The sequence below is a fragment of the Sceloporus occidentalis genome, unplaced genomic scaffold, assembly GCF_023333645.1.
Source record: "Sceloporus occidentalis isolate IW3139 unplaced genomic scaffold, rSceOcc1.0.p SCAF_100, whole genome shotgun sequence".
Taxonomy (NCBI): Eukaryota; Metazoa; Chordata; class Lepidosauria; order Squamata; family Phrynosomatidae; genus Sceloporus; species Sceloporus occidentalis.
Genome location: NW_028317080.1, coordinates 540,840 through 612,928, shown reverse-complemented (window position 1 = coordinate 612,928; position 72,089 = coordinate 540,840). Strand labels below are relative to the sequence as shown.

The window sequence follows — 72,089 nt, the reverse complement described above, 5'->3', positions numbered from 1 at the left end:
TTTTACCCCCCCGTGACTGTGGTTGTTACGGCACTGGGGTTTCCTGGTAGGCCAGTCTGGCCCTGGAGGATATAAATATATACCGTATTGGCTCGAATATAGGCCGCACTTTTTTCCCCCACTTTGAGTCTTTAAAGTGGGGGTGCGGCATATATTCGGGGCCCGACGCCCGGGACATGCAGTTCCGGGCGCCGGGCAGGCAGCAGGGTTAGGATACAGATCCCCCGCAGCGGTGCAGGGGACCCGTATCCTACTCTCTGATGCGCTCAGACAGCCTCCCCTGCCAGCACTTCCCACGGGGGGGGGGGGGGGCGACAGAGTGGCAGCATGTCTATTAAAAAATGTTTTTCTTTAAAAAAGCACCAAACTTTTTATGTGGGCACATGAAAAAAGAAGACAGAAACAATGTAAAAAGGCAAAAAAAAAGCCCCCAGTATTTGGATCCAAAATACCCTCAGCAAAGAGGTTAAAGAATTATGTAAGTACTTAAATATATATTCATCCAAAACAAAAATATAAAAAAGTTAAAGCTCCTCTCCTCCTCAGTGGAAGCAATTTTCCACGGATGAGGAATGGGGCATGACAGACACCCGCCAGCAGCGTTCACCAGAGCCAATGCTTGAACTGGTTGGAGGTGAGTATATGCAGGGAGATTTGATCAGCTCGAACGTCTCCTGCATCACATTTAGCTGAGTGTTGGGGAAAGGGATAATGGCATTTGCAAAACAGGGAGTATCCCTTTAACAAATATGTTTGAATTATTTCCTTTGTAGTTCACTTTGATTGTTGCACTATGATTAAGATATATTTTATTTATTTGAATGTTTTGTCTTACGCAGCATGCACACGCCCTGGAGTTATTAGAAGACAAATTGACGGAAGGTGCCAAGGTCCTTGATGTAGGCTCTGGTAGCGGATACCTCACTGCCTGCTTTGCCAGAATGGTTAGCGCTATATCATACATCGAAGGGCACTGCATGTAGCATAACCAATAGTTTTTGTACTGCAAGATGCAAAACGCTGTATTACTTCCTCCTGTTTCCATTTTAGTATACAAAGATACCCTAAATACAATAGTTACTAAAACTAACATTGCAATACATGATTTAATAGATATCAGTAGATTAGGATAGGAGGTAAGGAAGTGAATTGGCTCATTATTTTTGGTCGCAGATTGATTGTGAATATTCCTTTTTTCATTCTGCTGGGGGGGACTGGCATTTTAAATGTTAGAAGCGGCAAAATAGAAAAGGTAGATACAGTAGAAAACATTACAATTAAAAGACAAGAGAAACATAAGTGGAAAGGAGACAGGTTTGAATTAGTGTGTGTGTGTGTGTATCTATCATAGTAACTGTAAGTACTAATTTTTATTCTCTCAGGTGGGATCCACTGGAAAGGTTGTTGGGATTGAGCACATCGACCACCTTGTTCAGGATGCCATCCAGAATGTTCAGCAAGATGATCCTACCTTACTTACTTCTGAACGAGTCAAGTTTGTTGGTGAGAGTAGCATCAATTTGCTTAAGTCGATCATATGTATAAGAAGGTTCTCAGTGACTGCATGAATATTTCTGCCCCTGTTGTTAAGTTGCTCTTGTTATATTTTAGTTAACACAGCTGTTGTAAGGGTGACATGACTATATTACTTTTTCATAAAATAATCCCTTGCTATTCCATTGCATGCATGCAAATTTGAGATAAACGTGCCAACTCATTAAGTTACTCGATGGTTCCTGGTGCAGAGTTTCTTTATGAATGGAAGTTTTGCGCTTACACTAAACGCAAGACTCCATTCAGGGGCAATGAGTGTTGCTGATTGTTCAGGGGTTGATCAGCAGCGTCCGAAAAGTAAACAATATTTTTGTTTCCTTTAAAAAAAAAAAAATGCATTTAAGAGGCAGTCTAGTATAGTTGAAAGGTCATATTTAAAAGCATCTTTGTATAGTTTAGATATTTAAAACCTATATCTAAAAAACGTATCTATCTTTTAAAATTTAAAAATGTCTTATGGTATCTTTTTAACTTTGTACACATTTTCTTTTTTTTATGAATAAAGTTAAACAAATATTACAAAGTGTAACCAGACAGTGAAAGACAGGGATAAGAAAAGAAAGCAGGGCTGTTAGATATACAAAAAGCAAAACAAATGCATATACAGAATAAGTACCATAATATAAACAAAAGTAGAATCTAGATGCAACCCAATTTCCTTGCCATTCCTGGTGGCACAGAGACAACTAACTCTATCAGGTAGGGCAGGAAGAAATAAAAAGGTTAACCTCCCTGTTCATACTCATAGTGCTTATTCCTGCCTTACTCAGGGGTTTTTTGGAGAGGGGGGCTTCTAGGGGTCTTGGGGAGCCCTTTTTCTGTCAGCCATTTCATGCTCTTAGCCCTTAAGAACATGTTCCCAAAGTTCAAGGTAGGGTCTCACTGCTGACTTATACAGAGGTAAAATGCATGTCAGTATCTTACTGGCACTTGTAGCAGCTGCCTGACATCAAATCATTTTGTTTACCAATTTTCCTAACTCAACCACATCTAAGGTCCAATTTACAGATTTGTTTTCCCAAAACATTATCATATATAATTAGTTATGCTAAAACTATGTAAAAGGACAGTTTTCTTTTCACTTGAGTTTATAGCAATACATATTCAGATGACTTATCTGAAAATTATAGTTTTAAAGTTTTCCTTTGAGAAAAGAAGCCTTTAAACGTGACATTTGCAGAAAATTGCGTTTACAAGAAAACATGCTGTGATAATACAATTTATAACGGCCACGTTTCATTGCCTACCGTTTGGCTTGAGGAAAAGCCGTATAAGTCCGAAACGTAATCATAATCATCATCACAGGGTGTGAAGAAAAAGACGCGCAAAAAAAGTCTGCCCTTTGATTTGGAAACTACAGTGACAGAAAATGTCCTTTTTACTTTTTATTTAGATAAACACACATCTGCAAGTTTGTCAGGTTGAGATATGTTCGGCTCGCTCGGAATAATGAAGAAAATGACAAGCTTTTAAGTGACTGCTAATAGTTAACGAAGTACACAAGCAGTGAATGACCTTGTACACTTACCCTGTTCTAAAAAAAAGTTTTGTTTTTTAAATACTTGTAATCGGTTTACATTGAGTTATTATGGTCCTGTGTTTTACAGTGGGCGATGGCAGACTTGGGTATCCTGAAGAAGGCCCCTATGATGCCATTCATGTAGGGGCAGCATCGCCAGCACTACCGCAGGAGGTAGGCTCCAACCGATGTACACAGACATAAATCGACTTTTACTAGCAAAAATAACGCATTTCGCACCCACAAGCAACCATCTCCTGTATAACAGAACTGGCACCCTAGAAATAAAACATTTGATGTAAGATCTATCTGAACATAATTTACTCACAATACCTCAGAAGCAGTAAATGATGTCATTTTCACCAGATATTTTTACACACATCAAACCGATCTGTTCAATTATGTATGTGTTTATCTTCATTCAAGTATTATGAAAGCATCAGTTACATTTACTAGAGCATCCTAAATATATGGCTGGATGCTTGTACATGTATATTTTACTGTATCATTTGTTAAATGTATAAATTTAGGATTTGCAAACAATTTTGCGCCATTGAAAGTAGCACATGAAGATTAAAGGCCTGGAGACACTGCAGCACCACTTACTGGCCAAAGTTTAAACAACAAACTGTTTGTAAATCCGCCTACTTTTGGTGAACATGGAAATTTCTCGTCGCACAAGAACCATTTATCCTATCTGCTAGTATTTTTTTTTTCTCCTGTAAAACCTCATTTGGTTGTGTCTGCTGTTTGTTTAATACAGCCTTTTATTTATACCTCTAGATCATGAGCTCGTTTTGTCATACCCTTTGCGTGTATATACTGGAAGAAACGCTGCCTAAACTGTTGGTGATTATATATATATATAAAAGATAATACTACTGCTACTCAGGCTTAAATTCCCTTACTGTATTATCTTTTGCTACAGCTACAAGGCTATACCACTTAAATCTTGGAAAATGATTTCAACATACAGCGGGGAATAATAAATCAAAAAAAGGAAAACCTTTAGGGCAAGATGGCATGGTTGAAAGTAGAGCATCACAGGGTAGATGTAATATACAAGAAAGCTTTATTTCACATAGAGTGGTGGATAAGTGGTATAGCTTTCCAGCAGAAGTAGCAGAGCATAATACAGGGTGGCAATTTAGGCATGCACGGTGTAGATAAAAGGCTATACTGAACAATTGCAATATCCTGGACCAAATGAGGTTTGCGCTTCTACAGCAGGAAAATATGGGAAGATGGATGAATGGTTTATGTGACAGCTTTACAGACAAGAAGTGAGAAAATTTGAAGAATAATGTACATTATTTGCACAGTTTAAAATATAACGCTATTTTCTGCTGTTCGTTTGCACATTGCTATGCCGCTTAAGCATGTCGAACAGCATGACCTATATATATATTGTTCTCTAAGTGATGTTGTTTGCCCCGACAGTTGTTAAATGGGCTGAAGCCTGGGGGAAGACTGATATTACCTGTGGGACCAGAAGGTGGCAGCCAAGTGTTAGAGCAGTATGACAAGGCTAATGATGGGGCAATCACAAGGACTCGCCTAATGGGTGTTATGTACGTTCCTTTGACTGACAAAAAGAAGCAATGTCCGAGGTGAGGGCATCTACAGCGGTTTGTCAAAGTTCCTATTCAAATTATTTTATGAAATCAGGAGGCAATTATAATTCGTAATGCAAAACAAATTATTCAGTGTATATTGGGAATTATCTGCTAACCTTTTATATCCAATGTCAGGGATATTGTATAGGGATGGGACGCATTTATGATAACAATAAACAAACAAAAGCCATGAAGCTGTTAACCCCTTAAAGAGGCACTCCAGCCATCATATGCACATTAATGCACATGATGGTGGGGTGTCCCTTAAATATATTTGTGTTTTTGCAAATGCATAGGGCGATTCTACACAGTCCCCACATAGGCATTACCCCTTCCAGGGCCCATATTGCATGCATCAGATGCGTACTCGCAGACTATGCATTCTTCTTTAATGGGAGACTCTTCTGCTGTGAAAATCACAATCTGGCATTAATAACTATTAATAAGAGGATACAACATATTAATATATGTAAGATATTTTTTATGAATAAAATTTTAAAAAAATGGGATAAAAAAAAACACCACATTAACCCCTTAAGGACCAGGCTGTGTTTTACCTTTTGTACCATTGGGACCGAGGCTGTTTTAACACTTTTGCTGTTTTTTTCAGGACAAGAAGGGCTTTCTTCAGATACCATTGTTTTAATCATATTATAACTAAATATATTCTATTATTTGTCCTGAGTTTAGAAATACCCAATGTTTTTATGTTTTTTTGCTTTTTTCTGCATGTTATGGAGCATTAAGTACAAGTAGCGTTTCGCTATTTCAAAACCATTTTTTCCAAATCTGGTAATTCTTCCCCCCATGTGCCATTTCGGGTATCTTTGAAGCCGGCCAATGCAATCTACCCCATCAAATCATATATTTTTGAAAACTAGACATCCCAAGGTATTTCAAATGCTAGAATTTTAACTCTTTCCATGCACTAATTCTACCACCAGTCTTTGTCAAACTTTGTGGTAGTAATTTATTTTGTGTTTTTTATCGCTAAAATTGCTCTTCAGGTATGGATTTACAGCTCCTGGTATACATCACTTTCAAACAACACCCCAACATGTGTTCAGCAACATCTCCCGAGTACAGTCATGCCCCCCATGCATGGGTTTGTCGGGTTGTTTGGGAGGTAAAACGCCACATTTAGGAAGTGCACATTTTTTAACTTGGAACTTTTACATCTGGTCATTCTGCCCCATGTCCTAATAGGACCATCTAATTCAATTTACCCCATCGTACCACATATATATATATATATATATATATATATATATATATATATATATATATATATATATATATATATATATATATATAATATGACACCCCAAGGTACTTAAAATAGTAGTATTTAACCCTTTCCATGCATCAGATTCTACCACCAGCTTTTGCCACACTTTGTGGTAGTATTTTTTTTGGTATTTTTTTCACACAAATTGTACTTTGGGTATAAATTTATATCTCCAGGTATACGTCACTATCAAACAACACCCTAACGTGTGTTCAGGAACATCTCCCGAGTACAGTCATACCCCACATGTATGGGTTTGTCTGGTGTTTGGGGTTAAAATGCCACATTTTGGAAGTGCGCTTTTTCCCCCCATTTCGGTCGGTCTGTGCCATAGGCACTCCAATTTACCCCATCAAGCCATTCATTTTTTTAAATTAGACACCCCTTGTGTATTTGAAATGCTTTTATTTAAATTTTTCCATGTCAGGATTTTTGGGAAGATACAGCGCTAATTTTAGCACTTGCTCATAATAATAAACTTTATTTTTTTATTTTATTTATTTTATTCTTTTTAGACATTTTTTTTACATTTTGCTGGAACTGGATAGTTCCTCTGATGCATAATAATTTTTTAATGTTACCATGGTTTTTTTTTAAGCTTTTTCTTTTTTTCCTTAATATTTTACTAATCACATAGTGATTAGAAAGCTGGGCTCCATTGACTTGTATGGTTGAATGCAGTACCTGTATTCAACCTGCAAGTGGAGCCAGAGTTCTCTAGAGGGTCTGGAGACCTTCTAGCGAACTTTTTCAACTTTAATTTTTTTTGTACCGGGCGGCCGCCATCTTGCGGATGGCAAAGATCACTGGCAGTGGCGGCTGTGACCGCCCGTCCTGGGGTAAGTGTTTGGTGTCGTTGATCGCCTCCTAAACGCTTTTAAAACGGTCGTCCGCCGCCATACAGTGTATGGCGGATGTTGACGCCCCGGGGAGGGGCCAGACATGGCCCATGATGTCGATCTCGGTGTTGCTGAATGCCTCGACATCGAGGCATTACAGCAACACCGTTTAAGCTTAGAAAGTGATCTTTGATCACTTTCTAAGCTTGTTTAAGTCTCATGACGTGTCATGCACGTCATAGATCGTTAAGTGACCGTTTGCATGACGTGCCTGACCCGGCAATGGACGTTAAGGGGTTAACAGTTTTACTGGTATATGAATTATACACAACTAGTATAAAAGGGTGGAAATACCAACAATATATTAGTTAACGTGCGCTGCTTTGGAAGCTCTATATTCCTATCATTTACATTTATTGTAAATTTTCAAATTTTTTTTTTTTCTAGGTTTCTATTCATTTACCACTAACTAACCCTTACCGCAGCAACTACTACTTCTACTATAAGATAATACATATACCGTATTGGGCTGATTATAGGCCACAGCCTTATAGTTTGGTGCTATTTTGAAGAAAACTGTATTTTTAAAGAAAAACTACACATTAGTGGAATGGTAAAACAGTATTTTATCTAATGAACAGAAATACATGCATTGTAACATTTTTGGTATCTATTATTCAGTTAATCAGCATATGTTATACAGACAGAAAACCAATAGCCATAAGGTCCCCCTCTTAATTCATAATGCACCTTACTTATAGATATGCCACTCTGCTTCCCCAGATATGCTTTATGCCCCCGAGATATGCCACTCACCCCCCCTGATGTGCCACATACCCCCAGATATGCCTTATACTGCCTGATATTCCACTCTGCCCCCCAGATATGCCAATCTAGCCCCCCGAATTACCAATGCATCCCCAGACTTGCTGCCCATGCTCCAGACTCCCTGGTGTCTAGTGGGGGCAGCTGGTGGACGTATGCGCAATGACCTACGGTGCACCAGAAGGTCATGTCATGCCTTCAGGACCTGGATTCTAGCCCTGCTGCTTGCCCGCAGCAGGGCTTAATTGGGGAAAAAAACACCTGCCCGGCACCTGGAACTGCATGTCCCGGGCATTGGGTGATACGAATTGCGCATTCCTGCGCTAAACCCTGATTATAGGCCACTCCACATCTGTTCCAGACTGCTCTGGTCATACAGTGGTCAGCAACAGCAGTGACCCTGCAATAACCACAATCCTACTGTTGTTGGGACCATTTTGTACTGATGCTCCCTACATTGCTCCTGTAGGGTACATCTTTTCATTACGTACCTGCTACATCATTGGTCTAGAAGGGGTTAAAAAATGGTGTTTACTAGCACTGGAATAGTACTATATTTGTCATATGACATTTTTCATAAATTAGACACAAGGGGCAGGTGAGACTTGTAATGAGAGTAAATGACATAGTTTCACTTGCATGAGCAACTAAAGGGGCCCTGTTTGATGTGCCTATTGGCCCCCAAACAAACCTATGCATGGTTGGTATCGCTATACTCAGGAAATTTTGCTGAACACATATTGGGGTGCTGTTTGACAGTGAAATATACCAGAAGCTGTAAATTCATTCCTGAAGTAAAATCTGTGTGGAGGGAAAAAAAACCCACAAAAAACATCATTTCCACGTAGTCTGACAAAGGCTGGTGGTAGAATCAGTGCATGTAAAGAGTTAAGATACTAGCAGTTGAAATACCTTTTGGTGACTAGTTGTCACACGTATATGGTTTGATGGGGTAAGTTGAACTGGCCAGCTTCAAAGATGTCCCAAATGGCACACAGTTTTGAAAAATATATGGTTTTGAAATAGCAAAATGCTACTTGTACTTATTGCCCCATAACTTGCAGGACAAATAGTAAGATCTATTTAGCCTGTTTTTTCATTAGGTTTTGTGGGAGGGTAAAAGATTTTTCAAATAAAAGTAAGAAAAGGTTATTTCTTTGAAAAAAAAAAAGACCATATTTTATATATATTTTTTTTTTAAAGTAAATTAGATGATATGCTCAAAATAATTCTATCCAAAGAAAGCCCTTCTTGTTCTGAAAAAGAGTACACTAAATGAGAGAGAAGAAAATTACAGCTAAACATCAGCACTGCAGAAATTTTAAAATAGCCATTGTCACTAAAGGAACCAAAATTAAAATTGTCACACAGGGGTTAAGAAGGTTTGATTTGACAAAGTATTTATATAAGAAAACATAAGAACAAAACTTAGTGGATTTAATAATTTAGATCTGTAAACCTACACGAGACACTGACATTCTCATTTTGTCTCTTTATTTTAGTGGAGAGTTCTGACGACCACTTGAGGTCCATCAAATTTACAACTCCTTAAAATGAAGACTGTAGTTTCATCGTGTGGCCGGATCAGAGTCAGAAAACCTATTTCAAGGGACAGCCGTAGTAATCTGACAGATACATTTTAAGGGCTCGTTGTTGGTTCTGGGACTTGAAGTAACAAAATATAGAGATATAAATGAAAATGACATCTTTGTAAGTTGCATGAGTGGTGTAAGGAATGAAGATTAAAATATAGGTTTCAATAATTTTACTTCACCAGAATTTTATTTAATTACATTCATTGCTTGCTTATGATATAGGTAAGATTGCTGGATCACAACATTTGAGTTGTATTGGGAATAAATATGTTAAATATATGCAAATTGTATAAATGAAGATATAAAATTTGGTTATGTTATGAGGTGTGTGTGTGTATATATATATATATATATATATATATATATATATATATATATATATATATATATATATATATAATGCTACAAATGCTTTACATTCTGATATTTAATGCGTTCGCATAAAAAGAGTCATTTTCTCCAAAAATGGGCTTTTACATTAAGTAAACTTCCACCAGATATGACTGTGATAATATTCTATTAATAGCTGTTTGATGCTTTTAAATTAAAGCTACTCTAGAAGAGGCATGGTGAAAGGTATGACCTATTATGGGTTGTTCATAATACTAGGTGAAACCATTGTATTTGTTATGAATAGATCACAAAGAAAACAGCTCATATTCACAGTGTTGTCTCGTTTATAAAAGCTGCACTGTCAAACCTTTTTGCGGAAACATACCGACGATATTTTGCGTTGAGGAATTTACTGTTCAATTCAGTTATACTCTGTTTTGGTTAGTTGTTGTAAATGAGCAAACATAATAAAATAAAATTAAAAAAAAAAAACTGTGTACACTTTGTTTTTATAGAAAAAAAAAATGTATTCTTCATGAATAGCTCTTACAAATGTAAATCCCAGCTGAAATATGATAGTTATTGTTGTAAATACTTCTAAAGGATATATTTGTTAATGCCTGGATTAGAGATGGACCAACCTATTTTTGCAACTTGTGGGCAAGCTTTATGTGAAGCTGTCCCTGTAGACTTGTGCTTATACCAGAAGGTAAATTAGTGGCTATGAGTCTAAAGGGGTTTGTTTTCTGTTATGCATTTATGATTTTATATTGAGTTTCAAATGCTAAATTGAATGATGCGGAACAATAAAAGATATAGGTTTTAGGCATAGAAAGTGTATTAAGGCAGCCTAACTTTATTCTTAGGCCTTTTAACGAGAGAGTAGGTGATTAGGCTTACGGGGGAAATCTTTCACTATATAGGACTATGTTCACCTAGCAAAGCTTGCTGTACCTGGCACTGTGCATCCTGAAAAAGGTGGAGTGCCCCACTTTATAGCGATCGCATCTGCTAAGCGGAAACGCCTTCAATCGCAGATTCAAGATCTTACGGACACACTGACTAAACTACAAGCGGACCATAAACGTTCTGGTGACCAGCGTCTCCTTCGCAATATTATCGCAACTCAGGGACAATTGAATATGTTACTGTCCATGGACTCCATCAGGACGATTCTCCAGACCCGGCAGAAATTGTTTGAGAAAGCAAACAACCTGGACACTTTGATGGCAAGAAAGCTCCGGGACCTCACTCGTTCCAGGACTGTACGGGTCATCAAAACCAGGGCAGGTTCCCTATTGTCAGATCCAGTGACTATATCTGAACGGTTTGCCAAATATTACTCCTACCTTTATGATGGCAACAAAACCTCTTCTTCCCCATCCCTCCCATCGGATACTCAACAATTTATTTCAGTCTGTAAGCTCCCCTCGCTCTCCGCCGAGATGCTTGACAGCATTAATGTGCTCATCACAGTGGATGAAGTTTCAGCAGCTTTGAAGCTGTTTAAAAACTCACAAGCACCGGGCCCCGATGGCTTGAAGGCTAAATACTATAAATCCTTTGCCGCTTGTCTTCTTCCTCATTTAACGACCTTGTTTAATTCCTTCCTCACGGGCACAGCACGACCATCTCCGGACATGCAGAGGGCCAAGATCGTGATGATTCCTAAAAAGGGGAAAGACCCTTCTCTCTGCACAAGCTATAGGCCGATCTCCCTTATTAACATTGATCTGAAACTTTTCGCTAAAATCCTTGCCCTTCGGTTGAATGTGCTTCTACCTAGTCTGGTTCACCCTGACCAAGTGGGCTTTATCCTGGGTAGGGAGGCCACAGATAATATCCGCCGGACGCTGAACCTGCTCCACTCGTGTCGGAGGACTGGGACTCCACTGATGCTCCTGTCCTTGGACGCTGAGAAGGCCTTCGACCAAGTGGACTGGGGGTACCTATGGTCTACTATGCAAGCCTTCGGTTTTACTGGAGCCTTTTTGAAGGGTGTGCAGGTCCTCTACTCCCATTCATCAGCTGTAGTTGATATAGGCACCTTTCGCTCTAGACCCTTCCCGATTCAGGGTGGGACTCGTCAGGGGTGCCCCTGGTCGCCCCTTCTATTTGCTTTGGCCATAGAACCTCTGGCACAAGCTGTCCGTCTACATCCCGATGTTAAGGGCCTCTCAGTAGGACACAACGTTTATAAAGTCAGTTTATTTATTTGCTGAGGACGTCATGTTATCTTTGACGTCTCCCCTTACATCTCTGCCTAACCTATACCAACTGCTGGGGAGGTTTGGGAAGCTGCCCAGATATAAGGTTAATTCAGATAAATGTGAAGCTTTGAATGTTTCTCTCCCCACCCCAATGGTGAAGCTTTTATCTCTCAATTTCGACTTTAAATGGCAGCCGCTTTCTATTCGCTCTCTTGGCATAAACATTTCCCCTTCCCATCTGCAGATGTATGCGGCCAATTACCCACAACTCCTCTCGCGCCTGAAGCGTGACCGAACGACATGGTCGTCCTATGCCCTGTCTTTTATGGGGAGAGTTTATGCGGTAAAGATGACACTACTGCCCAGGCTTCTTTATTTGTTCCGCTCTATCTCACTGCCAATCCGGAGGAAAGATGTCACTTGTACTTCTACCTCACATGGGATCCTTGGCTGGAAAAATTCGCACCACCTCACGCCGCTATCTCCTTTTTTTAATTTTTTTTTAATTTTTTCTCTCTCCCTCCTCCCCTTTCCCTCTCTACCTCTCTTTCCCTCTTTCTATCTGTGCCTCTCTGGCCTTTTCTTCAACTGCGGATTTCCATTGCTTATGTTGTGCTCTGTGGCAGTATTGGATGTGAAATGCATTATATTGGCTTCCTCATGCCTGCCTTGTATTATACAATCGCTGTTTGTTTCTCATATCTCACGGCTCCACGATTGTCACAGTGTGAGCTATGTATCTTTTCAATACTTGTCATGCGGTTGTTTCCTGTCATCCAAATTGATGTATCTACGTCTTACCAGCCATGTTATGTCTCTGGTTACAGCTGCTCTTGTTTTGCTTTCCTGATATAAAATAAAATAAAAATACCTCAAAAAAAAAACAAAACTCCTGGGGTTAGCAGTAATGGCGTAACAAATTCATCAATTGAGCTACGTCTTTCAATGGGCTGGCTGGGGAGGTTAGTGACTTTTTGTCAGGGGCCCCAGTTTCGGGTCAGGATCAGCCTTTGAAGTCAGGTGGAGGAAAATGGGTATTACTTTGTCAAGTTGCAGACAGCTGACTGCTTTAGCTGTTGGCTTTCTCTTTGGTGCCATCTGTAGGCACAACTGGGAAAATAACAGAATTTAAGAACAGGCTCACAGCAACAGGTTATGTAGAGCAGGCCAGTACCGGGCAGACCGCAAGGGGGTCTTTAGGGAGGTACTAAGAAATAATCCCAAAATTGAAGTCAAAGTCCATGCCAAAATTCTGATGATCCAACTCAATCCCGGTACAAAAGGGTAAACTAGGTTCAACGTCAAAGTACAAGCAAGGGTCTAACAGGGCCACGGACACAACGCTAGGTGCATGCCCAGGTATCTAAAAACTCTTGACTGCCATAACAAGCCACAGGTGAGACAGAAGTAGCCAGGTATCATATGTCCATGGGGAGGTACAGATACCAGCAACCCAAAAGCCACCTGGTGGCATAATTGTTTGGTGGACTTACAGGTTTAAACCCTAATGGCTCCTGTACAGGTCTTCATAGTATATGGTGTTGACATGGTAGGTTGGAGAGACAGCTGAAGATCCATGACCGATCCTGATAACAATCTACCGTAGAAATCTTACTACAAAATCTACATACTTATATGTGTGTGTATATAATATATAGCTTTCAGAATAAAAGATGATGCATCTCCTCTACTTTTATGTAATGTGGCAAATCATAAAATGGATAGTTGATGATAATCATCCAGACAATATTATGCGTGATTGCTTGTACATGATTGAAGAAGATATTCATACTTGTAAAAGTATGCCAAATCTGATTATTTTAAAATTGTTGGAATATGTCTTGTTAATGAAAGTAAATTGAAACATAATACCGTATTTGCTCGATTATAAGACGACCCCCCAAAATCTGAATATTAATTTAGGAAAAAAAAGAAAGCCTGAATATAAGACGACCCTATAGGAAAAAGTTTTAACATTAAATGTTAATTCATGTAAACTATTAAATTTTTTAATAAAAGCTATGATTGAGAAAAATATTTTTTTGTTTTTATTTGCTTGTATTTTCCAACCTGCCCCCCAGTTACGCACATCTGCCCCCAGGCTTGCCATTCCAATATGGCACTGTGGCCCATGATATGCCTTTTAACCCTCTATATGCCACTGTGCCCCATGATATGCCTTTTAACCCCCTATGTGCCACTCTGCCTCCAGAAATGCCTTATACCCCTATATGCCATTGGCACCGGTGCGGGGAACTCTGATCTCTGACAGTCGGGGAAGGTCTGCGCGATGGACGCAGACAACCCCCGCTGCTAGCCACACCTCCTTCCGGCTGCAGCGTAAGTTGTCTACGCGGATCGCGTGGACGTTAACCCGCTGCCCCGGTATACAGCAGGAAATTGGAAGCACCGGTAAGTGTGTGTGGGGTGGGGAGTGTTAAATGTGGGGGGGGGAGACAGAAGAATCCAGGTCCCCTGCAGCAGTGCGGGGGATCTGGATCTTAGTCTCATAGTCAGACCTCTATTTGAGGTCTGATTATAAGACGACCCCGATTAGAAGACAAGAGGGGTATTTTTCAGAGCATTTGCTCTGAAAAAAACCCTCGTTTTATAATCGAGCAAATACGGTAATCGTTTGATAAGGAAATGTGTAAAAAAGCGATTCAATATAAAAATCTTTATAAATGGAAAATGTAAAAAAAAAAAACAGAAAAATGTCAATCTCTATTTAAGTAAATAAATGTAATATGTGCATGTTTGCTTTTCTGATAGTAAAATAATTGACCATCTCTGCCCCTTTAGGTAAGGTACCATCAGATTGATGATCAATCAGGGGCCGGAATTGGCATCACCGTATGTAGCAAAAGCTCATCTATGATTACATATTTTACTGTAAAATCAGATATCTACAAAACAGTTACATTAATTGCTAAACAATAGCATAAGCTATATAAGAAATAGATGCAAATGTTCAAATGAAACCTAGTCAGAAAAAAATTGCAGACTAAGCTTGAACCTAAATACAATTTTAAACAAATTGCCTGCACGGAATTACTAGCAATTACTGTCACTCGCACCACATTATTGGGGTCACCATAAAGTGCTCAATCTGACTATGCTGTATTATAATATTTAATATTATTTTTAGTTTTTTCTTCTCTATATACAAGAAGGGTTGATATGCATTGTTGCCTAATCTAATTGGAGGAGAATAGGTTTTACAGAAAATATGTAAAGTTAGTGTCAGGGCCCGGGTAATCAGGTTTGGCAGGAGCCTCATTGCACGGGGATACCCGGTGTTCTGTCGGCACATGGCGATGCATGGTAACCAAAGCAAAAGACAGACAGGCACAAAGGAATACACCACAGGCAGAATTCCAGGTAATGCTATGGATTGTATATTAGGGCAGGACAAGCAAATACAGGTTAAACAGTCTCTTAGCAAGAAAACGGACGAATGGCAGGGCTGAAGGTAGGAAGCCCGCTTGGCAGGGCTGAAGGCAGGAACAATTCAGGATCAGGTACAAGTCAGGATCAGATACAGGGCCAGAGCAAAATGGTCCTATAACTTCAATACAAAGGCCCCTAACAAACAGGGGAGTGTCCATATATAGGCCTGGTCATTAGGTCAGGTGTGAATGACATAGGCTTCAGGTGAGGGAGGCAGGGTAATAAAGCTTGTTGGATAGGTCAGGTGTAATGGCATAGATATAGATATAACCAAACACAGCTGAACATAAATACTGAACTCAAACAACAGGAACACTCAAAGGAAATATACCAAGTGACCAGCAGCAGGAGCAGCTTGGTTTTAAATGTTCCCGGGCTGGATCACGTCACCGGGAGCGCGCACAGCTGATCGCCTTCCGGCAGCAGAGAAAGGGGGTAGCGATCGCGCGTGCTGGCCGGCTTCAGCGAGGACGCGGCGGAGGACCGACCCACGGGTATTCCGGTGAGTATATGCCTTATACCCCCTAAAATGCCATAGTGCCCTCTGCTATGCCTTACACCCCAGATATGTCACTCTGCCCTCCAAAAATGCCTTATACCACCTATATGCCATTGTGCCCCCTGATATGCCTTATACCCCAGATGTGCCACTCTGCCCCCCAAATATGCCTTATACCTCTTATATGCCACTGTGGCCCCTTATATGCTTTATAACCCCCAGATATGCCACTCTGCCCCCCCAAATATGCCACTCTGCAACCCAAATATGCCTTATACCCCCTTATCTGCCACTCTGCCCCCCCCCCCCGGCTTACTCCATACTTGGTGTCTAGTAAGGGCAGCGGGTGAACGTCTGCGCTATGCGTGTAGATAAACCTCTGCTACTGGCCGGCAATTTCGCTGGAGCTTTTATAAATGAGAACTGGAAGGTCACCTGACGCCGGTGCTCCACCATAGAAGCCCCAGTGGAAGCGCCGGCAGTAGCGGAGGTTGTCCGTGTGCATCGCACAGACGCCCACCGGCTGCCAGAGACGAGGGAAACAGGTCCCCTGCAGCGCTGCGGGGGATCCACCTCTCTGGCAGCCTCCGCCGCTGGTACTTCCGCCGGGGCTTCTAAGGTGGAGCACCAGAAAGTCATGTCACGCTGGTGCTCCATCATAGAAGCCCCGGCGGAAGTGGAGGACAGTAGCGGAGAATGTCTGCGCACACCGCCGGCTGTCACAGAAGAGGATCCGGGTCCCCTGCAGCACTGCGGGGGATCATGATCTTTGTGTTATTATGTGACCTCTATTTGATATATTCGATAAAATCAATTGAACTAATCAATAATGCAATTAGTTGGCAAAGATTTTCACTATCGATTTTATCGATTAGTTGTTGAAGCCCTACTACTCAAGACATTGTGTCATCAACTTTTTGTCCAGTGCCCAAAATTGCGAAAGAGAGAGAGTTGCATTCCTTAGACTGCTCAGTTTTGCTTGTCTACCAACCTAATCATTTCATTTGCTAGTCCGCATAACGGATTTCAAAGCCCTTTCTACTTGGTCGGTAGCTACCTCATTGTGTAAACTAGTATGTGCCTCCAGATCAGATGTGTAGAGCGGCAGTTTGGTCTTCATTTTACACCTGTCAAGCATTATCGTCTTGATATTTCAGCAGCTGAAACATCTATGGCATGCTAAGTCAGCCAGTACATGCTGGAATCTGGGTATGATAGGAGTGTGATTGCTGTTAACAATATAACTATATATATGTTAGTTATTGATTTTTTTGTCCAATTTTGGTGTTACTTTTAATAAAAGTGTGTTGTTTTTTTTAAAGGAGGGGGGATAATTTTTTGTTTTCAGCCAAGTGAATCCTGAATTTTCGGTTTCAGTCCAGAATTTTTATTTCGCACAGCCGATCTCTGTAAAATCACAGACCTGAAATGAGGAATCACAAGTTATTTCCATTTTCATAGTCCGCTTCTCCCCAGAATCAGATCTCCCAGAGTGCTTCCTCCTGATTGGAGGAATGGGGTCGGGACACGCAATGGCTCCTCACTTTTGCGGAAGTACTCCAAGAAGCCAGAATAACAAAGACGGAGAAAGCGAGGTGCAGAATCGCTTCTCTTTCTCCACAAATCTGTCCGCAATATTCATTCAAATTAAAATTTGTACAAATTCAAACGCACAGGTCTAATTTGGACCATAAAATACAACATACGTTTCTAACAATTTTAAACTAAGGGAATATTCTCCTGCTTATTAACCAACACAATTTAAAGCTCCATATAATCAGGTATTTGTGTTATAAACGCTACACATACATTAATTTTGACACAACTGTGTCTTCATCGGTTTTTGACACATTACATTTGTGAAGTCTTTCCAGCAGAGCCCCTATCAATCTCCCTAAAGCCCATTTTACCAGCATGCGACCTCGGGGCAATAATATTATGACGTTTATCTGTTAAGCGCCACCCTTTCAGTCTTAATACAGCAATTACAATGCATATTTTATCCATTCCGGAGATGTGGCGTTTTTAATAACTACGAGGTATTGTTTAAAAATAAATTCTTTCTTTGGCACGCACATGGATATTTGTAATTGTTCCAGTCACTAAAAGCCTCTGCTGCGTGACGTCATATATATGCGCCGGGAGCCCTACACATGGGTACTAGCCTGGGATGATCAGATTGCTACAAAGAGGAGGACGTTTTGTGGTCTCCTTTGTAATAAGATCTGTGTCTGGAGCTATGTCGGAACTTTCTGGTAACAGTAACGCACCAAAAGATGAGACTAATGTGGTTATAGGTAAGAGGAAAAGAAAGCACCGCGGGTTAGATGCTGGCGATCGTTATGTGCCGCCGCCGGTGAAGCGGAAGCCCGGAATTAGCTTCGGAGAAGAACATTTTCGTGAGACCGAGTCCTACCTGGAGAATGGGCTGCGCAAAGTCCGTCCTTATTACTTCGATTTTGAGACCTACTGTAAAGGCCGCTGGGTAGGGAAGACTTTATTGGAGGTATTCAGTGCAGAGTTCAGAGCCGAGCCTTTGGAATATTACCGACAGGCGGCCCAAGCCGGCAGACTGAGGCTTAACGAAGAGGTCGTACGTGATTTAAACGTTGTACTGAAGGTAAACATTTGGTGCGGCCTTCGGTGCATTGTAGTACCATTCTCTATTACTTTATAAGTAGCATTATATTAGGGTTTTATATGTTTCTAGTGTTTCTCTGACATCAGAAAAGCAAGAACACGATCTGTGTTCCATACCAGTGGTGTTTAAAAGGGAGGGGGGGTTAGATCATCTTTCACCCCCAGTTAACCAGATGAAAGCGACAATGACCCCTCCTAATTCACCTTGTGGGGTAAAAAGGCTTGTGGGTCTACTTATGTCTTGAACTAAGATAACAGCACCAGCTATGTCCCATCTGTGTGTGATAATACATATCAATTATTAAAATCTTAAAAAACTAAAAACCTGCCACAATATTGAAGTATAAAGAACCCTGATAAACATTTGGTATCAGTTCAATTTAAACGACAGTCTCACCATCATATGCACTTTGTGTCCCTTTTGCAAATGCCTTGGGAGATTATGCAGAATCCTCCATACACATCCGCACTAACCCCCCCCTTTAAGAAAAGAATAGTTAATCATAATGCAGATTATTCTTTAGATTGCTTCTTTTATCCCCAAACAGAATCGTTCATATCTTATATACCTTGCCAGCATAGCCTATATATGCCTAGCTGTGTGTGTGTGTGTGATGTTTGCTTCTGGAAGATGAACTACACTGGAGGTAAGCACCAACATGCAGTGTTGTATCCATAAAGCGATTAATCCAAGGTGATCTAAAGACAACATTTAAATGCTGTCATGTTACTATTCATTATAATCAGCAATCTCTGTGAACCTTTCACGCAAGGTCCGAGTTGCCCTTTTTGTAATGCATAGTTAATATACTTACCCCACTGATCTAGCTGTGCTCAATCATTGTTGCAGAAGAAGCTCTCTGCACTTTGCTGTTTATAATCTATAGCTCACAAGAGTTTACCATTTGCTAATTCAGAGTGATATCAGGTAGTTAAAATTATGTTGTTTCCTGCAAAATCCCTCTTTAGCGAGAAGGGCCCTAAGTGTTTCAGTTAATTGCTGCTTGGCATCCTTGGGTAAAATATGCTAGTTAACCGAGCACAAAAGGGAAACAACCCATTCTTTGCGTGGCTGACGTTTTGTTTTTTTCTCTTTGTTTCAGAATAATGATTTTCTTAGAAACACGGTGCATCGTCATGAGCCGCCTGTGACAGCTCAGCCTCTGCGTATTCTAGCGGAAAGTGATGAGATAGTGGTGGTAGATAAGCCTTCATCTTTGCCCGTTCATCCTTGTGGCCGCTTCCGCCACAACACTGTTATTTTTATCTTGGGCAAAGAGCACAATCTTAAGGAGCTTCATACCATCCATCGTCTGGATCGCATGACTTCTGGCGTGCTCATGTTTGCAAAAACCTTAGATGTGTCCAAGAAAATTGATGAGCAAGTACGAGAACGGCAGGTGAGGCATAAAATGTGGCTACAGACCGTACGTTAAGAAAAAATGGCCATTGCATGAATATCACTGCATGAATTGCACTGCGGAATAGCGAGTTTAGTCAAATGAGTGCTACTAGGAAAACCACCATCTGACACAGTTACTCTCTTGTTCGGTTGGTCCTGGTGGTCTTTGTTTAGGTGGGGTGAGGAGAAGTTGAGACACCAGATGCCTCAAATATCTGCTTTCTTGCCCGGGCCCTCTGCTGCAACAAGAGATACCTGGTTGATCCTGGCAGTAGCATATGCTTGTCTGAAAGATTAAACCATGCATGTGTAAGTACACACGGCCGGTACTGTGAAACTGGGAATGGCTCATCAAATCGGTTAAACTAAGATTGTTTCTAACATTTGATGGAACACTCCAGCTCCAAACACAATCAAAGGAAACATTGGCGTCCAATGCACGTTACTGCATGTTTCTTTTTGGTCTTCTGTCTAATTTTTCAAGTGGAAAGTAGCAGTGTCTTTGTGTGTGGATTGTTCCTTTTCAAATATTCTGCAGAGCTGCTTTACCATTGGCTTTTTTGCCTATTTGCATTCTAATTTGGTATTGTGCTGGATGCAAGATAACAGGGTAGTCTCTCCCACAAGGGGAAGAGACCCTTAAGAGCATGTACAGTCTGCAATGCTGTCTGCCAGGAGGCTGCTGAAAAACTAAACAGTGTTTCTAGGAGAAAGAAAAATAATTGAACATCAAAGCACAACTTCTGTTCACTTTCGCTGTTTGAAAATCAGATCATGAGGTTTGGTATTCCCTCCCGATACGTTCACTGCCGATAGTCAGGAGAGGAGTAGAATCCCAGAAGGGTGCGTCCAGAACCTGCTGGGATCTCTGATAACCCTGTGTTGGCTGATTGCATACATCATGATCAAAAGTGGACCTGTTCTTCCCAATCATTGTCTGTCAGCAGAGAGGAAGTTCACTGTGAGGGGGAGAAAATAATTCTCCCTCTTTCTGGAAAAAATGAATATACAGTAAAAATTAGAGGGACCCAAGTGATGTTGTCATGCCATCGCTTGAGGTCCGCAAGATACAAGAGAAGTCCTGAAATGGTTTTGGATCATGGAAGAAGGGAATCACGGTTTACAAACACATGGTAAAAATATTAAAACAAAAAAACCTCTGGTCTGTACGGTAGTAAAATCCCTTGGTTATTAAGAGGTTAATATGTTAGCCTTGGGAATGTCTATATGTCTGTCTAAATTTGTACTGATATCTGCCCATTGTATATTTTGTGTTATCCTATGCGGTGAGAATATCGATTTATAAGATTAATATAACTGATACAAAAATAGTTGTAGTTCTCATTAGCTAACCTTTTATATGGATTAAGCCATCATAATATTTTGTTTTCTTTCAATCGTAGCTGGAGAAGGAATACGTTTGTAGAGTTTGTGGTGAGTTTCCTGAAGAAGAGGTAACCTGTGAAGAACCGATACTTGTTGTCTCCTACAAGATTGGTGTGTGCCGTGTGCATTCTAAAGGCAAACCCTGCAAAACAGTCTTTCGGAGATTGAGTTACAATGGCAAATCCAGTGTGGTAAAGTGTTTTCCGTACACTGGCCGTACGCACCAAATAAGGGTCCACTTACAATATCTTGGGCATCCTATTGTCAATGACCCAATCTATAATACAGAATCCTGGGGTCCCAGTCGGGGCAAAGGTGGTTCGATAGATAAAAATGATGAGGAACTGCTTCGGTCGCTGGTGGAGGAACATAGATCGAAGAATAGTTTGGACGTCTTGGACGTAACAGAAGAGGATCTTCAGCTGAGCATAAAAAGTAAAAATGACGACAAAGGGTGCACTGCACAACCTGTAACAAGAGAAAACCTGCAGAAAAGCGGAGACTCAACGAATGTAGAATTCCCAGCCGTCCAGGAGGCTTCTAGAGAAAATGATAAATCTGATGGTGAAAATTTAACCAACAATGTACAGGAAAACAAACAGGCATTAAGAGATCTATTGTGTGGGGAATGCAAGCTTATAAGGCCAGACCCCTCTCCCAAAGATCTTGTTATGTACCTCCACGCATTAAGATATAAGGGGAGCGACTTTGATTATTCCACTGAAATGCCAGACTGGGCACAAGAGGACTGGCAGTTGGATTTAAAATAGAACATTGATAGTGAATGTCTGCCTTTTTCTTAAATTTATTCTTTAAGCCTCACAACTATTTTTCAAAAGTTGTAAAGGCATATTGTGCTAGTTCTAATTTTTGCTCTTGAATGAATCATGACTTAAGTTGTGTTCTACCTTTTTTTTTATTTTTATTTTAATTTACATGGCAAATGTAAATTTAAAGCAAAATAGGGTAACCTTTCTTAGAGCTGTTGAAATGTAAATCGGAGTGTAGCTGTTTTCTGAGTCTTATTGGTGTGTCTGCTAAAGTGAATGTTTTACCTGAAATGTGAGATCAAAGGCAAGAGGTGGCAGAGCTGGCGTGTTTTCTCATACTAGATTCTAAATGTAGAGAGGATAACATCTTAACTTGTTGTCATTAGTCTTTGCTTTACCAGAGTTATTTTTTTTTATAATTCATTAGAGTACCATTCAAGTAAACAAACTTATATTTGACTCTTGTATATCACTAGATTTTTTTCTGGGTTTTGTTTTCTTCACTTTACAATAACTGGTTCAAACTTACGATGCATAAGGTTTAGCAGGTGCGCCTTCAACAAAGATTCTTAAAGCAAATGTTACCCCCCCCCCCTGCTGCACGATGGCTTCATGAGACTGATTCTGCAGTGTTCACCCCTTCCATGACAAGCTTGGGGGACAAACCTATGGAGCACCAGCATTAAAAGAGTAAAAAAAAATGTCTTCAACACCAAAGATCTGAAAGTCAAAGCTGTTCCTGCCAGGTCTGTTGCTGTTAGCCTTTGCAGTTTAAACTGCTGCAGAGTCAATCACGAGTGAGCTTGAGATCATTACATTACTCGTTGATCAATGTAAGTGGCCTAAACTTATCACGTACAAGTGAGCTGATTACACTTTTTTTTTTACCTTAACAATACACTATCCCCTGAAGTAACAGATGGATTATAACTAAACTTAACTGAGACACACACAAAAAAATGCCCCAAAGGACCTTTCAAAAAATAGCCACTGAACTTGGGGAAGAAACTTCAACAAAAAACACAGAAATTGTTCTTCCTGTCCCTCTCTGCCAGGACTGTTCAGCAATGGTTGCTTAATGAGCTGGCATACCAAGGTATATTAATAGATTTATTATTTATATATATATATATATATATATAAATTGAGGCTGTCCATAACATAACCTGTGCAAAAAATCCTAAACAGACATGTTGGGGGGGGGGGGGGCGCAGGAAATTATTGCTGAGGCTGAATTTAGCGGTGATTGATGGCCAAATGGCTGCATGAAAATTTTTGAATAGCATAGGCCTAGCAAAACACTAAAATGCCAGGTTCTTGTGATGTTAAAGAATGAGACAAAGATAAATCATGTCACAACTTTTTCCACTTTTAATGTGACTGATAACATGAACAATTAAATAGCAAAACAAACTGAAATGTTTGAGGGGGAAAAATAAAAAACGCAAAAGCCTGGTTGCATAACCGTGCACACTCTTATAACTGAGGCTGTGTTCAGAATTAACCAATTTGGTTAAATAGGAGCAAGGGCAGGAAGGAGCTGCAAACAACCAATAGAAAGTGAGAATTATGTCATCATGAGCGATGCAAGCGAGTAGCGTCGTCGCGCAAGTCATTCTACTGACGTACCATGTCGGCGTGCACTACAACCCGTGAGCACCGCCACATACATCAGGGGTGAAGGATACGTCTAGTTACTCAATGGACAAGGTCATCCGCGATAACATTACCTGAGTTAGGTGCGGGAAGGGATTTGAATAGAGAGTGGGTATGGCTAAATGGCACTCCTCTGCCCCAGAGAAATATAAGTGACTGACAGACTATTTGTCATGAACTAGACAAAGTTCATGACTCGATGAGCAGTCACAATATCCCCTCAACAACTTTTAAATTAGGATTTGTACCCCTAAGTACCCTTTCTTGACAAAATAGGTAAGCCAATTTATTTTTAAAAGCCTCCATGGTACCTTCACTCACCACCTCCATTGCTAGCGCAGTCTACGAAGGCCGTGCTGACCGAGCACAGCCATATATGTATTATTTTTCCAACGGAAATGTATCTATACCTTTGCTAAAATTTGGAAGAATTTATACACCTGGCATGATGAAAATCCTCTGATCTCAGAGTCTGCAAATTCCAGGAACTACTGGGATTTTTGTCCCCGATCTTTTGTGAACCGACTAGTAATGCCCCTGATGATCATTTAAAAGTTGATGTTTTTTAAGGTCACTCTATGCATCCACCATGGCTAGAATTTCATCCTTTTGGTACATTGGTGGGATCCTGTCAAGACATCTGCCAACTAAAAGAACAATGGCAAATATAAACAGGCAGCAGACACTGGTGTATATATATGCATATGATAAATCTATTCTTTCAAAACGTGTTAACTTGCCATTTTTCATTAAATAAAATTTTTAGACATTTAATTTATGAATAGATGACAAATGTCCGTGGCGTGTTTTCACATTCCTGCACAACCCCCAAACAATATGGTATCTTCCAGAGATCGCAAATTTATCTTATACAAAAGTTGCTTAGTATAGAGTATATTTTTTTCTATAAAAAAACGTAAATTCAAATTGTCTGGTTTGCCAAATATTTTGCCCGTCATTTAATTGTAACAAAAAAAATCCGACGAGGATGGGATTCGAACCCACGCGTGCAGAGCACAATGGATTAGCAGTCCATCGCCTTAACCACTCGGCCACCTCGTCAGCGATAACGTTATTCTGGTCGACAGACTTCTACAATTTGTTTCGAAATGTCGGTCCTATTAACATACAATAGGGGTTCATTTCATACCCGAAAACTGATTCTTGGACTGTAAAATAAGCAAGATTTATTTCACCTTCCTCATTCAGCAAAGTCTCCTAAATCAGTCAATATACAAATGTATCGAATTACCTACGGGTTGCCCGATAATGCTCACTTCACGTCAGATAACACCGACGGTGAAAAGTGTGTCAAAATGAATTTTTCAAGATAAACCGAATACGTTTTCCAATACTACGAAAATTAAAACTAAAGCGGGCGGGCAAAAGCACAAAGCATTCTTCCTTGTGTCGCTAAAACTCGACCAATCAGAATGGAAGAGGAAGGAAGCAGTAGTACGCAGGCGCAGAGCGGTTACATTTGAAATGGTAAAGTCTGTGTGAATTGGGTTTAACCGTCACCTCAGCGGAGGATCGGGACAGCAGAACGCGGGAAGGGGGAAAGTCTGTGAGGTGAGCTTGAAGAAGCTGAAAGGTAAGCTTCCGTTATTCCCGGCTCAGAACTTCGTAACCGAGAATATTTGTGTCCTGCGGCTTTGAGGCCTTAGATGCGTCCTTACCTGCAGGACGTATCGTGTGTTTTTACACCCGTGTAAATATGTTGCGAGGAGTGAGTACTAAGTGTGACGAAACCGTGCAGACGTTGTAAGCGGGGTGTAGGCATTCGGTGGTAAAGCCACCGTTTAGCAGGGATAGGCTTGGCTTTGTTTGTGGTGGAGCCATGTTTTACCTATTAGAAGGGAGCAGTTCGCTTCTACGTTTCCAATGCGGTTCATCACATCTGTGCTGTCATTATTGTTTCAGGGACGGTTTAACGCCCTTGGTTTGTGTACCCCATTCCAGGACATTATGTATAACTCGGTTATCATGGGTCCAAAGATCATGGAATCTGGGTGTATGTCAGATGGACTGAACACATTTATGTACAAGATAGGAGCCTGACAGACAAACCTTGAAATCGGTTTTTTATGTTCTGAGGAGACCGAAAGCTCTACACCCTTAGAAATCAACATGATTAAAAGAAAAAATCCAGGCCCACGGCTGCCTTGGAGATAATATACAAAGATTGGAAGTAAAAAAAAAAAAAAAAAAAAACCCTCTCAATGCAAGTACCCATATTGGCAAAATTATGCTACAATACCGACTTTTTTCTAGTTACCCGAAACAAGCAAATAACTAAAATCCAGGAGCCATGAATGACTGAAATAGCAGTGTGCAAAATTATTTTAGAAGAAATATATACATGAAATTTCTAAGAACTAGCACTTCCACTAAATTTTAGTGACCACGAATCCATACAGTTGTCACAACTGAAGTCAGATATTATAAGCGGTGTATCATCCGGCAGTATATGCCATTTAATATAAAGTACTTGGCTGTCAGTAGTTTGACTTTGGAAATAATAACGCCAACTGTTGTTCTCTTTGTAGCATTGTGTCTAACCCCAAAGTAACCATCGCGTGCCTCGGTACACAAGTGTCGCCTAATACCATACAACTGGCTACCTTCTGTATGTTTATATACCGTATTTTCCATAGTATAAGACGCAGCTTAATTTTGGGGGCTGATTTTAAAAAAAATATATATATATTACATAAAGTTATTGAACTGACTGCCTGGGCATGATATGAGTGTGATTGATGTTAGCTGCTAGTAATTGTTAGCAACTCCTATAATGCTCAGACAGCCCAGCCAATATATGCACATCACTTTCAGCCTCCCTGTGCCCCCTACTCACTGATCCATGCTAACACACACACATTCATTTACTCCCCCACCTTACCTGAAATGCAGACTTCTGTGGGGGCCGCTGTTTCCCTCTGCGTAGCTCAAGCAGGAACAGGAACTGAGCGGAGTCATGTGATGCAATGTGCGTTCACGTGACTCCATTGGGTACCTGTGTCGCCGCCACGGATCAAGAGACGCTGCTGAGCAAAACAGAGGTAAGCAGCAGGTCCCCTTTCTAGTAAATCTTTTTTTTTTTTAATAAAATCTACCACCACTGTATAAGACGGGCCTAATTTTTATACCCCAATTTTTTTCTAAAAAGGTGTGTCTTATACATGGGGAAATACAGTATAGTATACCACAAGGTGTTTGGAGCCAGAATAAAAAGTCCCTTTTTATCATATAGAATACGCTTTTCCAAGATTTGTCTTGGTTGTTATAGCCTTATAAACTAGTGTTAAATGTAGACATTTTTTAAGTTGTTATGTAAACTGTGTCTGTCTGTATTTACAGGTTTGTTGGTTGCAGAAATGGATGGGCAGTCTCTGCAGCAGAGCAATAAGTAAGTAACAAGCATTTTTGGGTGCATCAGAAGTTCATGGTTTAAGTGTTTCGCATGCATGTGAGATTTTCTGCATAAAGTGCTTGTGTCCGTGTTTGGAGATGGAAGTGAGGAGGATGCTCTACCACTAATGGGATCAGTTTGCCACCATGCACAAGTAATTGTCTGGTCCCTTTTTAAGGCCAAAAGCAGTGCAAAAAAAAAAGCATAATTGGGGGAATATATTCTGTGCATAACATGGCTACTTTGGTAAAATTATGGAATAAAACTTCATCTTAGGTCTGTCTACCCTGTAAGATATAGACATAAGAGCAACCTCCATGTGCAGGCATACCTTACTTTAAGGACATACCGTATTTGCCCGATTATAAGACGAGGTTTTTTCCAGAGCAAATGCTCTGAAAAATACCCATCGTCTTATAATCGGGGTCGTCTTATAATCAGACCTCAAATAGGTCTGACTATGAGACTAAGATCCAGATCTCCTGCAGCGATGCAGGGGACCTGGATCCTCCTGTGTTATGCCCCCCCAACTTACCGGTGCTTCTGAGTCCCCGGTGCTTAGTCGCATAGGGCTCTACATGCTGCCCGGACTAAGCACCGGTAAGTTTGGAGGAGGGAGGGGGAGGGAGTGTTACATGGGGAGGGCATAAGGCATTTCTGGAGGCAGAGTGCTCTGTGAAATGCCTTTTAACCCCCTTAGTGCCACTCTGCCTCCAAAAATGCCTTTTAGCCCTCTATACATTACACTGCCTCCCTATATGCCACTCTACCCCTTAATATGCCTTTTAACCCCCTAAATGCCAGAGTGGTAAATAGGGGTATAAGGCAATTCTGGAGGCAGAGTGGCACATAGAGGGTTAAAAGGCATATCATGGGGCACAGTGGCATTTAGAGGGTATAAGGCATTTCTGGGGCAGAGTGGCAGAGTCGTCTTATAATCGAGCAAATACGGTAGTTGCAGCCCAACCATTCCACTGTTTAAATACACTCGCTTGACACCTTTACGTCATTTCGTCTTCTGAGCATTTTGTGGTGGACATGACCTGACAATCGTAGCGCAAGCATATCAATGCATGTACTAAAAGGGTAGTGCTTCACTTTAAGTAGATTTTTGTTTTACATATATTGTGTATGTTAATGTGGGGTATGTCTGTATGTACAACCAAGTATATTTTGGTAATTTCACTAAGGTTGCCATTGCATTTAATACTTTTAACATTTTGATACAACTGTTTTTTAAGTGGATTCTTTTTATTTATTAAAAAATTTTTTTTGTCTTGTCAGAGACCTGGCTGACCGCAGTAGAAGAAGAGTTTCCTCTGTAAGCTTCTGTTTTGTCTGTCTTGTTTTACTCGCCCAAGGGAAACAAAATATTAAAATTCAAATATTACAATTTGTTGCGTTTTAAAGCTCTGTTTTTGAAACCCTTTAAACTTTGAAAACTCCATTAGGGTAGTTATTTACCTATGTTTTAAGTGACAACTTGTTCCTACATTGAATAGCATCACTGTGGCTAGATTGCCTGGATCTGAGATGCAGCTTGAGTGACACTTGTAGCGTTTTATTTACACCTATTAGTATCTTAGATTTCGATATGTGTAAAGGAAGCTATTAAAGCAAACCTTACTGACGGTTAGTTTTCTTTAGTTAGGGTTTTTTTGGTACAATTGTTTCCTTTAGCGTTTAGTAGAATAAAATGGCACTTTACCTGCTCTCTTGTCCATTGACCTTCTACCCGTTCTTGAGGACTTAATACCATAAAAAAAAAACCAAACAACATTTTTAAACTGACAACAGTTTGTGGAAGTTGGTATCTTAATTTTATTTGTACATTATCATCTAATATGAGAGATTTTTCTGGCAGATTTTAAAAGCCCCTCGGAGCCCACTCAAAGATCTGGGATGTGGAAATGAACTTTATCAGGTTGGTTTTCTTTATTTGAACTCTATTTTCTGCACCGTGACTAAAACGTGTCAAAAAGCCTTGGATGGCGGTGCAGATTTCTTGAATGGTTAAAATAGCTTTGACTTGTCTGATCCAAGATGTTTTCAATTTATGGGAATTTTCCTGAACTAGTATATCTTGTAGGGCACCTTGGTCTGTGGAATCATGTGACAGGATCTTGGGACAGGTTAGGTAGCCTTCAGCTCTAAGTATTCCCTTTGAGAAAGGGGATTTTAAATTTCAACATTACTTTAAAAACCGGTGTTTTAAAGATTCCATGGCACTTCTGAATGAAAAGTGAACAAAACTAATAGAGATCTTGTTTTTTGACGTGTGGAATGTGTCTATATGGCTTTATTTTGTAGGGCATTTAACATTCCCTTCAAGTAGATTCCTATGGCTATGGGAATGTTCGTTTCATAATTGCTATTCTTATAGGTTGGTGCATTCCTTTGCTAGCTTCAAAATTGTACACACATTTTTCCATTAACTTAAAAAAAAAAATACAAAACCGTTTTATTTCTATTTAAAATATTTTGTACAGAGATAAAAAAAAAATTATGTAAAATCTAAATTAAAAAAGACTGGAAATAAAGTACACATTTAGATTCCCTTCGCTTCGCAATCGTTTGTTTTGCAGCCAAAAACAGATGATTTAAAAGTTTGTTGGAATACTTGGGAAGTGATTTAACTGGGGAGTTTTAAAAGAGCTGAGGTACGATCTGGGTCTAGTAGAGGGTTAAAGACCTTTTAAGCTGGGTGGACTACTTGATGCTATAGGGGGAGTATTTCTGAACAAGACCACCAAATATGAGATGTTCAACGTATAGGAGATGCATTTGGAAAATGTGCTAGTTGAATGTTCCATCTGTACAAAACCTTGTGAATTGTTTCTACATAATTATGACATCAAGAGCCCCCCCCCTGCTTTAGAAATATTTATAAAACCATAATCTTTAAAATAACTAGTAAAAGTCCATTACATTTTTTTATAAATCTATATTATTAATACAATAACATGTTCCTTGCAGGATTTAACACTTGATAAGAGAAGAAAAAGTTCTCGAAGAGTCAGTTTTGCAGAAACTATAAGGTTTGTTAACAATTTAATGACTCTCCCAGACAAAAAAAAATGTGCACTGTTTTCTAGAGAAGTATTGCTAAAATATGTTATGTTTGTTGGATTCTACACTGAAACTCCAACATGACCGTATTGGAAACCCCTATAAAGGAAAGCCTTATTAGAAAAGCTAACACTACTGTGGTTCTTGTTCATGTGATATACAGAGGCCTGCAGTTCTTTGCATGTTAGTCTGGGTTTGTTTGTGGCCTCCTGGATGAGTGGTCAATGTGATCTCAGAGGATATCTGGTAGGCTGGCCACTCCTGAGACGGTTCGCTTCCAGACGGATAGATGTGGGTTACATTGTTTTGCATTTGTGCTGCTTTTTGAGACCTTTTCGCTTTTTCCGGTTTTGATTAGAGTTTTTTTTTTTCCCCTGTTAGTGTTTTCACACCAGAACTACAATGTGCAGGAGAAGCTGCAGCCAACAGTAATGGTAAGCATCGTTTCCGCAACTTTAGCAACCATTTTAGAATACGTTCCCATTTCTACCTGTCTGGTATGTTGCTCAGTAGTTTTTGCTAAAGGGGTGCGTTTTTCTTTTAACAGACCACGAGGCGGGTGGAAATAATCCTAAAAATGAGTAAGTATTTAAAATACATATTTTGTCCTAAAAAGTAACAATATTGTTTTCAATATTCCTGCCAATCCACATGCCACTCATTTTTGTATGTATATTAGTCTATAGCTGTTTTAGTACAATTGGTTAAATTTCTATTGAGGAGAAGCTGTGTGTGTATGCGCTTAATAGGCACACACAGATATATGGCTGTCCACAAAGCATTATTGAAGCATTTTCTGCAAATTTTCAGTTTTTAAGAAACTGTGAAAAAATCACAGGCAGTGAATACAAATTGGAGTATACCTAATTTTTTGACATGTGTAGAGATTCATTTATCATACTTAAATACTTTTTCCATTGATGGTGATTTTGTAATTTTTTTTTTATGTTCTAATCGCTGTATGCGTTCTTTTCTAGGCAGATCTGTGTGCGTTTTATTGGCAGCGAGTATTATGTTTTATCTGGATTTTGCTTTTATCTTTTTTTTTTTTCTCTCTAGAATTCAAGAATCTAACACGGATTACAGTATCGCTGGTAAGGTAACAATTTTGCTAGTACCGTAATGCAAATATTAATGTATTTTATTTCAAACAAGTTAAAATACCTGCAATGTGGGCAGTGTTAATTATTTTATTACAAACCTTCAATATTTTTTTTTTTTATTATTTTTTTACTCGGTTAATCTTTGTTTTATAGGAATGGAGACATTGCTTCATGCTCCTATTCAAACTACAGTTCTTCAGTCAGAGGTAAGTTTCTTAAGTTGCATTGGTATGTAGGGTGTAATGGAAAGACAACAGCTTCTTGTGTTTCTCATTAAAAATAACAGGCTGCAGGGCGGTGGGAAGCTTCTGGGGAGTAATAGATCTCTGAAAATGGAGCAGTCCTGTCCAAATACATTTAATGTAACTTATTGCTTTTTATTCCCCTTATTGCCTATAATATTATTTGCTGTGGGGAACAGAGACCTAAACTGCTGGCTTTCAGTAATTCTGGAGGATCCTGTTTGAAAGCATGTGGTAACGGCTGTGTCAGTGGTAATTGAAAGGCTTTAAAATGTGCATATTCATAATACGTGCCACGCATGGTACAAAAGCTTTAAACATATCGCTGCGCGCTTTGATGTTTTAACCAAAGTCTTGCTCCACTTACCTGGTGCCTGCCATAGCATCAAGAGAACCTGCATGCAACAAAAAACCCCACACTAAATCAGTTTTATTTCTTTATTTCTAGTGGGAATGTGGAGATTGTCCCAAAGACAGGACCGTTTATTTCTCAAGCAACAATGATATGGACATAACAACAAGTAACACAGTGACCATTGATGGCTATCCTGAACTAAAAACACCAAAAATAGATATAGGTTTGTTTCTCGCAAATTTAAAATCTCAAACTGAAACCTTAAGCGAGAATACAGATTTTCAGTTTTCAAAATCTGCTCAAACTAAATTAGGGTTTCAGTCAACAGAAGCTTTAGTGCCGGCAAAAAGAAAGTTTGAGGACTTTTTGAGCAGTTTAAAAATGGATCCACACGTGGCTCCCCTTTCAGACGAGGGTGATAAAGAGAATGTGTTTCCATCTAGTTTACCTTCTGGAAGTTCTAGACATTTGTTTCCGGAATATGGGAATAAAATTCCAACCCCCCAAGAAACTACAGGAAATGTCACAAAGATTTTCAGAGAATATAACGATGGACTTGATTTAACCAAATGTCACACAACTCGTATTACTTCATTTATTCCATTGGGCAACAATGAATATGGAAGCAATGGACTTGCTAATAACCAATCAAAGGCCCAAAGCAGAGTTTTTGAGGATGATATGGATATGACATATAGTCATACTGTTCACATAGACGCAGTGCATGAGACTCCCATTATAAGCAATGTTCAATCTTTTACAAAAAAACAATATAATGGAAGCAACGGTGTCCCGTCTGAGAAGACCATAGTTTTTACGGAGGCAAATGAAATGGAATTTACAAAGAATCATACTTTTGCATTAAACACAATATTGCCTCAGAAACGGGAAGCCTCGCTTTTAGAGCTTACATCTGTTTCACCAGTGGAAGACATGGATTTTACCAAAAGTCATACTGTAGCTATAAATGGCCAGAGTATTTTTAACCAATATGCTACAATGGAGTCCAAGAAAATGTCCCAAAGCCAGGATATCAGTATAACACAAAGTGCCACTCCTGATCTTTACTCTGAATCTAATCTTATTGACAAAGAGGAGAAGTTTTGTGTTCTCGGTGAGCTATTTGGACACACAAATCCAGGTTTTGATGAGCAATTCATCCAAGCAAAGTCTTTTGTGTTGAAAACAGAATCCAAAGATGCTATGGAATCGGCAGAACCATACAATGTTTATATTAACTGCAAAAATCCCAAAGACTCCAATATACCACATACATTGAAGCACGGCAAAACAGATAAGATTAAATATGGAGGGCTACAGTTATCTTCGCTATCCAACAAGAGCACTTTATTCTTAGGGGATAATGATCTTCATCTAACAAAATGCCTACCACCGGAACTTCCTATTAAAGAGAATCAATTCGATCCAAAGTCTAATCCTTTGTCCAAGATTCACAAAAAGAGGGAGAGTGTAAATGTTTTAAGCTTTTCTTGTGTACGTGACAAGACAGAACATTTGCAGGAGGATATGGAGATGTCAATAACAAATAATGCTATACCTACCCCATGCACTAAGGATAAAACCATTTTGTTTTCACGTGACCAGCAAGATATGGACATTACTCAATCGCATACTGTTGTTATTGACCGCAAAGGATTTATTGATGGTGCACTAGTTAATGATAACACTTTCTCGGGTTTCCGCCGGAAAAGCTGCACCAGCCTTGTTGCTGCTAACTGTGAAGGCGGACTATCCAACTTCGATGTCCGTACGGATCAGTGTGATGATAAAACAGATTTTGCACCAGAAGATGAAATGGAATTTACCAAGTCCTACACGGTTTCTATTGAGAACAAAATGGAGAAAGAATCTGGCAACGGGATTATGATTCCTCTGACCAAAAGAAAAAGCATGTCTGAAAAAGAATCATCTCCTCTATCACTATGCGTGGAATCACAAGGAAAGGCTATGTTATGTCCATCTAACAAAAATATCAACATCGTGAAACAAAGTGCTACTGATGAACGCTTTAGCTGTACAGATTTGGAGAATAACAAAATAATTGAACAGTCATCTGAAGTAGCCGCTACAGAATCCGATAAGACACTTGTACTGGCAGTTGAAATGGAACTAACCAAAAGCCACAACATAATAATTACAAAGGATTCTTCAGAGACATTTAGCCAACATGGCCCAGCCAGTAAAAGCTTTGTTTGTGCACCTGATATACAAGATGGCATGGACATCACAAATTCACATACAGTTTACATCGATAACGTGTTGATGGATGAGATACCTGTAGTTGCCGGTCAGCCTTTTTCTGTGAAAAGGAAAAGCACGACTTATCTACAGAGAACTTGCGCTCCTCACGATAAGACTGCTCACACTTTAAGCGATTTAATGGAACTTACCAGTGCTGATGCTGGGCAGTTGTTTGAGGCACCAATGCACTCAGAGAGAGAGACAAATCCAATCTGTAGGCCTTCCCGAGATAAGAGTTTGCTCTTTTTAAACGAATCAAATGCAATGGATATAACACGCTCGTACACGGTAGCCATTGAAAACAAACTCTTCGAGAGAAACAGAAATCCCCATCCGGTAATGAAAGCTGACCAAACAAAATGCTCTAAAACCGTGTCTGCATCTACTAATAAAACTATTTTGAAAGATGACATGGAGTTTACCAACAGCCACACGGTGTTTATTAATATAAATAATCAGCTCCCCCTTTGTGAAAGCTCTACGTTCTCTGTGCGAGATGAAATGGAGATTACAAAGTCGAATACAGTTTTCATTGATAACATACCATCAGATATGCCCAAAGTAGACCTTCATTCTCTTAATGTTGTTAAAGGGCCCTTAACTAGCTCGCAAGTATCATGTGTATCTCACGATCGGACTGTACATTCAGTTGATGACATGGAGATGACAATGCCTGCAAACACTGGTTTAACTGGAAAAATAATGCAGCTGACAACTGAGGATGAGAGAACCATAAAGTCTGTAAAATCCCAGGACAAAACTTTAGTCTTTTCTTCTGAAGAAAGTCACATGGACATTACAAGAAAGCATTCTGTTTCCACTGAAAATCAGCTTGTGGATGATGGATACAATACTTGCAATCTGGAAAGGCGATGTCAATTAAACCGTTCCAACTTGCATCTAGCATGTAACATGGACATCACAAAGTCAAACACCGTATTTATTGACAATCTTTTCGCTGACAAAATTCCCCATAGAACATGTGCTCCTGATAATAAAACTGTAAATTCACATAGCACAGCGGGTAATTTTATTAGTAAGAAACGGAACCAACCAGCTGGAATTAGAACTGCGGTATCTGAGGGTTCGCCGGACAAAACTATGGTGTTCTCAGATGAAATGAATGACATGGATATAACGAGATCACAAACTATTGTCATTGAAAACAAAGTCTTTGAGGGAAACAAGGCACACAGCGCTAATGTTAAAAGTACGTTAATAAATGACACCGAGGCTCTGTCCGTCAAGGAAACAATAAACCCAGTTGAAGATGGCATAGAATTAGACAAAAGCCGAACACTGCTAATTGCTAAAAATACTTCACAAGCACCGAAGGGGACATTTCCCGCAAGTAAAGGTGTTGCTGGTTTACTATGTGAGCAAGAGGATGTTGAAATGACAAAGACTGATGCGGTCTTTATTAATAACACGCTAACTGATGGAGAGTCCAAGGCAGGCCTCCTTTCTCTACCTTTTGTTAAAAGAAAAAGCATATCATATTCACAGATATTACGTACAACCAATAACGGTCATCCATCTCTTGATGTGGAAATGGTTCCTTCAGTGTTAGGTAGGCAGGCACAAGCATCAGAAACTATAGCATCATCAAGGTCTTCTCTGCGTAAGATGTCTTCCTCTGGCATAGAAAACATAGTTATAACAAAAACCCACGCTGATGTGGAAAACAGAGAATTTGGTGAGGTGGCCACAAGAAACAATGCGGCAACAAATGAACAGGAGATCACTTCTGCAGAAGTGAAGATGAAAGATGGCCATGAAAATACTGATGATGTTTCTTCTAATATTGCCACAGAAATTTACTCGGCAGTGACTCAAGAGCATGCCCTTCTTACAAACAAACTCAAGGATCAGAGCTTGTCCGCTACAAGTTTTATGAAGCCTACTCTATCAATTGACCGCATGGATTTGTTTACAAATAATGCCCTGGTCAAAAAGGTGACTTTTCCAGATGCGAATGCAACCAGAAGTTTGTTAGAAACGGAGATCAACCATGATATTGTGGGAAACTGTTTAAAGACAGTTGAACCTCTGGTAAATAGTCGCATAGAGTATCAAGATAGAGGTCAAAAGGACTGTGTGCCCTTTGATGTACAAAATGACTGCATTACTCTGACCGAAGACAACTCTTCTGTTCGGAATAAAGATACCTCCAGTTATCGGGATGACCAATCGGATAAAAAAGCAAGGCCGAAATCAAAGAGGGTGTCGTTCATGCTTCCACAAAAAGCAGATTTGTGCGTGGATACGACTGAGGTTATAGATGAGACTAATACCGTGAGGAATCCTTTCAGTCCTATTTCTCCTCGTTCAGAAATGCCTGCGAACTCGATGGCTGGACGTAGTGACGCAAAGACTAGTATTACTGACCGCTCGTCAAACCCCTCTACCGCACGTTTGAAAAACATCGTTCCGGGAGATTGTGGTAGTCTGCCCGACTCCGAATTTGGTCTTTCACATTCAGTTACAGACGTGAGTGTGACTGACAGTGTATATCCTTGTGCTGTGCTTGCTGGGATTTCAGAGTTACCAAAAAAAGACAACGGTAGACGCAGAAGTATTGCGGACATCCACTTAAAGATAAAGAGCCTTGCACAGAAGTCTGAAAAGGTTCCAAGTCCTACCGCTCCAGTCTCTTGCTTTGTTGATCAGCTGCCTGCTCCGGAGGAAGAGTCTGGCGATACCAAAGAAGAACATGTTCTGGATACGGAAAGGATACCCAGCAAGGAACCTAGTATGGAAAAGAGGGATGAACTTTTTAAAGAAGATTCTATCTCCCCTGCAAGAGTCGTCGCTAATTCGAAAGAGATGTGCTTGCCAAATATGCTTTCTGTGAAGATTTTCCAGCCTAAATTACCTCAAAAAAGGACTTCTAGTATACACAATGTGCCAGAGCTGCGTCCTTCAGTTTCGGAAGCACATGTTAACAGAAAATCACAGAGCATCTTCAAGGCGTTCCAGGATGATGCTCAGAATATTGACGAAGAGATGCTACCAGTCTGTCCAGAGGACCCGGATCCTAATGGCTTGTTACATTTGGAGGTTCCAGAAGGGGCTTGGGAGGAGCTGTGTGAAAAAGAAGCTCTCCATATAGATCTTGGTCAACCTTCGTCTAAGCCACAAGAAACCAAGACTGCTCAAAAGCGGACTCGAGACACGGAGGATGACGAACCGTTCCATAAGGAGAAGAGAGCTCGGCAGAATGAAGACACCGACTCGCAGGGCACAGCGGTGAGTTTTTTTTGTTTTGTTTTGTTCCTACAAATTTTTTATTATTTTTTTTTTTTTAGAATTGTCAAAGATCTGGGCCTTGCACTTCACGTATAAAGAAAATGGCTACTGGTAACAAGCCAGGAATAGACTTGTTATTAAAAAGGAACTATAACTCAAGTCTTTTAACTACAATTTTATTCACAAGTTTATTACTTTGATGGCACCATGTGAATTCTGTAAAACAAATTTCTTTGAAAATAGAGGGGGGAAAAACAGCATGCAATAGTGTATGTATAGAACGGAAATAAACACTGATGAGCCGTAACACTGAGCACTGACAGGTGAAGTGAATACCGCTGATCATCTTATCATGGCACCGGTCTGTGGGAGGGATATGCTAGGCAGCAAGTGAACATTTTGTTCTCAAAGTTGATGCGTTAGAAGCAGAACAATTGGGCAAGAGTAAGAACCTGAGCAGCTTTGGCAAGGGCCAAATTGTGAAGGCCAGACTGGGTCAGAGCATCTCCAAAATTCAGCTCTTGTGGGATGTTTTTGGTGTGCTTTGCTCGGTACCTATCAAAAGTGGTCCAAGAAAGGAAAAGGGGTGACCCCGTGACAGGGTCCAGGGCGGTCAAGGATCATTGATGCACGTGGGGGGTGAAGGCTGGCCTGTGTAGTCAAATCCAACAGATGAGCTACTGTAACTCAAATTGCTGAAAAAGCTAATGCTGGTTCGGATAGAAAGGTGTCAGAACACGCAGTGCATCGCACTTTGTTTCATGTGGGGCTGCGTAGCCACAGACCAGTGGTGGGCACACGAGTGTAAGACCTGGGCCACGGAGCAATGGAAGAAGGCGACCTGGGCTGAAGTCTTACCCGGGGAACACATGGCACCTTGATGCTCTATGGGGAGAAGGTAAGCCGGTGCAGGCAGTGTGATACTTGGAGCAATGTTCTGCTATGGAACCGTGGGTCCGGCCATTCATGTGGCTGTTACTTAGAGATGTGCCACCTACCTAATTGTTGCAGACAATGTACACTCTTTCATGGACGGGGTATTCCCTAATGGCATTGCCCTCTTTCAGCAGCATAATGCTCCCTGACACAATGCAAAAATGGCTCAGGAATGGCTTGAGAAACACAAGTTCAAGGTGTTGACCTGGCCTCCAAATTCCTCACATCTCAATCCAATCAAGCATCTGCGGGATGCGCTGGACAAACAAGAACGATCCATGGAGGCCCCACCTCGCAACTTACAGATCTGCTGCTAATGTCTTGGTGCCAAATACCACAGCACACCTTCAGAGGTCAAGTGGAGTCCATGCCTCGATGGTCAGAGCTGTTTAGAGGGCAAAAAGGGGATCTACACAATATTAGGCAGGTGGTCCTAATGTTGTGTGTGTGTGTGTGTGTGTGTGTGTGTATATATATATATGTATGTGTGTATATGTATACATACAATTTACCTCCTTTCTAGAGTCTTAGAAGTCTCAGAAAAGGGGGGCGCATGTTCTACCAGAGTAAGAGTTTATGGTCGCTCCATGAAAGCAATTGTGCAGTGTTAACCCCTTCAATGTTGCGCTTGCAGCATTGAAAGGGTTAACACTTGTCCAAATCAACCGAGTCACAAAGCTGTGCCCCTATGGTTAAAAATAGTTAACCGAATAAATTGTGATCAATGATTGTCTCTTTTAACGCTTAAATAATTATGGACACAATACTCTGCAACGTATTATAACAATTTTTTTTTTCTTTGCCCCGTGCAGATGTCAATGGCTTGTAAAAGCCCAGATGAGTGCTATACAAGCGAGTATTCCGCTTTGCAGGCAACCAACTTTAGTGGTAATAGCAGTTCAATGGACTCGAGAGGCGAGGGAGTATTGGTAGAAGGAAGCAGTAAGTGTTTTTCACAAAGGAAAGTATTAATAGATTGTTTGGCCCTTGAATGATGTGTGTAGAATGTTATACATAGTATGTATCCCACTGAAAAATTACCAATATCTCTTGCTATCGGAAATTTAATTTGACAATTTAAAACTGGAAATAGAAAAGCAAGCGTATGACCTTTTATTTTTTTTTTTTTATATAACTAGTTGTATTCTTACATTTTATTAGGTTCTACTTTTTTCCCCCCACAGGCCAGCATTGTAGTCAGATGGATTCTCAGTTACCATGGGAACCGGAATGTCTATGGCAGGCAAGTAAAACTCTTGTTTATAAGGCGTAATTATACTTCGACCTGTTCTGGTACAATAAGGTTTGCTCTATTTTGTTTATAAAATTTGTCATTTGCTTAAGCTAATAACACAAACAATGGCAACCCCTCGTGTCTTTATTGAACACGTTCATTAAACATTCACTGTGCTGCTGGAAAAAATAATTAAACCTTTGGAATTCATAACTGGTCGAAACTTCTTTGGCAGCAACAACCTCAAACAAGCACTTCCGTTAGCCGCGGAACGCCGGGGAGGAATTTTAGGCCATGGTTCTTTACAGAACTGCTTAAGCTCAACCATCTTACTAGGATGTCTGGTGTGAACGGCTCTCTTGAGGTCATTCCACAGCATCTCTAACGGGTTAAGGTGTGGGCCACTCCAAAATGCCGATTTCTTTATTTTTAAGCCTTTCTGTAGTAGATATACTGTGTTTAAGGTCAGCCATCCTAACATTATCCTGTATAATACCTTTATAAAATTATAAGTGTCATTTTCCAAATGGCAAATGGAAAATAAAGCAAAGATTTGTCTTTTAGAAATTCCAAGAAGGAACTATTACAGTAAAGGAGTTTTTTACACTACTCAGGATTCGAATTCTAATTCAGAAGCCGCGGTCTAGTGTAATTCCTGCGAATGTAAGTAACTTGCGTTGATGGCATAAACAGCTGATTTTAGTGATTTTTATTTATTTTTGTTTATTTAAATCAAAAACACTGAAATGTGTTTATAGTTAAAAAGAAATCTCTAATGACCTGTTAAATGGTCAATAACATCGGTGCTATATCTGTACTTCAGGTACATGATTTTGGACCCCTTCTCCCACTTACATTTATATACTGCATAATGTGGAGCAGTCCCCATAAAAAGAATGACTTATTCTTAACAATTTTCCCAGAATCATTTTTTTTTTGTATATGGCTTAATGCCCTCACCTATCGACTATATGGAAAAGAAAAAAAAAAAAAAGTGTCTAGTGACTGGCGGGTTTGTTTCCCCAAGATTGGTATATACTTATACTGAACTGCAATTCTTCTGAACTGCAAAATGGATCTGCAGCCCTGCCTAAGAAAACATATTTCTAGTCTATGCCCAGTCCAGGCACACGTTCTTAGGGATTGTTGGGCAGCCATTCCTGACCAGCAGTTACAAAATATCAAGTATTTTTATTGTGTTTTGCATTAAGCGTTGCTTGAATACTATTATGTTTTCTTTTCATTATGGAGATTACAAGTACAAATACATATTATCAAATTAGCAAGTCCAGATTGCATATGTATTAATGATCTTTGTTTTGTGTTGATATGCAGAATACCTGTTATGTTTCTTTCCTGCTACATCGTAGCAAAGTAACCAAAGTGCCAACCTTGCACATTTTATCTAATTTTAAGATATATTTTTTTTTCCTATTTATTTTCCAGCTTGGAGGAAATGAACAACAGAGTGATGTAGTTGCCATGTTAGATCAACATCTATTCCAGCCCAAATTGCAAGTGTACGAGGAGCACTTTAATACATTGTATCAGACTGCAGAAGAGTAAGAAAATCTTTGTTTTTTTGCTTTTGTTTCTAAATTGAATATTTCCAAAATTAAACATACTTTTTAAGACCACTTTAAAAATTGTGTATTCATGTAAAAAGTACATTTAGTTTACTCACTTTGCACCATCGGATCTCCTTATTTTTGCCAGTGGCATGTGAACACTGACATGCCGCTCATACTGTGCCTAGCGATTTAAAAAATAAATTAAAAAATCAATTTCCACCCCTCTTTTAAAGAAACTCACAATTTGGCTTAAACCAATGTGGATGAACTTGCATATGTTAAAATATATATTTTTTTAATTTTAGGTTAAAAATATGTATAGAAATGCAGGAAAAGCCTTTAGCTGAAGTCAACAGCCTCCTTTGGGAGGCAATAAGGATGTGCTCTGAGGATGAGGTAGAGAAACCATTTTTTATTATTATTATTATTTATTCATTTTGATACTTCTGGTTTTGAACATTACATATTTTTTTTTTATATTATCTTACTACAAACAGATAATGTATTTTGGCATGAAATTGAAAAGTCTTAAAGCCCTGTACACTAAGAGAAATAAGCTGATCGCTCACCAAGGGAAAGTGACGGTGTACAGTAAGTTGCTTCAGTCTCTACAGGTAAGCAATCCAACTTACAATTGCATTTCTCAAAGAGGACTTTTCAAAATAGTTTTCAAAAAGTTAAGCACCGGTTTATATCCCCTTCAAACATCCATAGGATCAGTGGGAGCAGCTACAGTCTAGAATGAGTGAAACCGATAAACTTCTTCAAGAGGTAGAAAACTGCATATCGGGGTTAGATATGGGTAAGTTGATATCTCTTCAAAACTCGGCAGCTGTTGCGAAGACACTTGCTTGTAGTGCTTTTATTTAAGGGTATTCTCAGGGGCATTTTAAAAAGTGGGGTTTATGTCCCTTTCTCAAGGGACAGTTGCTGAAGAAGGTCAGGTTAATTGGCTGGACAATGCAGAGTAATGGGTTTGGGAAAGCAATGGATGTGGGGAGGAAATACGTGAGGTTGGGGTAGGTGTATATTTCTCTTACATGTTTATGGATGGGCCTGACTGCCTCGTTTGTAAGGCTTCCCTTTCTAATAGTAACAGAGCTTAGTGTTTGATCCCTTTTAGATTTTTAGTGAATGATTGTCACTCTCTTTTCTCACAACTGCATTTGTGGATTTTCTTCATTTAGAAACGGACAGACTGAAAGCAGAATGTCTGGATGGAAATACTCCATATAAGGATCAAGGGGTTCAAGTGCTCCAAAATGGTGATTACAATGTCACAATATGGAACTGTATTTTTAGAAAGAGAACAGTTTCCCTATTAAACTTTCAGAATCACTTTTTTGATATAAAGTTAGCTATCATTTTTTACAGCAGATTAATACCATCAAACTTCAATGTCTGATTATTTTAGCAGTCATAAACCACAATATATTAAAGGAGTTAAGTGGTCTGTTGGGTATTATTTTTGTAATGAAAAAAATAATAATGGGGGGGGGGGTGAACCAAAACATTACTTGGAATGTGTTTTTGTTTTAAGATTTTGTTATAATTGTGACACTTTTTGACTATTTTTAATAGATGTTTTAATAAAACTATAATTTATCTACTTGTGTCTATAATCCTCCATATTCCAATAGTTCATATGTAAATTTTGGGCTTCTGCCCAAGCTGCAATATCCAGAAATTGCTGCCTTCAAGGACTGGAGTTGTGCTTCTCTGAACTAGAGAAGTTGATGCAGCGATTACTATAAATATTGAAACATGTTAGGTACCTGTTATGTGAGGGTCCAGCTAGCTGCTAGAATGTGTCACTCATTGTGCTTTCGTATTTTTCATGACACAATTCGAATGCTTTTTTATTTATTTTTTTCTCTCCGCAGAAATTGAAGATTTGAAACTCCAAGAAGAAAGTAGCTCAAGGTAAATAGAATAAAAATTGCTTCTTGTCTTTAAAGAAAACTTAATCTTGTGCTTATAACACATACAAACTGAAGTTAATCCAGGACCTATGTGTTCTGTATGTGCCGTCTCTTATTCTGTTGGAATAACATTTTCTCCTATTTTCTACAGGAAATGTGCACAATTGGAAGAGCGCAAGCAACAGGTTTTAAGTGAACTAGGCCGCTTGCAAGAAGAAGCACAGACCCTGAACAAATATTTGCAGGAGAACAAGTGAGATCGAAAACTACTAAATGAAACTTTTTCTAATAGATCTGCCTAGACGGGGCTAGTATTGCTTGGTACAGAAACTTTAAAGAACAAAAAAAAACAATCTGACAAGGGTTAATAACATTTGTTCAGGGGATAGTAGCATGACTTGAGGACACACACACACACACACACACACACACATGCGTTTACCCCATGTATTGCTTCATGATCTATTTATATATATATTTTTTTATATTATCTCAGTTTCACAGAATGGACACTTGATAGTTGGACGGATGACCAAGCCATTTTGTATTTTCTCTATGACTCTCTTGAACTTACTGTCCAATTTGGTGACTTCATAGGTGAGTACTGTATGTCACATGATTTTATATAAACTAAATAAATAAGTTGCACACTGATAGTAAATAGACAAAATGCCTGACTGTACGTGGCTTTATAGTGTGGGACACACAACAAATTAAAGGGGGTAGCAGAGGCATAACTACTCGCTAATCTGTAACCACCGGACAAGCCCACTATGTAACATTTAATATATTCATGATCAAACACCAAATAAAATGAAAGTGAGTGAGCAAAATGTTTCTTTAAGTGTCAGTATAAATTCCTACGCCACCTAAGTATACAAGAGGTAAATATTGTATACTTATATTGATGTTGGAGAAATATCTCCAGAGGTTCTGTTGGAACCTTTTGTAGTGTAGCGTAGCACTCGTATCTCCCAGGAATAGCTTTGTTACTCTCTGTATACTCTGCTGAATGCAGCCGCAGCTACTGCAAACGGAGGTTCGTGCTTCAGGTGGCCTGTAAACTTACTTCAGAAAAAAAGACTAAAGAATGTACTATTTACTCTGCTAGTGACATTTTCATTGAACGTTTGCATGGTACAGTGCATCTCTCTAATCTGCTGGCCACTTCAAACTGAAGACTACAACTGAATGAAGTATCACAAGTTAACACAATTCAATGTCTTGTCTTACAATTTTATACACATTTTTATTAGCTTTATGTTAAGTTAGTATTAAGTGCTGACCTTTAAAAGGATATATATATATATATATATTATTTTTATTCTTTTTTGAGTTCTATACAGCAAAACATAACATATATTCTCTCCCCCCCCCCCCAGATGGTGTCAATTGTATTTACACAGCCTGCAGGCAAATTTCCAGTATAAGATTTGAGACGCTGCTGAACGGTAAGCTACAAACCAAAAATAAAAGCCTACGTCCATAATGTTGTAAGACCAAAGTAATGAATTGAGAATGCGACTCGCGATCAAACGTGTAACAAAGTGCCGTGGTTTAATGCTAGTCATCCTCTGTCTACATGGGTTCATTGTATGCTATATTTCATTCAGTCTCCTGTTTATCTGTGATATTCTAAATACATAGCGGTAGCACCACAGTTTCATATATAGAATGTACCAATCCAAGAAACATATTCTATTTTTTTTTTCCTATAAAAATTCACACATGTCTATATATAACATAATAACAATGTGGCACAAGACAACGAAAATAAATAAAAAACAGTACAATGCCATACCACTTAGGTGTACGATGTAATATGGTAGTAAACTAACCTTGTTTTGTAAACATTGCCTCCGCAACACATTTGATAACCTCTGAGCAGCGCACGCATACTCGAAAATAAAAAAACACCAAACATATACCCTGCCTCTTTATCAGGTTGCCTCTGTTAAACAATACTGCTTATCCTATTGACTGTGATATACAATGTACACAATCTTGTATTTTAATGTTGCTTTCCATACGGTTACTGTATTTTTCCCCAGATACGGCTCCTTCGTCTTCTCTCCTGGTACATAGATTAGTTTTGCATTCGATTGAAAGAAAAGGTCATCTTCACGAAAGTTATAAGACTCAGCAAGATCTGCCGCAGGTAAAAAACAAAAACATTCCTATAGTCCACCTTTAGGGACAAATACTAAACCGAAAGCAGCACTCAAACCCAGGGATCTCTTGTTTAGTGTTCCATTTTTATGGTATTTAGTAATGTCAGGCTCTGATGTTCATGTCTACTTCCCCTAAAGCAAATAGCTAAGGTACTTTTCCATTAAGAGTTTGCACAACAGAGGATAACAGATTTTTTTTTTATTTTTTTTTTTTTAACTTGTTCAACCACTCTGCTAAATAGAATATGTCGACTAAATATAACACTACAAAATATTCCTATCACTGTTGAATGCCTGAAACATCCACATGATAGACATGCTTTAGTCGTGTATAATGTAGCTCAGTTTATAAAAAGCTAAAAGGGCAGTTTAGCTTTTCTGACTTATTGCCACTGATTGACTGCCTGAAACAGAATTGGTGGCAGGAAACAACACATTGAAATCAACAAGAGCACTTTCCACACATGCGCACTGGGGTCTGCCCACATTGTTCGCTGTGCCAGCACTGGAGCCGACTGGCAGTAAATCGATCACATGCGATCACACTTCTCCTAATCTGCAAATGAGGGGGGGGGGGGGTTGCAAAGGGGCAAATGCATATTGACAACATACACATTTAAAGGGACAACACTGCTATATGCATTAAAGTGTCCTTTTAAATGGTGTGTAACTTACCAGACACAAACACAGATTGTTACTGTAACTGAAGAGGCCTCTTAGGTTTATAATTTGGTGGGGTGGGGGTCTAGTTGGGTTTATTCTCTTATGAAATTAGGGAGTCCAATTAATGTGGAACAGCACCTTTGAAAAAGTACACTATTAGGTGCCCTAATTCTCAAATTATGTTCTAAATCTGTTTTCTTTATGAGCAAGAAAAGCATACTATGAGCAGTGTAATCACCCCTGCTTCTTCTCTCTAGTGTAAGATTCTAGTGTTTAAAACTAACCAGCATCTACAGACCTAGTAGGTTAAATTTAAATCTTTTGTTGTCCAGTATATTAAATAAATTCTCTCCTCCTTTCAGCTGCTATTTGATGTGTCTCTGATAGTGAACCGGTGCCGGCTGCTGGGTGAAGAAGTTCAATATTTAATAAAATGGGGAGCAAAGTTTAATCTTCTGAAAACCGAAGTAGACAACGCAAAGTGAGTATGACAACTGCAGTGCACACATGTCCATGATTTATTTAAGCACACAAACCTCTGTTTTCTTGTATTGCAAAACCTAATGTATAATACACACCTAAAGGAATGTCAAACATGCACCCCAAAGCTTGCATCCAGCCCTTTAAGCTTACTCCTATGCCCCAACCCCCCCCCCCCCCGACCCCAGCTAGCAGCTACCCAGCAATCTTGCCTTTCTGGAAAATAAGGGGTCTGTGTCTCGCACTGACTCGGCAGTGGCTGCAAAGATCTGGCTTCACTAGTTGGATGTGACTTATTTTTCTAATTGAGCTTTGTGTAGCCCCTGCACGTGCATCAGGATGAAACAGACACCCCTGCTGAGAGGAGGAGGCAGCTGGGATGTAGTAATGAAGTCTGAAGGATGGGAAATGGCAGTGAGTGCCGTAGGGTTGTTTCTGTGATTGGCAGTCTGAGTCGTGTGATAGTAATGAGAGTACAGTAAGAGCTGTGTGTTCTTGTGTGAGTGGTGATCTTTTGATGTGTGTAAGTGTCTCTGTGAATGCTGTGAGTTGTTAAAATATGCAATGGCTTGAATGCTGGGTACTTCTAGCTTCTGCAAAACACGTTGTAAGCATTTTTGTGTGACACTTGTGATTTATCGTAGAACAGAAGGGGTCTCCATTTCCTATTAGCCCCCAAACAATTCGACAAACCTATGCATTGGTTGGTGTTTGACAGTGACATAAACCGGGAGCCTGAAGTATCCCTGAAGTACAATTTATGTGGTTAAAAAAAACAAAAAAAAAACACTGGTAGTAGAATTAGTGTTAAAATACCAGAATTTGAAATACTCTGAAGCCGGCCACTTCAATTTACCCCCATCCAACCGTATATTTTTGAAAACTAGACACCCCAAAGATGTCCCAAATAGGACATAGGGACTGGATTACCAGATTGGGGGGGAAAGTGGTTTTAAAATGCCCAAAAAGCTATATAAAAACATTAGTTATTTCTTAAATCAGGACAAATATTAAAATCAATTTTGCAGGTTTTTTCTCTATATGGGTAAAAGATTTTAAATCTTGGAAAAATGCTTTTTTTTTTATTTTTTATTTTTTTTTAGAAGATCAAAATGGTAGAATAAAACAATATATAACTTGTGTGGGTAGAGTAAATGAGAGAGAAGAAAATGACAGTTAAACAGGAGCAGCGCAGAAATGTAAAAGCAGCTTTGGTCATGAAGGGTATAAAAAAAAAAAAAAAAAAAAAAAAAAAAAAAAAAAGGCTGGTCTATAAGAGGTTAAAGGCCAAGGTTGCACTTTTTTGCTTAGATTTTTTATTTTTTTTGTTGTAAAAAAAAAAAAAAACCTCCTTTTAATATTAAAGGAATGTAAAACCAAGTGGGGGAAATCAAATATACCAATAATGCATGGCAAGTGCAAATGCGTAGACGATATGTGTTCCTTTATTTTTGGAAACATGCCTGGAGACCCCCTAGGGACCTCGGGGATCTTCTTGTTTGCCTTCCTTGCTGAGGGAGTTCACGTTAAACGTCTTAGTTGGAATGTTTTAGAATCGCTTAGTGATGAAGGGTATTTTTTGTTTCATATTTGCTTAGCGACTGTTTTTGATGCTTACATTTCCCTTGCTTGCTAATATGAGGAAATGTAAGTCATTGCTATTAAGTTAAATGGAATTCTAGGACTATGTTGCAGTCACCATTTTCAGACGCAAACGAGTTAACCCGTTTACGTCTTTCACTGATTTCTGTGACATAAGTGTGTGATAAGCCAGCTTGTGACTGGAGAGAGTACTTGTCTTTTTTTTCCACAATCACTTGTAATTGCAAGGGGGGGGGGGTGCACTTTAAAATTTTGCCAATCTCAAAAGAAATGACATATCTGTAATCATAAGATAACTGATCGTTGTGTTCCATGTATAATTGTATCCTTCAGAGTGAAGCTAGTGTTTTCAAGCGTGGCAGCCTGTGCGAAGTTCGAGCTTATAGTACATCTGTCGGAATTGTACCCAATGGTTCCCCTGTCCTTCACAGTCCAGAATCTAATTGGAAAAATTGAGTAAGTAATAGACATTTTTAATAAATCTTAAGATGTCTTTACATTCATGTTCATTTATGTTTAATAACGCATTTGAAAGAGAAGGTGTGTGAATGAGGATGTACTTGTCGTTGAAAAAAATGGACTAGCAAATGTATAGGTGAAACAGACAATTTAAAAGACAAAATACACTACGCTTCTATTGGCTCCGTTTTTTATGGTATGACAATTAAAGCCTGGAACTGTGCACTAATGTAAGAATGTTATGTAAGTAGTGTTTATAAAGCCCACTTGCTAACCAATTAATGACCAGAAAGTGCCCCCATTGAAATCAGTTGGAGCGCTTTCTGTTTATGTGCTATAGACCAGTCCTCCTCAACTCTCTTCTCGAGGCACACCTCTGCCCAGGATGTGGGTATCACTCAGACGTGTTAGGTGTGCCTTGAGGAGCACTGCTATAGACCACATTCACTGGAGCTGAATGGCAGTAAGTATATCGCGTGCCAGGAGATGTGTTTGAACACATGTACTACTTGAAAAATGGCTTGGGGGCATACAACGGGGCAGTCTGAAGACCCCCCCCCCCATGTATTAGCAAGGGGGCAACACATAGATTTAAAGGGGTCTCATCAAAAGTGCATTTGATGGCTGCAGTGTCCCTAGTTTGTGCTGGTCATGGGGAAAGGTAAGTGGGGGTCAGATAGGGTGTTACAGCAACAGCGTTTGAAGTCGTGAAGGTCCGGGCACGTCAATTGTCATTGAGGGGTTAAACCAGGGAGTGGAGGGGGCACAGGTCTTACCTTTTGGTGTCATTTGGCATAGAACTGGCCACACTTGCAAATATTCTTCAAAATCAGTGGGCTTTGTAAAGACATGTATTGTCTTATGTTCGGGATAACCATATGCCTGTCCCATACATGTTTACATTCCCTTTGTGTATTAAAACCTACCAGTTAAACATGGCTCAATATTTCTAATCGCCAAAAAATAAAGCAGATGCAATTACACAGCTCTGTTCGTAACGTCCACTTGAGATATTCTGAGAAAACCGTTTAGATGCCGAGGTTTAAAAAACTAAATGTATGTGTTTTATAACCTGGAACTTTCTTTTTTGCTTTTCAGCCACGATAAAATAAGTGCAATTTTGTCAAAGGTTCCTGTGGGTTTTGAGTACTTGAAGAGAGCCGTTTGTCAAATATATACAAGTCTCCTGATATGATCCTTCCTGTGCGCAGGAAAGACCTTTTCTGCCCATACATACTGAAGATACTTTTAAAGATTATTAATTTGAGTGCATATTTAAAGGACATGTCTTAAATTACCTGCATAAGCTGTGGCTTGTTAATGTGTTGGAAAACACACGAGTTCTGTTGTACAGATGTCAATGTAAATGTTTTAAATGGTTTGTAAATATTGCATACATTTTGTTTTGTAAGTGTTACACATTATACCATCCTTTATATATACGTACGTTTTCAGCCCTTGTATTTAAGCTCTTTATCATATGTTGCATATTAAACCCACTTCGCATCTAGTTATTTCCCATCATTTTCCTGAATGGTCCTGTTTTTGTTGACCCTACCCTCCTACTATTAGGTGGTGCAAGTAATGTAATCCTCGTCCACACGGATGTTTAGGTATCGCAATATTATTGCAAACCTATAAATTCTAAAAGGTAATCAAAAGAAGAAAGGTAGATGTTATCCATAGCTTTTATTTATTTTTTTAGAGGGGGTGGGTGTGTAAATACAGTGATCGAAACTGCACTGTTGTAATAAACGTTTTCTCTTAACCGGTAGTGTTTGTTTTTGGACTAAACACACCACTATATAAAAAAAAATAAAAAATAAAAAAAAATATATATATATATATATATATATATACACATATGGTACAGCCACTTTTCTCTTGGAGTTAATAGTTTGTTTATTTTCAGCAAGACAAATTGCTGGCTATAATTAATAAGAGATTAGCTCTCGATAGTAATTGTATGTTCTCTAATTCATCATTCAATTGGCAGAAATTAGTCTTTATTAAAAATACCCATTATCAATTTCTAAAAGTTCAATGTAACTATAATTTCCATGCCTACGTAGCTCTGTAGTTCTGGTCGTCTGGCACAAACTGCCCCTGCTTTGAAATGTATTTAGAAGTGCATTCCCTTTTTTAGTAGGAAATACCATTTCTCTGATAGACATTGTTGGGTATAGTACTTACGTTTTGCAACTATCCACTTTTGAATGTTTCTTAACATCAATAAAGGTGTATTTAATAACAGGGTATGTTCTTTCCTTTATAAGGACAAATGTGTCTCCGCGTTAGAGAGCTCTTCTTTGTTGTAGTTTTAAACAGTTGTTTGTATAATGTATGTCACTTGTAATTGTGTTTATGTTTATGTGTTGGATATGTAATAAAATAGATATGGATGTTTTTATTGAATTATCAAGCTTTATTTTTTTGCATGTATTACAAATGAGGGGTTCAGAGCTATTTTAAAACAATACTAATACCAAGACCCTCCCACTTACAAGCTGTCTGTCCATTACATCTGGTCCTTCTCACCAAGTTACTGGAAACTAAGGTACTTACAGCTCGTTTGTTGTCATGAAGTCTTCTCAATGCAACGTTTATATGCCAAATGCTATTCCACAAATATTTCCCCAGACCTTATAGAATGGATTTAGTCCAAGATTTTTCAGAGCCTGATAAGGGATTATGGGATTTGTTATTAAGTGTTCTTGCGTGTTCATCGGCATGGTGCGTTTATTCTTAATTTACATGGTACTTTGGGGTTTTGTTAAGGCGAGATGGTGTACAGACCACTTTATCTTCTATCCTGCAATATAGAGAGTGTTCTACTGGATGAGTTAACCAATAAAAACCTCAAGGGGAGCTAAACAAGTACCATGTAAATTAAGAATAAAATCGCGGGGATGTCGGAAGAGGGGGCGGCGCTCCCATATACTGCTCCAGCACCTCCTTCCTCGTCGTGTTTAATCACAGGGAGCGGGTCTGCAGGCATGATGTCATGCTTGAGATCCCTTTAAAACCCCTGAGTTCCTTCGGTGCTCAGATATTCTGAGAGACTCTGTGGTACCGTGTCTAGGGCTCTGTGCTTCTGTCCCTTTGCTGACCCCGCCTTTTGCTTACTGCCTGGCTACTGACCCGGACTGCCTCTTGACCCCTGCCTTTGGATTCGCTGCCTGCCTATACTTGGCTTCATACTTCCTCATCGCCCCTGCGTATCGAGCTCCTCTTCCAACGCTAGCTAAATGGTGCCTTACTGTGCCTAACAGGGTGAGGAATTCCAAGGCTGGCGTCCCCCTTTGTTGTTCACTTACCATGCATTCCTGTAGTGGTAGCGCAAGGCCTCTGTCTCGCTGCCCTGCCGCGATACGCGCAGCTTCACTGCTGAGCGCCAGCATTCGACGTCCTATGTCGGCGCTCAGCGTGAAGCACCGGCACTGAGACAGACGCCTCGCGCTCCCACCACTGCAGTTGTGGCACCGTTGAAGCAGGCGGCTGCAGGAAGCAGAGGAGACAGACGGATGCTGAGCGGTTGCTTAAAACGACCGCTCGGCACCCCTCTCTCTCCTCCTGCTGTGCTTATATTGGGGGGGGGGGTTCCTACAGCCCTGGGGGGGATTTCTTCATTATCAGTCCCCCCCCCCCCCCGCATGAGTTACTGGGGCGGGGAATCTGTCCCCCCTGGTTCTTGCGCCCATGTGTCCTGCCCCCAGACTTTTAACCCTGTATAACCTGGACACCATCGACCCCCGACCACAGCACTATCGTATGGAGGTGGTCCAGGGAGGGAGCCCCCTGAGAATTGAAAGCTGTACGGACATTGCTGGGCTCGGTGGCTAAAGTGTAGCTCCGGACTGTAAGGATTCTACAGCTGTGGCTGTGGTCAGCTTCTGTGCTGGCTTGGCGAACACATGCCAGGGTCTACTCAGATCTCCATGTGCATAAAGGGGCCCGATTGATTTCTATAGGGATGCCTTCCTAGCAAAGATTGGCTGCTTCGAGTAGCCAATTAGCGTCAAGAATCGTCAGGTCATGGATGAGGGCTTAAGATGCTACATTAGATAAGGTTTATTTTTTTGAAAATGCATATTAAAGTACCGGTACTCAGTTTAACATGTATTCTTCCATTGAGGGGGCACTTGTATATTATCACATTATTAAGTACCCCCTCAAAGAAAGAATACATGTTAAAAGGAGTACTCTAATATGCATTTTCCTGAACACAATATGTATATGATAGCTGCCAGGTTAAAATTTTCACAGGCACTACAGAAAAGGGTTTATTCAGACACCAGTGTGACTGCGCCAAACATAGCAAATCAGTGGCAAGAATCCTCTGAATACTCTGGAGAAGTGCAGCATCTCCCTCAGGTGCTTTTTTATTTTTTCATTCTTCTTTAGTGGGCTTGTCAGGGACATTACACTGTCCCTTTATTTTACTTTACATATTTTCCTGCGCTGATGCTTCACGTAACACAAACCCTTCCAACAATATTAATTAACAAGAGAGTAATACAGCGTAAGAGGAAAACAAACAAAAACTACTCCCGGGTACTGAGTATCGCCCCTTCCAGCCGAACTGGATACACGTCACATTTCTGCGCCTTTCACTGGACGTCCCAAACAACAATATTATACGTTGCATCGGTGGGTGTTCCCCGTGCGTGGTGACGTATTACGTATGGGTTGGCGGGTCTTTCGTACTGCGCTTTCCGTGCTTCCGCTTTGCATATTTGAAGAGATCCGGTTTTGGTGGTTGGCGTGAAATCTGGATTCTGAGACACATTGTTTGGAACTTTAAAGGCTGTCGTCAGCCATTGCTTACAAACGGTAACGGCCCTCCGTCTTAGGCATGGGACGCCCTGGCATTTAGATGCATTCAAACTGTCTCTCACAAAACTTTATTCATATGTTTCGACACACTTATTTGTCTAAATGTAAAGAGGGCCGCAACATATTCCAATTAACCATGGGGCTGAGTTAATGGCTTGTCAGGTCCTGCTTATCCCTATATTATTGCAGCTAGTAGGAAATCTTATTCTGTGATATGGTTTGGCAACATGACGTCATCATGCTTTTTTGGAGGCCTCTGGTTGTTCAGCTTTGTGGTCTTGCCAAAACAAAATTAAATCTCTATTCAACCAAAGAGACAGGGCTGTGTATTATGCTAACGCCTACATCCTCTTAAATGCTCAATGGGTTCTTCAGGTGACTTTCCTGCTTTTCAGAGATTTGGTTACATAAGCTTTCTGAACCTCATATGTCTCTTCTCCAGATGTAAATGTATCTGTACATTTTGGAAGCGTGGGCCATGCAAACCGTGTATTTTTTTTTTACTTTCTAATGTAAACTTGTACGTGTTGGGTAATTTATTTGTAAAGATTGTAAATTTAAATGTATCTGCTTCGTTCCAGTTAGTCTGCGATGGCCATGCAAGTGCAGTATGAAGCTGCAGAGGAGGAGAGTTTTGGACCACAAGCTATATCCCGGTTGGAGGTATGTCAGGCTTTCAAAGGAGAGCTATTTGTTGGTGCCGTATGATGTCATCAAAGTAGTTATGGGGTAAAAGTTGTACATTTTGGAAACCAACTAAAATACATTTTAGCGCACTTTAGACAGATCATTATGAGATGTCTGTTCAGCGAAAGAGAGGCAGACGAGTGGATTCATTAAACAGAGTGTCTTTATAACTCACTGGTGAATGGAGAACAATGAGTGTGATCCAAAGCAGAGACGTGCTAGCATATGCTTTTATGTATACCGGTGCAAAAAGCGCTGACAGGCCATCAACGGTTTAGTGCAGCTGCTATCCACTGACCCGTTCACGACCAGAAGAAAATGTCAGACATGATTCGTTGTTGTCCGGCCTATGAAAACCAGTTCACAAAATTAGCAGAGATCATATCTATGTCGTGTTAGTCATTTAACTGGTCTGGTAGCGGCGTAGTTTAATATGAACGTAAACTGACGATAGTGTTTTGTTTCTGGATTCAGCAAAGAAACCTTGTGGTGCTCTCTACGCAGCAGAAACAAGGAAGATTAGGACTTACTACTCTGATCCCTAAACTATTGGCAGCGCTAACTGAACATTGTCATTTATTTCTGGTTATGAGAATACTGTGCAGGATTTGCTTTTTATTTTTTTTTAAATCAAATTTCTTTCCAAATAAATGCAACGAGGCCAAAGACTCACTGAACTGGACTTATATGGGTGACATGCATTCAGGCTATTTTTTTCCCCTCATTTTATTTTACAAGCAATGTGGAATAAATGCAAATGATGTGAAGAAATTAGAGGAGGCTGGATTTCACACCGTAGAGGCAGTTGCGTATGCTCCCAAAAAGGAATTGCTGAATATAAAGGGCATCAGTGAAGCTAAAGCTGAAAAAATCTTGGTAAGATCATTCAACTTGTTCAGCTTTTAATATTCATCTATACTGTTTGCAGTCCCATTAAGACAACACATTTACTGTGTAAAGTTAAACAAATCTTGTCAGGTGTTTTTGTTTTTTTTTTCCTCCGAAACTTGATGTTGCTTTCATGTTATTAAACCAATACACCTTTTCGGTTTCAGCGTGAGCAATCTATTAGTGCTAGCATTTAGATGGCAAGTGAAGAATTGTTAATTATTCTAATGAGAAAATATTACCGCATTTGCTCGATTATAAGACGAGGTCATCTTATAATCGGGGCCGTCTTCTAATCAGACCTCAAATAGAGGTCTGATTATCAGACTAAGATCCAGATCCCCCCCGCAGCGCTGCAGGGGACCTGGATCCTCCTGTCTGGTAACCTCCGCTGCTGCCGGGACTTCCACCGGTGTCTATCACAGAGCACCGGTGAAAGTGCGGGCAGCAGCAGAGGTTGCATACGCGCGTACCTTTCTACTGCCGGGATAACCTGCCCGCTGCCGGGGAAGCAGAGCCGGTCAGAGAGATCAGAAGCAAGACTGGGACCCCGGCGGCACTGTGCTGTCCCAAAGTCATCGGCGGATCCGGTAATTTTTTGGAGGAGGCGGGGTCACACAGCGTCATTGCGTAATCCTGTGGGAGCTGCAGTAAGCGTCTGCTGAGGCATCGCAGTGAGTGAAGTGCCTTAGTTGCTTGAGTGTATATTAGTGTCTGGGTGTGTAAGTGTCCCCCTATATGCCACTCTGCCCCATGTTATGCCTTTTAACCCCCTGTATGCCAGAGTGGCATATAGGGGTATAAGGAATTTCTGGAGGCAGAGTGGTATATAGGAGGGTAAAAGGCATATCAGGGAGGCAGAGTGGCACATAAGGGTTATAAGGCATTTCTGGGGTCAGAGTGGCAAGCCTGGGGGCAGGTTGGCAAATAAAAAGAAATAAAAACAAAAAAATAGTTTAAATGAATTAATATTCATTGGTAAAACCTTTTTCTTATAGGGTCGTCTTATAAAAAGTTGGTATAATAAGCTTAGGCTATTCTATAGATTGTAAGCTTGTTTGGGCAGGGCGCTCCTCACCTGTTTCCCTAAGTCAAATTATGTTATACTACTTGCTACATCTATACTTGATATTGGGTTACTGGCCCATTGCTCACATTTTTATGGAAAAAATGGCATTGAGTCATTGCCAGAGTCTGTAATTTTAAGTTATTTGTAAATTACAATTTACCTTTTTTTTTCTTTTATATATTCAAGGCTGAAGCTGCTAAATTAGTTCCCATGGGGTTTACTACAGCAACAGAGTTTCACCAGAGGCGATCAGAAATCATACAAATAACAACTGGTTCCAAAGAATTGGACAAACTTTTGCAAGGTGAATTCATCATACTGTTTCATATCCATAATAGTGGAAGACAGTGCAGTTTATCAGCTGGGAAATTGGACATAGTTATGCATAAGAAACCTGCTACTTTACATATAAAATGCGTGTTTCTATAGTCTTTTCTGTTTTGTTTTTGTATTAGTTCAGAACCTCTAGCTTGAGAATGCATGTTAGTCTTGCATTTAGTAAAATACCCATGCAAAATGAACACCTATATACATTTTCATGAGGCTCAGATTGTCCTTATTAACCTCAGACTGCACCTTTTAGGGGCGCAATGCTCACACCTATTAGACGTAATCAATATACTGCATCTTCAGTGCATTTCTGGTTCTTCTGAGCACGTTAATTTTATCAACTTTGGTTATTAAGTCTGGGAAACGGTTATGTAGGCCGAAATTGGACATCTTATTTTCCCAATTCATTGTCTTGATTCTAATTACCTGCCTTTTTCAGGTGGCATTGAAACAGGCTCTATTACAGAGATGTTTGGTGAATTCCGTACTGGTAAAACACAATTATGTCACACTCTGGCAGTTACATGTCAGGTAAGTCAAAACTTGCTGTTAGAAAAGATTCTGGCAATGTCTAAGTTGTAGATCCCAACAGTGACTTTCCAAGGAAGTAGTTGCAAGTAAGACTGTTTCTCAGGTTGTACAGACTTTGTACATCATGCATTTAGACCTATATCTTTTAATGTGTCTATTGTAGAGAGTCAACAGATATTTCTAGCCACATATATTTTGTAAAATCGAAAAGGAACTACTTCATAGGAACACACAATAGATGAAGTGTGTGTTCACTGTCTTGGCCTTTTAATTTAATTGCAAACCAAATTATATCAAATCAGCACAAGCAAAAGTTTGGAACCCTGTTGAAGATCAAGTGATAAAATTCAAAGATGAAAATGGCACACCTTTTATCTTACCTAAAAATTACCATTATTAACTGCACTAAATGTTAGTTTGCAAATTTGAACTCCGCAAACTTTGAATTCTGGCAACTTACTCTTTTTAAGTCTGTTCAAAGTTATGTAGGTTGGTAATCTCCAAGTTACTTTAGTTATATTTCAAATCTATTTTACAGAGGTTACTACGGTGAAATTATGAAGAAAGGACAATTAATACGTTCCCTCCTAAAGCATTTATATTAGAAGAAATAGTCTTGCTACAAATTGTCACCCTTACTTTGTGCTAGCTATATTCGAGCTATTATGTCATGCTTCACTTTATAGATGGCATAATTTGCTGACTGTATTACTAGTCCATAATTTTATAATATAGTAGGAATATGAAGAACTGAACAGTGAGAAAAAGTAGTATACTTTGAGCAAAGAAAATTCTTCCCTGCAAGTGGTCCAAGGGCTCGCATCCGTTGAATAGTTCTTATAAAATTGGTCCTTTGAATCCTTTGTTTAGAGTGCTTGTTTTTCTATAAAACTTGATTTACATTGTTTTTTGTTTGTTCTAAAGTAGACCCTCCTGACTTCTAGGAATGCTGTAACGCAGTTACTTTGTGCGTTGTTCTTTATGGGTTTTTTCCCTTCTTGAGAGTTGGAGATCATTGGATTTCTTATGTCTTAATATTTCTTTTGACTCTGAAGCTCCCTATTGATAGAGGTGGTGGTGAGGGAAAAGCCATGTACATTGACACTGAAGGCACTTTTCGACCAGAACGTCTACTTGCCGTGGCTGAAAGGTATGTAATAGATGACTTTTACGAAAGAACCGCAAATTAGTTGTTCCCTTAAAAAAAAAATCTAAGTGTTTTTTATGTTCTAGGTATGGCTTATCGGGTAGCGATGTTCTAGATAATGTGGCTTATGCACGTGCCTTCAACACAGATCATCAGACCCAGCTACTGTACCAGGCATCTGCTATGATGGCTGAGTCTAGGTAATGTGTAATTGCATCCAGAGCTCTTAATTAAATGTTTGTATCTTCCGCCTAATTAAGCCACGTAAATTAGTCTATGGCGGCTCTTAACCTGGCTATAAATAACTTATTAATTGGAAGCTTGTAATATATGAATGCTGAAAGAGCTAGTAGGCTTTTCATGTCTGTCTATGTGAAAGCTGTTAGATCTTGTTCCATTTAAATGTTCCTAGTGTTTTACTCCAGTCTTCCACTATGCTTTTATGGGAGAAAACAATGTTTTGCTCTTGGTCACTTCAGGAAACATCAAGATTTCTGTTTCCTAGACAAAGTTGGCGGCAGCATGTTTTATGGTTTTGAGTTCAGGGGTTTGCCAAGACCCAAACTGCGGGTTTAAATTTTTTTTATTTTTTTTTTATTATTGTCAAGTCTGTGCCACATCAAACAAATTTATAGTAGTACTTGCTAAAAGACACTAAACCAAGGAAGGTTATTAGGAGCATGATCAGGTTGGGTAGCAATAGTTTACATTTAGCCAAACAATGTTGAATTTAGATCTAGACAGTCTGTGAAAATTATTGGTGTGAAATTCTTTAGAGCTGACTTGATGCCCTTTTGTTTTGTTGGCTCATAAGTCTGCTTGTGCCCAGGGTACACTGCTGAACCCTGTCGCGCTGAGAAGGCCATGTTTCCACAGGTGACCTGCTTGTACACTAAAATAAGCTCAGCATCACTCAAAAGGGATGTTAGGGATGCAAACACTCCTTTTGATGGTATTGCTGCCCCTTTAAGATGATGAAATAACCTATTGATTACGATGTTTATGTCATGACCTTTCTAACTTTGCCCTAATAGATGGTGATTCTTTACAGATATGCACTTCTTATTGTGGACAGTGCTACAGCCCTCTATAGGACAGACTATTCTGGCAGAGGGGAACTTTCAGCACGACAGATGCACTTGGCTCGCTTCCTAAGAATGCTTCTAAGACTTGCAGATGAGGTAAAAGCAGAAACCCTGTTATGACAAAGCAAAATTTATGTCTGCACATCTGATACCAGGCCTTTATGAGATTGCTTTGGAAGTTTTAGAGAAAAAATAGACTGTTCATAGAATTTCTCCTGGTCTGGATTGTACATAATTTTGAAATGACCCAGATAATTTAAAATGTGAATTCTGATGTCATAGTAAGCTGCAGTGCCTTTACAGTGCTTTGCTGCCCTCTTTAGTGATACTTAATGAAAATTGTTTTATTTTTCTTTGTTCCCTTACTATTTGCAAATCTTCTAAGTTTGGAGTGGCAGTTGTCATCACAAACCAGGTTGTGGCACAAGTAGATGGAGCTGCCATGTTTGCAGCTGACCCCAAGAAGCCCATTGGAGGGAATATTATAGCTCATGCCTCTACTACAAGGTAATATATACAAATACCTGTTTTCTTCATTAGCCTGCACCAACTGCGTTTGGTTATTAATCATGTTCTCTATAGACCACGTGAAACATAGTATCCCTAAATTAACATGGACAAGTTAGAGTCCTGTAAGATCAAATACATGTGTATTTAGACAAATCAATTATTTGATACAGTAATTTATTACATAAACAGAAAGCAAGTACAGCAATGTATTTAAAGCCGGACGGTGAAAGCTTAACACTGCTCCTTCAGTGCTAAAAGGTCAAAAAGATTTAAGGTATATTCAAAGAGAAAAAGTGGCATGTAGCTCTTTAGCTATTGCAGAACTGTGACTACCATAATTCTACCAGTGCCAAGCATTCGTGGAGCATGTAGTCTTAACAGGAGAACTTCCAGTTGGATGTGAAACGTTCAGCTTGCCCGGAACTACGTTTTTCTGATATGCGAACGCATCTTTGTTCAAAAAAATCTATTAATCTTAGTCTCTGAATAGTACTTGGATATACTTTAGACTGATGACTCACTTGGTTCATAATTCTTCTAATTTTCTTCTCTTGCAGATTGTACCTAAGAAAAGGCAGGGGTGAAACGCGCATCTGTAAGATCTATGATTCGCCATGTCTTCCGGAAGCAGAGGCCATGTTTGCAATAAATGCTGATGGAGTAGGAGATGCAAAGGACTGAACTGTGAAAGCTTCTATTGCTCTTATGTACCTCTTACATATGAACTACTGGCTTGTTCACAGTGGGCTCCATTGCATAGTCCTGGGCCTAGTAGGGCTGGTCATTGAGTAACTTGGAGAAGTGTGGAAAGTATCTACTACAAATGTGCAGCTGCCATTTTCCTGTTTTACACAATCTGGTTTTGACCAACACCCGCACAACCAATGTGCATTATTCCAGGTAATGGTATATACGTTGTTCCCGTTATTCTTAAAAAAATAAGTCTTTGGAAGATCAAGTAGATTAAGTATTTTCTTTATCCACTGGATTAAAACCTTTATTTTTACTTTGGACTTTGATGCTTGAATGCAATCTTCTAAAGAGCACAAAGATTTCATAGAATGCACAGAAATATGGAAGTGTGTTGGTACGCGATTTATTCAAATGCAAAACATGGCTGTTCAATAGCAATATCTATAGCATTTTGAGAAATTGAACAAAAATGCATTCTATAAAGACTAGATTTTTTAAAGAAATATCTAACATTAGGAGCTGCATGATATATTCTACACTACAGAAAACACCATCCTGTTGCTTCATTTGTAATATATAGCTGTTTGGCAAGTTTCACAATCACTTTTTTTTTTTTTTCTTCATTGATGTAAATAGATGTATAGAAGATTTGTTTCCAAAAATAAAATATAACTTCACAACATATGTTCGTTTTTACTGTGTATTTGGATAGGCATAACATAATCTGTAAGCTTTAAAGCCATGTGACTAAAAACGTATTCCCACCGACCCCAGCTCTGCTGCATCCTTAGTGAAGGTATACGAACATAAGGTATTCATGCAGCTGCTTTAGGAAACTCTTTCAGGGGTTGTTGAAAGATGAAACCTTATCTTCACGTGACACTTGCTGTGTTAGGAAGGGACGGATGCGGGCAATGTTTTTAAGATGGAGACAGTTTTTGGAGACAGACTGAATATGGGGTGTGAACGGGAGGTCGGAGTCAAGGGTGACACCAAGACAGCGTGCATGAGTAGACGGGGAGATGATAGCGCCATTAACAATGAGGGAGATAGATGAGGGAAGATGAGAAGTTGGGTTTTTGAGAGATTGAGTTTCAGGAAAGGTGCAGACATCCAGGTAGAGACAGAGGCGAGTCAGTTAGTTACACGATCTAAGAGAGAGGGAGAGAGATCAGGAGAGGATAGATAGATCTGGGTGTCATCAGCGTACAGGTGGTATTGAAAGCCAAAGGATGAGATCAGTTTGCCAAGTGAGGAAGCGTAAAGAGAGAACAGAAGGGGTCCTAAAACTGAGCCTTGGGGTACCCCCACAGAGAGGGAGGGAGGGAGGGGAGGGGAAGTGTTACCGGAAACAGAGACGCTGAAGGTATGATCAGAGAGGTAGGAAGCAAGCCAGGAGAGAGCAGTGTCACGGAGACCAAGATCATGAAGTATTTGAAGAGGGTGGTCCACATTGTCAAAAGCAGCAGAAAGGTCCAGTAGGATCAGCATGGAGTAGTGGCCCTTGGATTTAGCGGTGAGTAAGTCATTAGTAGAGTATCGGTCTCAGTAGATTGTCGAGGGCGAAACCAGATTCAAGAGGGTCAAGCAGGAAGTTGGAATCTAGAAACTTAGTTAATTGGATATAAACAATTCTTTCCAGAAGCTTGGAGGTGAAAGGAAGCAGAGAGATGGGAGGGTAATTGGAGAGATCAGTCGGGTCGAGGGAGGACTTTTTCACGATAGGAGTAATGGTAGCATGCTTGGAGGAGGATGGGACAGATCCAGTAGTAAGGGAGAGGTTGAAGATGTGAGCTAGAGTAGGGACAAGGGACATAAATCAAATTTTGATCATAACTAACCCTCATAAGAAGAACCGTCGTACGTTCATAATGCTTTACCTTCTGGATGTGTCCTCCAATTAATGATTCTACTTTTGGGCGATAGGTTCTTTAATGCGTGACCCTCCATAAGCATTGTCTCCTCCTACATGCTAATGGTAAACATGAAAAACAAGTTCTTTCCGGACAATGTGTTTCTCTTGTCATTTCCCAGTACCAATAAAACTTTTTTTTTTTTTTTTTTGCATCTGTTTATGTTCAGACTCGCTAACCTGCTCATTGGCTCCCTATCCCCCCTCGGCACAAGACTGTTTGCAGGCAGACCCAATTGCGCTGTGTCCCAATACGGCACCCAAGATGATTGATTGGTCTCAAACATGGATCTACTGCAGTGGTTTCTGATTCCATATATTTAATTAGGACTACTTACTGAATGCTTTTGAGTCCTACCGTTTTATTCGTGTAGCATTTTGTTTTGAATTTACCTTTAGGAATCCACCGGAGTCGCGTGAAGTGACGTAAATTCCCGTGACTCCACTGGGTTCCTGGGCGGAACAAGAGAAGACGCTGTGAGGGAGCAACGCGAAGGCAGCCTTGCGGGATGCGCAGGAAATCTGCAGTTCAGGTAAGGGCCCATAAAGCCTGTAAAAGGATGCCATGGAATGCAATGTATGCCATGGACTCCCCATCAAGTTCTAGGGGCCGTGTCATTGCATCTGCTATGCACAAATTGTCAACATTTGCCTTGTTCCCTATGACTTGCCTTGTAACTTGTTATGCGAGTAAGTTAGGTCATTGATTGTAAATGTTAGTAGAATTGCATGACAAGCTCTGCGGTGACCTCCGTGAACGCTTTTTTATTAGATCTACAAAAGGGCATGGGCAAAAAACAATGACACTAAGAAAAAACATTCATACATAAATACAATCATACACGTTCAATTTAATAAGTATATTATGCTACAATTTGTCATGGGGGTGTCAGTCTAGGTGTAACTGTAAGTTTCATTGTCTGTGATGTCTTGGTTATTATTCACAGTACCATATCACATAACCAAGGATTAGTAGTTAGATTTATATTTGTTTTCTCCATTTTGCGCCTTGTTCAGATCGAGCCATATCTTTAAACATATTGTATTTTCCTCTTGATCTGTGAAATCCATCTTGCGCAGATATTTAATTTAGGTTAATATTTCTGCTAGTTATAAATAGCTTATAAGCATCTTTGTGCACTTAGAAAAAAAATAAAAAGTATGGGGTTAACCTTCTGCTTTAAGAACATGTTTTCTAAAGAGAAATCGTATTTTAGCTCGTATATGTCGTAACTCAATACTTTGCAAACACATATGACACAAGTGCAATCTTCCCTTAAACCCTACCAACACCTTTTCAAAATGTTTGCATCACCGCTGGGGTTAAATACCACCTAGGCATAATTAAAAAAAAGCTTCCCTCATCTGCATAAATCCCTGCACCCAGTTATCAATTCAATTATTTACTCATGTGTTTCCAATATAATTCATGCTTGATTTTTAACATTCATTTTTACAATTAAATCTATGGTCCTAGATATCAGTCTTTTTTTATGTTTCTCTAGAAATTCTTCTATTGCACGTTTTTAAAGAATTGTCCTACTGAACGCTGAATGGGCTTTCTATGTGTTTAGAGGGTAACAACCTCTACAATCCTTGTCCCATATCAAATGTGACGGCCACTAACCTGAACACATCTTTTCCTAATCTCTTGCGCAACTACTTGACAATGGCTTGGTCACGTTTGGCTGACCAGGCCATGGCTTGACCATAGACTTTTTTACTTTTTCACTCTGCCGTGCTGGATGTTAACAAGAAAAACTCATGTTTTCAAGATGGAATAATAATTCATTTAAAACTATGCTTATGGTAATTTGCTTAATGATTTGTCACTTGTACCTAACGATCTTTTAATTCTTTTTTGTTTAGCTCTCACAAGCTGTTTGGGTAATGTTCAATGTATATCAGTTTGGCTTTGTCTATGAATTCTAGTCTTGCCATACCCCTTGAATGTATTTATTGTAAGAAGCGCTGCATACATTGTTGACCTATATAAAAAAAAAAAATATATATATATATATAATAATCACTTTCTGCAATTAGCACTTATAAATAGTAAACTATGCTAGTGCTGAAAAACCTCCAAGCAATACATTTACATCTGAAACTGAAGTATGCACAAATGAATCATTTTAAACGTAAAACTATGGGAGCCTTGTTAGGACACTGAACTATTACATAGTGACTTTTTATCTGTTGTATTCTCTTTTAAATGGAAAATACGTGCATGTTGCAACAGCTTCCTATACTGCAGTCCATTCTATGTTCAAAGAGTTAACAGAAAAGCTAGCACTGATTTGTCCTGAACTCCTAAGCCCCTTTAAAAAAAATGTGAAGGGGTTAAGGAAGACTGTCAGGAGATAAGATTTTTTTCTTCTGGAAAAGAGGAAGCAACAGTCACGCAAGAAAAACAGAGCTGGGGCAGGATTCTCACGCATTGGCATGCAACTCTGTCATCTGTCTTGTCACAGTCTACCCCCTACACCCACCCGTCTCCTCTTGTCAGCATTAATCAATTATGACACTGAATTAACGTAAGCATCCTGTCCTCTACCCTGCTCACAAAATATGTGAATAAAATAAACTACCTTTAGAAGCGAGAAGAATAAATGAGTAGGGGGTTCTTAATGGTAAACTTCTCAATTTGGATGGTGTGTATTGTATGTCGTTGAATTTAATTTCACAGTGAACTTGCTGGTCTTATGTTTTGGTGAATTGCTACTCTAAGCACTGTATCATATAACATGTGCAGGTTATGCAGTGTCCCAATGTTTCTGCTACCGCTTAGGCGTGTTGAGAGTAAAGTTAATGCAAGTCGTGACCTAAAAGTTTACCAAAAAGCGTTCTGCTTTGTGCACATTTCCTACTGAACGTGCAGCAGAAGCTTCTCCAAACCCTTTATCTTTGGCAGAGGTAGCGCTCAATATGTGATTGACCATACTCCCAGGGTGCTCAGCTAGTCCTTGGATGGTCTGAAAAGAGATGTAGGGCTTGATGGGGCAAATTGAATTAGCCAGGTTCAAAGATGTCCCAAATAGGGCAGAGACGCAGACTGACCAGATGTCAAAATTAAAATAAAATATGCACCTCCTAAATGTGGCCTTTTAGCCCCCAAACCACATGCATGGGTTATATCAGTGTACTCAGAAGATGTTGCTGAACACGTATTGGGGTGTTGTGTGACAGTGACATATACCAAGGGCTGTAAATTCATACCTAAAGTACAATGTGTGGGGGGAAAAAACACAAAAAATGACTACCACAAACTGTCAAAGGCTGATGGTAGAAAGTAAAAGGTTTTAAAAAAAATAAAATAAAAGTTTAGAGACTTTTAAAATAAAAAAACTATCACGCTAGGTCTCTCCTGGTTTCCAGTGTATCTTAGCATTGACAGGTATCAAAGGGGATTGCCAGCCCCATCACTTGAGCATGTTCACATATAATCTGTCAGTAGGAATTCAGCTGTCACAAACACCACAAAAACAGAAGGGACCACCACCTGCCAGCCGGCTTTCACTCTGACGTTAAGCAGGGGGGTGCGAAAAGGGTTAATGGAAAAACTTTGCCTGAAGATCAGGTCACGAGGCGTTCCAGCGCATAATGACGTTCACAACCTGGTACAGCTGTGCCGTTGATGTCCAGTATAGGGGAAACTATGTATTTGTAATGATTTCGATCCTAGTTTAATTTATTTTAACAGTGGGTCTTTTACCGTGTGGATAGTGTAGTGCATTTTTACTTATGTTTTAACAATTATGTTTTTCATGGCATGATATGTTTTTTGATATTTGATGGATGGGGGGATCTGTTACCAACCTATTACATTTTTAATTTAATGTAATAAACGTAATTTTTATCATATTTTGTTTTCTCTTTGTTATTAGAGAACATCACCGCAAGCGCCGACATTTTCATAGAATGTTATGGCTGTGGAGATGCGGACAAAGATAGCAGATTGAAGATGGAGAGAAGAGAAAGGAGAAGACAATGCGGAAGAAGAAAATGAAGTGGAAGCAGTCAGCAGAGAAGGTAGGGAAACATTTTGGGAATGAGTGAGTTCCAGAATTAAAAATGCCCTCGAATTTTCGACCAAACCAAACGGAATTCCTTGCTCGAAAACAAACTGAAAATTTTGTCCAAATAGTTTTTGGCCCATTTGAACATGTCTAATGCTCACATGCTTTGTGTGAGCATGGGTGTGTAACACTTACACGTTCATGCATGCATACTCCCTCACTCACCCCTTAGCTCATCCATGCATGCATGCATTCTCACTCACTCCTTAGCTTAACCACAGTCTTCCCTTTGTCATTGTTTCACAGCAAGATTAATCTAGTGTTGTGAGCTCTCAACCAATTCACTGTGGGTTATGGACGGTTCTTTGAAGCTTCACCTTGGTCTGGCCTATATAAGCCTGGAGGATGCATTTGCCGTTGTGTTTTTCTTCCTGCTACCAAGTGCACCCTGTTGTTCCTGTGTATGACCCAGCTTCGTCTGACTACCCTCCTGGCTCCTGATTCCTGGCATTTGTACCCTGACTGCGCTGATCTCTGTATGGCCGCTTTGGTTGATTATGATTTGGCTTTGTTTCCTTGCTTTCTGCACTATACAATGAGTGTCCGTCCGGTCCCTAGTCCTGTAAGCAGCCTCCGTTTAACCACAGGGTCACGTAACCTTACTTTACATGATCGCGCTACGTTCCTCCCCATGGACGTCCAGAAATAGGCAGAGCTCTTCCCTGTTTGGAGGATCTCGTGTGTAGCAGCAAGGAGATGTCTCTGGCACTTTAAGGTGGCTCGATATGCCTGATCTGATTTGAATTTGGAAACCCTAGTTGCTGCCCTAGGCCCTTACTTAGAAGGGCGGTGTCGACCTTTGATTAAGGTCCTTAAATTTTGCATAATTAAAACTTGGCACACTAAGCTCTCGTCAGTGCTTATGACCCTCACTTGCTGTGTATATCTTTATCTGGCTTTACATTAGCTTCTATAAAGTGCATGATAGTAATGAACGACAACGAGTTAAGAAATGAACGGCTCCAACAGAGACAGGATCCTCTCAGAAAGCTAAAGCGGAAGATGCTGCATTTTCACAAAAAGGTGTGTATTTTCACATGGAATGTCTATCTCCTGCATGACTGGGCCATACAAGAAATCTCTGCAAAGAGGGGCAGAACCACTTTCTGGGGGGTACAAGGGATTCTGGGATAACTGGTTAGAGGCTGCAATAGCCTAAGAAAAAAGGAGCACAGCGATCAGAGGTGTTCTGGGTCAGAAGACTCGGAATGAAACAGCGCAAGATGGCGTTTGGGAAAAGGCTGTGAGCTTAGAGGTTCTTCGTTATTTTAATATCTGTTTTGTATTGTTATCAAATGTTTTGTGTATGTTATATGTTTTATAACCGGTAGCAGTGACCTAAAATCAATATATAGTTTTTTTCCCCCATACGCTTGTATTTGTGCTTTATTTGTCACACATTCCGTAGAAGAATGGATTGGATTTTAAGCAGTATCCAGTTTGCTGGTTTCGAACATGTTGTATGTGTCACACTAAAAGCATTTGTCACTGGCTTGACTTTTTTGTCATGCTGCTATTATTACCGTTTTAATAGCTAGAACTGTGGCTTTACCAGCTAATTACCTAGATTTGTATTACCAATACACATCATCACCTGTGTTTTCCTTTGTTTTTAGAAGCTGTCGCTTCATCATATCAGTTGCCCCATGTCCTTAGTGCACTCTTACCGCACACAGCATAACTAGAGGTAAAAAGTTGAAGGGGGCTCCTCAACCTCTTGGTGAACCCTTGCGCGTCTCACTTTGCTGCATGTCATTTGTAATATAACTCTCAATGGAGCGGAAAGTATCCAGAGTGGTGATGAGAGGGAGTCACGGGATGGTCCATCATGTTTATATAGCACAATAATGATCCTTCCTAAGTAAATTTTTTCATGATAAAACAGGGAAGAAAAAAAAGGTAGAATGGAGCTTTTATCGATAGTAACATAAGAAGTCAGACTAATACCCCTTTCATTCTAAAGGGAAGGTTGTCAGATACTATATATCAGATTTAACTAACTAGATTTAGAAGGCCAACTTTAAAGAGGATCCATCATTCTTTAAAACATTTCCATGCATTCCAAATGCAAACATAAAATAAAATAAAAACTACTTAGAATAAAAACTTCAAATACTGGAGGCATTCTGTTGTGAGACACCATGTTGTAATTTCAATGGAACATGACAAGGCAAATTGAGAACCACCTTGTCGCTTCAGCCACAAATATTCCAAGTAATAGGCACCTGATTTTCCTCTATTCCATGGAAAACCTTCAGGATTTTTTTTTGTTTGTTTTTTATACAATTTGAAAGTGTGTATTGGCCTGGATATAACAGGTGGTCATACCTTTTTTTTCTTCTTCATAAACCAGTGTTGACTACACGGTGGCCCCCAGGTACCTTGCAAAGCATTTTATACAAAAACATTTTGCAGGGCACAGGAGGGGGATGTAACGGACCTCAGTACCCCAGGCCGCTGAACCCATGGCTTATTATCGACTGATAATGCCCTCCGCTCAAGGAACATTAGCCGAGACTAGATGCTTGAGGGTAAAATCATGAACCCAGTTTGATGAGAAGCACACCAGCATTTAAAACAGTACAAGGCAGTCATTTACATACATGTCGCAACAAAACACATAGTTCTCAAGCAGGCCAGCCATTGCACATGGCTCCACCTCAGCCCAGTTGTAGTCCATGGGGAAGATTGTAAACACGGCTGGGTTACCTGACTTCTGTACGAAACTTGCTGGATATCAGATCTTGGTGCAAATGCTGGCCATGGAGGTCTCTGTCCTGTAAGTCCTGACCCAAAGGAGAGTAAAGCACCACACATAAAACCTCCTCCCAAAATGCAAGTACCCCAAATTTGTGTCCAGGCTTCACAGTCCTATGAATCTCTGTTAACGTGGCACAAGTGGGAAGTAGTAGTGCCAATGGACCCCTTGTAGGTATCTCCCCAAAAACAGAACCCATTTTAAGGCCAGGGCCCATAGTCTTTAAGGAGGAGGCTGGCACTCAGGCCTCTCCACGAGCCCAGGGCACAGAGGCTTGCATGACAGGGCAAACTTTGTTTTAGCACATTAGGAACAGTCATATTAATAAAAAAAAGGAAAGAGGAATACAGTAAGAGCAAATAATGAACATTGGATAATCACACTGAGAGAATGCATAAGATTAGAAGACTTGGTGAGAAGAATTATGACACAAGATAAAGACAAAGGGCTCCTATGCCACTATAATTATCTGATTTGAAATTTGTCCATACTTATATAGAGAATGTGCCCAACAACTTGAAATCAGCAGTGGATGAAGAACTAATCTCAGTGAATGTTCCATAAGACATAATGCATAGCACACAGGCAGTCACAGGGCAACCACAGCAGCCTTTACTAGCTAGTATTTTGGGTGTTCCTGGATAAGTCACAGATCATTATATTAACTATGTAATAAATACAGAGAAAATGTCAGCATATATTTTGATAAATTACTCATTTGGATACATTTTACTGTTACAATAACATTGCAAGCCACGTCTAACTAGATACAATTAAAAACAAACCCGAAACTCAATTTGCAGGTGGTAAAAATGCTTACAAAATCACAATGAATAAGACTATTCACTAGACCCATGCAGTTCAGGTGTTTGGTGAATAGTTTATTGCCTGGGGAAGGTTCAAACAGCTTTGCAGACCCTACTCAAATCAATTTGTTCTTTATTTGAAACACATGTGGTTTTTGTCAATCATGTAAGAATGAATGGTTACTATTCTTTATGATTATAGTCGGAAATCCATCTTTGCCTAGAGTCAGTCCTTTTATAGTAGACGATCACTAATATAGCTTTTCGCATAAAAAAAATAAGTAACTTTAGAAAAACCAATTCCATTGCACTAAAGTAAATTTTTTCTTTGGTCAAACTCTGTATTGATAACCTGACCTTGGCATAATGGTCTGCTCTATGCACATTGGAGAATAAGTAGTCTTGCTTAGTTAAAAGGATCTAGAATGAAAAATATAAATGCAGGGTGTACAAAAGACAAGGTAGAATATTTAGAACCTTAACTTGTTCTAGCTATGTGGGGATCAATCTAGAATAGCTAGAATAATAATGTGGTGAAAGGACTAGGAACATAGGATATAACTGCTGGTGGTACTAGCAAAAACCACATGAGTATTATCCCTGATATATATCATTCTCTAAACTGACTTAAGATCCACTCTCTGTCACATGAACCACCGCTATACTACAGCAAATACATTGCAATTGTTCTAAAGAAGATACTAACTTTCTCATTTAAAAATGTTTGGATGAATAAAACAAAAATGTTTCTTTTATATACAGGACATGAACTTACCACACATATGAAAACCATTATAGTGTAAAAGGTATATAATTAAAAACCCCAAAAAGCTCACCTTTTTACATATGGGAGGACGTTCAGGGGTGATTACAGATATGGAGATTAAACAAAGTGTAACCAATAAATTCAGCTTTTAGACTTGGATATGTTCTGGTATACAGATCATAGGGAATTCTAACCAATAAAGACCATTGCAAACTTGTATTAACCACATTAGAAACGTGGTTCCAATTTAAATCTTATTTTAGTTCAAATAAACTTTTTTTTATTGCAATTAATGTTTTTGTTTTAGAGATATATTTGGTTTAAATCCTAGGCACTATTTAATCAATTGGAAGCCAAGATCTACGTGGAATGGCTCCAGACATAGCACATAAATAAATTACTTCTCCTGATGTCCGCTTCTCTCTGCCTTTACAAAACAGAACTGATTTGGTGAGCAGAAGTTCCTAAAATAGGAACAAGAATATTAATCATGAAAAGAAAACTAGCTCTTCCAGTTCTGGATATACCATATTTGCTCGATTATAAGAGGAGGTTTTCTCCAGAGCAAATGCTCTAAAAAATACCCCTCGTCTTATAATCAGACCTCAAATAGGTCTGACCAGCGCTGCAGGGGACCTGGATCCTCCTGTCTTATGCCCCCCCAACTTACCGGTGCTTCTGACTCCCCGGTGTGTTGTCCAGGCAGCGGGTAGACGTCTATGCGATTCGCATAGACAACTTCTGCTGCAGCTGGGAGGAGGTGCGGGTAACAACGGGGGTTGTCTGCGTCCATTGTGCAGACCTTCCCCGGCTGTCAGAGATCAGAGTTCCCCGTGTAGATTTCTACACGCTGCCCCGGCTCCACACCGGGGACTCAGAAGCACCAGTAAGTTTGGAGGAGGGAGGGTGTTTAAATGGGGGGCATAAGGCATTTCTGTAGGCAGAGTGCTCTGTGAAATGCCTTTTAACCCCCTTAATGCCACTCTGCCTCCAGAAATGCCTTTTAACCCTCTATACGCAAGTCTGCCTCCTGAAATGCCTTATACCTCCCTATATGCCACTCTGCCCCATAATATGCCTTTTAACCCCCTAAATGTCAGAGTGGTATAAGGCATTTCTGGAGGCAGAGTGGCACATAGAGGGTTAAAAGGCATATCATGGGGCACAGTGGCATATAGGGGGTATAAGGCATTTCCAGGGCAGATGTGCATAACTGGGGGGGGCAGGTTGAAGAAAAAAAAAGGAAATAAAAACAAAATATTTTTCTCAATCATAGCTTTTATTTAAAAAAAAAAATAGTTCGCGTAGTGTACATGAAATAACATTTACTGGTAAAACCTTCTCCTATAGGGTCGTCTTATACTCAGGCTTTTTTCTTTCTTTTCTAAATTAATATTCAGATTTTGGGTGTTCGTCTTCTAATCGAGCAAATACGGTATAATGAGACATTTTTAGAACATATATTTATATGCATATATATACATACACATATAGTCTCAATGCACAATTATATAGGTTTACTTAGTGTAATGATCTGGTATAGATCATATTTGTGGTTTAAGATGATTACTACGAATCGCTGTTGTTGAAATGCAAATTCAGTAAGAACGATTAACTAAAACCCTGGAAAAAAGATGTACACGAACCGATTTAGAGGGAAATGAGGCAACTAAAACCAGCATT

At 39.7% G+C, this 72,089-nt stretch overlaps 4 protein-coding genes and 1 non-coding gene across 6 annotated transcripts in view; 4 read left to right on the top strand and 1 right to left on the bottom strand.

The window, feature by feature from the left end:
* Positions 1-4,687, top strand: part of LOC149284024 (protein-L-isoaspartate(D-aspartate) O-methyltransferase-like) — a 12,675-nt gene extending 7,988 nt beyond the window's left edge. For both annotated transcript variants that reach the window (XM_089497240.1, XM_089497239.1), the window contains 4 exons: positions 840-944; positions 1,383-1,503; positions 3,162-3,247; positions 4,514-4,687. In XM_089497240.1, the coding sequence (XP_089353366.1) occupies positions 840-944; positions 1,383-1,503; positions 3,162-3,247; positions 4,514-4,687 (486 nt within the window). The remainder of the gene's footprint in view (positions 1-839; positions 945-1,382; positions 1,504-3,161; positions 3,248-4,513) is intronic.
* Positions 4,688-17,967: 13,280 nt separating this feature from the next.
* On the top strand, positions 17,968-21,926 carry LOC149284023 (pseudouridylate synthase RPUSD2-like). The gene is made up of 3 exons (XM_089497210.1): positions 17,968-18,348; positions 19,472-19,768; positions 21,174-21,926. The coding sequence occupies exons 1-3, from the start codon at positions 17,968-17,970 to the stop codon at positions 21,924-21,926; spliced, it is 1,431 nt and encodes a 476-aa protein (XP_089353336.1).
* Positions 21,927-23,556: 1,630 nt separating this feature from the next.
* On the top strand, positions 23,557-49,507 carry LOC149284021 (outer kinetochore KNL1 complex subunit KNL1-like). The gene is made up of 19 exons (XM_089497209.1): positions 23,557-23,578; positions 26,943-26,991; positions 30,445-30,497; positions 31,320-31,372; positions 31,857-37,274; positions 39,023-39,152; positions 39,372-39,457; positions 40,891-41,006; positions 41,321-41,411; positions 41,513-41,629; positions 41,730-41,817; positions 42,899-42,938; positions 43,089-43,190; positions 43,434-43,534; positions 44,320-44,388; positions 44,989-45,095; positions 46,134-46,252; positions 48,187-48,309; positions 49,411-49,507. The coding sequence occupies exons 1-19, from the start codon at positions 23,557-23,559 to the stop codon at positions 49,505-49,507; spliced, it is 6,981 nt and encodes a 2,326-aa protein (XP_089353335.1).
* TRNAS-GCU (transfer RNA serine (anticodon GCU)) lies at positions 24,563-24,644 on the bottom strand. The gene has a single exon. It is a non-coding gene; the product is annotated as a tRNA-Ser (tRNA).
* Positions 49,508-53,739: 4,232 nt separating the features above from the next.
* LOC149284020 (DNA repair protein RAD51 homolog A) lies at positions 53,740-60,076 on the top strand. Its single transcript, XM_089497195.1, has 9 exons — positions 53,740-53,811; positions 54,574-54,711; positions 55,979-56,096; positions 56,562-56,653; positions 57,709-57,803; positions 57,887-58,000; positions 58,852-58,981; positions 59,271-59,392; positions 59,953-60,076. The coding sequence occupies exons 1-9, from the start codon at positions 53,740-53,742 to the stop codon at positions 60,074-60,076; spliced, it is 1,005 nt and encodes a 334-aa protein (XP_089353321.1).
* The last annotated feature ends 12,013 nt before the right edge of the window (positions 60,077-72,089 follow it).

Excerpts from the sequence above, each read along its gene's own strand:
- LOC149284023 (XM_089497210.1), top strand. The coding sequence starts at position 17,968 with ATGTCGGAACTTTCTGGTAACAGTAACGCACCAAAAGATGAGACTAAT. Across the intron at positions 18,349-19,471 it reads ATTTAAACGTTGTACTGAAG|AATAATGATTTTCTTAGAAA; the intron begins GTAAACATTTGG and ends TCTTTGTTTCAG. Across the intron at positions 19,769-21,173 it reads AGCAAGTACGAGAACGGCAG|CTGGAGAAGGAATACGTTTG; the intron begins GTGAGGCATAAA and ends TTTCAATCGTAG.
- LOC149284021 (XM_089497209.1), top strand. The coding sequence starts at position 23,557 with ATGTCGGCGTGCACTACAACCC. Across the intron at positions 45,096-46,133 it reads CTCAGCAAGATCTGCCGCAG|CTGCTATTTGATGTGTCTCT; the intron begins GTAAAAAACAAA and ends TCCTCCTTTCAG. Across the intron at positions 48,310-49,410 it reads AATCTAATTGGAAAAATTGA|CCACGATAAAATAAGTGCAA; the intron begins GTAAGTAATAGA and ends TTTGCTTTTCAG.
- LOC149284020 (XM_089497195.1), top strand. The coding sequence starts at position 53,740 with ATGGCCATGCAAGTGCAGTATGAAGCTGCAGAGGAGGAGAGTTTTGGA. Across the intron at positions 56,097-56,561 it reads ATTGGACAAACTTTTGCAAG|GTGGCATTGAAACAGGCTCT; the intron begins GTGAATTCATCA and ends TGCCTTTTTCAG. Across the intron at positions 58,001-58,851 it reads GCTATGATGGCTGAGTCTAG|ATATGCACTTCTTATTGTGG; the intron begins GTAATGTGTAAT and ends GATTCTTTACAG.